A 72089-nucleotide genomic window follows, 5' to 3' on the forward strand; every position below is an offset into this window, starting at 1 on the left:
TTTTCTCCTTCGCAGGTACTCGAAAGAAATCAAAATACTGATCTGCAGAGATGATCCAACTCAACGCATAAGTACCATCAAATTTAGGAAGATCGAAGCTCACCCTTCGAGGCTGTGACCACGGACGCGACTAATTGTCAACTTCAGAGTTCGAACCAGGCGGAGACTCGGGAGAGATGGAGTGCTATCGGGACCAATCGAAAAGTAGCTGAGTATAGGACGATTAAATCGCTTCAAATTTCATATTCGTCGCCTCTTGCGCTCGAGCGCATTTTGCTCTATTTTCCTCAGCCACTATTTCTATCATCTGAGACAAACGCTTCAATTCAGCTTCCATAATTTTTATGCGAGTGTTTTTTGCCAAGGCAAATGAAAGCACCAATTGAAAGGGTGCATAAATTATAAGATGTAATAGAACAATAAACAGTGGTATATGCCTCAAAATTGTAGTGAAATTCTATTAATAATTGAAGAAATTAATGGATAGAACATAAGCAAGGGAGGAGAAAGTAAGACAGTTATTAAGAAACTATGAAAAATTGAAATTATTGAGGCAAATAAAAGAGTAGCAGCCATGAACTCCTTGCAAGAACCTGAGAGAGGAAGAGAAGAGAGCCTTGGAATAAGGAATGAAGGAAAAGAGGGAGAAAGTGAATTCAAAAAGAAGAGAGGCAAATACTACAATTCTCTATCGCTTATGATTCTCCAATTTTCTACTAATAGTGCGTCTTCTGCTGCTGCGTCTCACGCCTTGAACATTCGGACCATGCTCCGCATGTCTACTTTCTCTAACTGACTCTGCCCCCATTATGGTTATTTTATCCCATTATATTGTTTTTCCATTTAGTTACTGCCCCCTTGTTCGTTACAACTTATTCACAAATTTCATTCATATGTTATATGAGGAGATATCCTCTGTGAATTATGCTAACTATGGAAATCAGGAATATAGATATTTTGTTTCTACAATAAATTCAACACGAGCTCAGAGATTTGAATAGGATCCGTATTTTCTGCAACCTCTATATTTATAAGACATTTCAATCATCATAACTCATCGTTCATTCATTTCTCGTATTGTTTTTATTAATGATTTATGGTCTATCGATTTCTACCCAAATCATAATCACTCCAAATCTTAATTTCATGCATGTACTTAGAGGAATGAATGTTATCCCTTAAATAAAGATTCATATCTATATCAAAACACATACAAAGTTTAGCCATGAAATAAGTCTCTCTTCATCAACAAAATTGTGCTTATTTACATTGGAATATATATATATATATATATATATATATATATATATATATATATATATATATATATATATATATATATATATGATTTTCACAAATTTTACTGGAGGTAGGGGTGTTATACTATTTTTTTATGTGTCATATCTTAAATAATGATGTTAGCATTCAGATGTCATGATACAATGTCTTTTTATTACATACACATTCAGCATTATAACAACTATCTTATGTACATAAAAAAACCGAGGGAATAATCCTTCGATAAGGGAAGGTGATTCCCAAAGACAAGATAATCAAAGTGATTTTTCGGTAAGAGAAGGTATTCGACAAACTTTTGGGATAGAACTTTCGGTAAAGGAGGGGACTCCCATAAATTTTATACACGGTTTGAGTTCAATACCCTCCAAAATCAAAATAATGTTAAAAGAATGTTTAAGAAAAGTTAAAATCAATTTCATGCGTTGCATTAGAGTCCATATCAACAATGGACTGTTTTCAGTTCAAATAAGGAGAAGTTAGAAAAATATCAAGAGAAACCAAGTTAAGGTTCTTGTGTTCACATTTTTGTATGATTTAATAGTATATGCATTTTAGTCATGAGTCACATGAGTAGTAACATAAGTAAATAAGAAGCATTTAAAAGCCACACCATTCTGACTAAGAAGAACTTTTGAAAATAATAATTGAACTACATTGCATCATCACTATTTTTATTTTAAAATTCGGAGTGGTTGGGGATGGATACAATGACACCAGATAAATAAACTACTGAAAATCTTTGTTTCTCACTCTTCTCCACAGAAACGATGCAACACGAAGTAATACACTCCTCGATTAAGCTAAAAGGAGCAATATATTATAAGATGATTAAGAGCTAGATATCAAGGACATAGACACAAAAGGTCAAGTACTTATTCAAATTCATTTTAATAATGGAGGATAAGTAGCTGTCTTAGTCATAGTTATGCAAAGTGCGAGAGTTAGGATTTTTTATGTGCCTTATTTGATCTTTATTGAGTGACTACAATTATGATCATGATGTTTGATTTTTTTAACGAGTAAAGTTTTTTTTATTGTTTTTAACTTTATAGTTTAATACGTCTATCTTCTGTGTTAATATCACTAAGTCTACTCATATTTTTTAACTAATACCGATTATAATAATTAAGACTCTCACTATTTTTAAATGACTTTTAGAAATAAAAGTTAATTATTCATTTTTTTTTATAAATTGTTTATATAAAATTTTTATTTTAAAAATTTCATAAAAATTGAAGTATCAACTATTAATATAATCCAAATAAGGCTTTAAGCCTAGTTTTTTTATTAGGGTGTTTCACCAAAACTCATGCAAATGCTAAACAGCTTCCTAACACATCTTTATTTTGAGGAATTGCTAAATCCCACTTTCTCAACCACTGCACCATACTCAATAATCCAGCTAGCATGCTTGTGAATTGTGATCAATTTCTATTACTACTACCACTTACTCACTGGACCATTCTTTAATTACTACAGATTTTAAGAAACCATGGATTGTGTCTTTAAAGCTTAAACCTTTTTTAGCTGGAGCATACAAAATATATTTGATTCTTTATTCTTTAATCATTAATTTTATTTACTAAGTTGGTTGTAAATTTGTAATATTTGTCCTGATCCCAAAACACCGCATTGATTTGAAATTTTTTTGGCAACCTTTACATTGTCAATGTTTACAACTAAAGTGAATATATGTACGAAAGATATTTCTAACTACTAAAGTCCATCAGTGTGACTATGAGATTTATGGTCCACCGAATTGATGGACATTAATCCAATTTGTACCTCGGGGATTAAGCCTTTGTTGCACTTTCCCACCAGAACTTTATGGCTAAAATGGATTCAAAAGCCTAAGCTATAGTGAAAAATTTGGCTGCTTTTGCTTTCAACTTCATATGATGTATTTGAATTTGACCATTCAATCGAAAGGGGAACGAATCATACAAAACTTTATAGAGAATTAGAAAAAAATCAAACACACCGCTATATTCATGGGGTGTAAGCATAAAGTGCCAAACAAGTTAAAAATATGTCTAAGCCGTCCGAGCATGAAAACCCCCCAGCTTTTCCCCAAATACTCAATCATCAGACAAAAAACACTAAACAATTTCATCTACTTCCAACCAAATATGTCCAAGAGAGAAAAAACAGTAGTTTGAGATAGACAAGACCACGACCTAAATAACTAAACTACCAAAAAAAGAATATTTTCTTGTACAAACATGTTCATGTTCGTATAATTATTATGTATTTGGATTTGGGACCAAAAAGTAAGATACATAATTTTATTTAATAAAAAATACCTACAACTTTGGTCCATTTAAAGGCTATTTGTTGCTCTAGATCTTGTAATTGTATTTAAAACAATCAGAAACACCTGGAATAATCAACATGAAAATTTATTAAAAAACTGATATATTTTTCTTTTAAGAGAGCAAAGAACTACTCAATGATTCAAGCCATACCACATCATATGAGGTTAGAAAGGAAGTAGACCCAAGGGTCCCATGAGAAATGCACACAGTGCCGTTTTCAAAAGTGCTATTTCAAAGCGTTCCTAGTTTTGGGAAAGAGGGAAACGAGCCTAAAATAAAATAAATAATAAAAAAATGGCAAGAAAGATGCAGAGTTCACTAACAAACACACACCCTCCCAAATAAAGAAGACAGAAACAGAAACTTCATAGGGTGTGTGAGTGTGAGTCTCTTTCTCTCTCTCTCTCTTTCTCTCCGTACGAAAAAAAACGGAGAGTAGCATAGCGCTGCTAAATCCGGCAAATACGCACATCGGCGCACACTTACGCCACCCCTACTCAATGATAGTCCTCTGTTTCACTCTGCTAATGTGCGCTGCCCCTTCACACCACGCTAACCTCAACTCCCTTTTATTATAACACTGCTCTGTCTGTCAGAGTTTCTTTCTTTTTCTCTTCGAAGCTGTGACAACTAACAAACCATTTTGCAATGCGAGCTCTTCTACTATTTCTAGTGCTGTGCGCACCTTTCTTATCTTGCGCCGATCGCAGCGCCGCAACCGTTGCTGAGATCCAAGCCTTGACGTCCTTCAAGCTCAACCTTCACGATCCTCTAGGAGCTCTCAACGGCTGGGATCCCTCCTCGCCGGCGGCCCCGTGCGACTGGCGCGGCGTTGCCTGCACCAGCGGCCGAGTCACTGAGTTGCGCGTACCTCGCCTTCAACTCGGTGGCAGACTCACTGAACGAATCTCCGAGTTGCGCATGCTGCGCAAGTTAAGCCTCCGTTCGAACTCCTTTAACGGAACCATTCCTTCGTCTCTCTCCAAATGCACACTCCTGCACTCTGTCTTCTTGCAGGACAACTCTTTTTCCGGCGTCATTCCGCCGGAGATCGGGAACCTCACCGGTCTTCAGATTTTCAACGTGGCGCAGAACCACCTCTCCGGAGAAGTCTCCGGCGAGCTCCCTCTTGGCCTCAAGTACTTCGACCTCTCATCCAACGCCTTCTCCGGCGAGATTCCAACTGCCATTGCCAACCTCTCTCAGCTCCAGCTGATCAACCTATCGTACAACCAGTTCTCCGGCGAGCTTCCGGCGAGCTTCGGGCAGCTTCAGCAGCTGCAGTACCTCTGGCTCGATCACAACCTCCTCAGGGGAACTCTACCTTCGGCGCTCGCGAACTGCTCTTCTCTCGTGCACCTCAGCGTTGAAGGAAACGCTCTCAGCGGCGTGATTCCGTCGGCGATTTCTGCCCTGCCGAATCTTCAGGTGATGTCTCTATCACAGAACAATCTCACTGGTTCCATTCCAGCCTCCTTTTTCTGCAACGTTTCGGTCCACTCGCCTTCGCTTCGGATAGTTCAACTTGGATTCAACGGTTTCACGGATTTCGTGGGGCCTGAGACGAAGAGCACGTGTTTCACTGTTCTTCGGGTTTTGGATGTTCAGAACAATCACATACGAGGCAAATTTCCCTTGTGGTTAACCAATGTCACTACGCTAACGGTTCTTGATGTTTCCAGCAATGCACTTTCCGGCGAGGTTCCGCCGGAGATAGGGAGCCTCACCAAACTGGAGCAGTTAAAGATGGCCAACAATTCGTTTTCCGACGCCATTCCTGTGGAAATCAAGAAATGCTGGTCGCTGAGTGTGGTTGACTTTGAAGGTAACGAGCTTTCCGGCGAAGTTCCTTCGTTTTTCGGTGACATGACAGAATTGAAGGTGCTGTCCCTTGGGGGGAACCACTTCCATGGCTCAGTTCCGGTGAGTTTTGGTAACCTTTCCTCTCTTGAAACGTTGAGTCTGAGAGGTAATAGTTTGAATGGAACCTTGCCTGATACGATAATGGCGTTGATCAATTTGACCGTGCTTGACCTCAGTGGAAACAAGTTTAGTGGTGAAGTGTCTCCTACTATTGGAAATCTAAATAGATTGATTGTTCTCAATATCAGTGGCAATGACTTGTCTGGAAAAATTCCTGCTAGTGTGGGGAATCTTTTCAGGCTCACTACACTTGACTTGAGCAAACAGAATCTTTCAGGTGAGTTGCCGTTTGAGCTCTCAGGTCTGCCAAATCTACAAGTCATTGCTCTGCAGGAGAACAAGTTATCTGGTGATGTACCGGAAGGGTTTAGCAGTTTGATGAGTTTGCAGTATTTGAATCTCAGCTCTAATGGATTTTCTGGCCATATACCTGAAAACTATGGCTTTCTTCGTTCGCTGACCGTGCTTTCATTGGCTCATAATCACATTTCGGGGGTGATTCCTCCGGAAATTGGAAACTGTTCTGATGTTGAAGTTCTTGAGCTTGGATCGAATTCTTTGACAGGTCATATTCCTGCTGATATTTCTCGTCTCAGCCACTTGAAAGTGCTTGATTTGGGCAGGAACAATTTATCTGGGGATGTGCCTGGGGATATTTCCAAATGCTCCTCGTTGAATTCTTTGTTAGTGGATCACAACCATCTTTCAGGGAACATACCAGAGGCATTGACAGATCTGTCAAACCTAACAATGCTGGATCTCTCTGCTAATAACTTCAGTGGGGAAATTCCTAGTAATCTTTCTATGATCCCTGGCTTGGTCTACTTCAACGTTTCTGGGAACAACCTTGACGGTGAGATACCTCCAGCATTGGGCTCTAGATTCAACAATGCCTCTTCATTTGCAGGTAATGAGAAATTATGTGGGAAGCCGTTGGATAGAAAGTGCGAGGAGATGACCAAAAAGGATAAAAAGAGGTTGATTGTCTTGATTATCATCATTGCATCTGGAGCTTTATTACTTGCATTGTGTTGCTGCTTTTACATTTTCAGCCTACTCCGATGGCGAAAGAGGCTCAAAGAAGGGGTTTCGGGGGAGAAGAAAAAGAGCCCGGCAAGGGCCAGTTCTGGGGCAAGTGGAGGCCGAGGCAGCACTGATAACGGTGGACCAAAGCTGGTTATGTTCAACACCAAAATCACACTGGCCGAAACAATAGAGGCAACGAGACAATTCGACGAGGAGAATGTGCTGAGCAGAACAAGGTTTGGACTAGTATTCAAGGCATGCTACAACGATGGCATGGTCCTATCCGTCCGCAGGCTCCCAGATGGGGCATTGGACGAGAACATGTTCAGAAAAGAAGCTGAATCATTAGGCAAAGTCAGGCACCGAAACCTAACAGTTCTAAGAGGCTACTACGCTGGTCCACCAGACATGAGACTCTTAGTCTACGACTACATGCCGAATGGAAACCTCGCAACACTCCTCCAAGAAGCTTCACATCAAGATGGCCATGTTCTGAATTGGCCAATGCGACACCTCATTGCACTGGGAATTGCTCGGGGATTAGCGTTCCTGCACCAGTCCTCAATGGTCCATGCGGACGTGAAACCACAGAATGTCCTGTTCGACGCAGATTTCGAAGCCCATTTATCTGATTTTGGGTTAGAGAGGCTAACAATAGCAATCCCAAGCGAAGCCTCAACTTCAGGCTCAGTTGGCACTTTGGGTTATGTATCTCCAGAAGCAATCTTAACCGGGGAAGCCACCAAGGAGTCTGATGTATACAGCTTTGGCATCGTGTTGCTGGAGCTTCTAACAGGAAAGCGCCCCGTGATGTTCACCCAAGACGAAGACATAGTCAAGTGGGTGAAGAAGCAACTACAGAGGGGTCAAATTACTGAGCTACTAGAGCCAGGGTTGCTTGAATTGGACCCAGAATCATCAGAGTGGGAAGAGTTCTTGTTGGGTGTCAAAGTAGGCTTGCTTTGTACGGCACCTGATCCTCTTGACCGACCAACCATGTCCGACATCGTTTTCATGCTCGAAGGCTGCCGTGTCGGCCCTGATATCCCCTCCTCCGCCGATCCCACCTCTCAAACTTCTCCAGCATAACATAAACCCATCACTGCAAAGTTTGATTGACATTATTTTGTTCAAAGTTCAATCCTCCTTTTTCTTTTTTGGTTAATTTGATTTCATAAATGTAACAGTTTGTAGTTCTTAATTGTTTTTTCTTTGTTGGAAAAAAAAAAGAGAAAAAGAAAAGAAAGAATGGAGCCAGTTTTTTCAATTTTTTTGGGGCCCTTCAAGTGCCGGAGTCGGAGATGGCTAGGTGGGGACCACAAGAAAGTGAGCCAAGTGTAATCTTAATCCGTGATGCTCTCTCACACTCAAAAACGGTCAACGTCATTGACAAAATGGAGGGTCGAGGTCCACGTGGACGAGTGTGGGCAAATTGGGGGCGGGAATGTGGGCCCTCACGCTGGCATTTCCCGCCAAAAGGCAACGGCATCATGAAACAGTGTAGTAGGCACTGTTCCCGTCACCTGGTTTTCTGACATCATCATGTGGTTCATTTACTCAGTTTTCCGGCAACGGGGTTGGATGAAGCTAGCTAGCCGTTAAGGTTGTGGGGTCCGAGGTTCATGTTCCCAAGAGGAAATGCAATGACATCGGTGTTTGGTGTGCTCAGTCTGGTGCTCCTGCAGTCTCAGTGGACAATGTCTGCACCACGTCGTTTCTTCAGCTGCCTTATTCAAAGCTTGGTTGTTTTGTTTCAATTTTAGTTTTCCATTTCTTGCTTATTCAAAGAGAAATTGGCGTGAGGAACGGCGTTAGAGTGGATAATATGATTGGCTTTTACAAGCAGTTGGCCCACGCCTCATCTACTCTTGAACTTTTTGTGGGTCATTCTCATATCCATCCACTTATTGGATTTGAATAGGATTCTGTCTTCTTGCCTCTCTTTCTTTTATTTTTCCTCTTTAATTTGCTTTTGCGGATTCTTGGAGTGCATCAGAGATTCAGGGAAGGTGTTAGGAAATAATTAAGCCATCTGTCTCTATTACATTTTTTTTTTAATTTTTTCACATTCATTAAATTCTCTTTTGCTAAATAGAGAAGCTTCCTATTTGTGATCCCATCAGGTTTTGTGGGGATAAAAGGTCCAATCTAGAGAGGGTAGGTTGAGGTTATGCATTTGATGCCGATGCCATGCACTCTTTTTGTAGTATGTGGTAGCGTTACAACGGCACGAAGATTCTCCACAAGTGGGAGTGGCATAAAAACTGGTAAAAGAAGCGATAACGTGGGTATTACCGTATTAGAATATGCCTGAAGATCTGGGTTATAAGATCTACAAAGCTGAACACGGTAGTGGAAGGACAAAAGCTTCTACTACTATAATACTCTACCGTGCAGTGACCGTTAAGGGTCCTCTCAAATTATATAATCGTTTGAATCATGTGCAAGATGGGAGCTATTGAGTGTCAGAACTCCCAATATTAATATAGACATGGAAGATCGGGTAAGGCGATTATTTATTTATTTATTTATTTTACTCGAACTAATTTGCCCCTTCCAACACAAACAAACAGCTCACAAACACAAAGTGTTGATTAAATTTTAAATTGACAGCGTCTGAGTTAAACGGAGTCTTAATCCTAGCGCAAACTTGTTAACTTTGGTCTCAATACTCTCAAATTCCGCCATTACTTTTCAACTAATGAGTGATTTGAAATTTTGCCGTCTAAACTACATTATGAAATAGGAAAAGGCCTGAAAAACAAAGTTTTCCCCTATCCAATATTCACTAAAATTTTTTTTCCTCTCTTGTTAACCAAAGAAGTGTGTGTTGAATTTTTATTGGTGTTAAAAAAAAAGTTCCATAGTTAGAAACTTAGAATTTATGGAAAAATGGATTTTAGAAAATTGATCCGTGTTCCATCAATTATATGTCTAAATTGACCACGAATATGTGTTTACTAACTAATGTAGATATTAATACCAAAAATATTGGTACTTTCTTTAGGATTCTTTTTTATCACGTGACTCACCCAAGTCGAAAGTTAGTCAAATGCACATCACTCAGACATTCACTATTAACGTGTTGTAGTACTGTTAAGCATGAATTAATCATTAAATAATAATGTTAGTATGTACACCATAGATATTGAATGGAATTCTATTCAAGAATTTATAGTTTAAGTGATGACATTAAAAGGCAATATATAATTAAGTTCTTTAAGGCTGCGTTTGTTTATAGAGACGGAACATTGAAGTAAAGATACAAAGATATAAAATTGTATTTAACAGATAAGATATATACAAAAATATTGTGTTCACAAATATTGAATTAATGTATTTTGTGTCTATTCTGATACGAAAACACAGAGACATTAATAAAAGACACAATTTATTTTTTATTTTTTCTTTCATTATTCTTATTAATTTTTTATAATTATATTTTTTATTATTATATTTTTTTTCTCAAATTTTTTGAATGAAAAAAATGAGAATAAATTAGATTTTTATAATTTGTTCTTGTTCTGATCAGAGTTGTCGAACTTGCCGGCAGTGAGTCTTCGTACTGACTTGTAAGTCGTTGTACCGATCTTATATTTCTAGCAGGGATGCATTTCGGCATGGAAGCGAACAACAAAAGGTGAGAAAGTACCTGTAAAATGCACTCCAATAATTAAGTAAGTTTAATGTATCCAAGAAAATACCGTACCTTATATGTAGGATGAGGTATTTTGGGGTTACGTTTTTTATGATTATTTTCATTGAAGAGCAGTTATATCATATCGGGACGTTGTGATTATGGCCGTCCATTTGGTTCCGAATTGTACCGTTTGGACGAATTATAGCTCATTAAGCCAAGCTATAACGTATAATGTCGAGTTATGATTTTTTAGTTAGATTGTAACAGCCATATCACAGCCCCCAAGTTTGACCTGACAATATTTTTAATGAAGCAGGTTGAAACAAGCCAAACTTGGGGGTTGTGATATGGCTGTTACAATCTAACTAAAAAGTCATAACTCGGCATTATATGTTATAGCTTGGCTTAATGAGCTATAATTCGTCCAAATGGTACAACTCGGAACCAAACGGACGACCATAATCACAACGTCCCAATATGATATAATTGCTCTTCAATGAAAATAATCATAAAAAACGTAACCACAAAAAAGAAAGGTACAATATTTTCTTGAATACATTGAACTGATTTAAGTATCAAAGTGTCTTTTGCAGGTACTTTTCCACCTTCTTTTGTTGTTCGCTTCCGCGCCAAGGTGCATCCCTGTTAGAAATATAAGCTCGGTACAACGACCTGCAAGTCGATACGAAGACTCACTGCCGACGAGTTATACCTCGGCAACCTAGGTAAGAACAATTTGTGATATGACTGTTACAATCTAATTAAAAAGTCATAACTCGAGATTATACGTTATAGCTCGGTTTAATGAGCAATAATTCGTCCAAACGGTACAACTCGGAACCAAACGGACGATCATAATCACAACATCTCGATATGATATAACTGCTTTTCAATGAAAATAATCATAAAAAACGTAACCACAAAACACCTCATCCTACATATAAGGAAGGTACGGTATTTTCTTGGATACATTGAACTGACTTAAGTATTGGAGTGCCTTTTGCAGGTACTTCTCCACCTTTTGTTGTTCACTTCCGTGCCGAGGTGCATCCCTACTGGAAATATAAGCTCAGTACAACGACCTGCAAGTCAGTATGAAAACTCATTGCCGGCGAGTTATACCTCGGCAACCCAGGTCAGAACAATTGGCACCCACCGTGGAGACGAAGACAAAATCTTTCCTCATCCCTTTTATTGGCCTCAAAGCTTCCTTTATCCATTCATGGCTGAGCTGCCTCCACTAACACCCTCTGAATTTCTTTGGATGGTAACCGAACTACAACAAACTAACCAATGCATGGCGGAGAAAAATCAAAGGATGGCGAACCAGATAGTTGAGCTGACTAATGCTCGGATTGAAAACAATGGTGATCGCACCGAACAAGTGGAGGATGAAGATCACGAATCTGATCCAACACACGCTTCTGAAACTCCTTTGCACGAGGAAGCTCGGCCAGAAAACGAAGATAATGAACCCAACAATGCTGTAGGGCCGTTCACTGCTGATATTATGAATTTTCAAATGCCCAGAAGATTCATTTTGCCGATGACCCTAACTCCTTACGATGGGTTAGGAGACCCAAAGAAGCACATCAAAAAATTCCGATCAATAATGATAGTAAACGGTGCTTCTGACCCTGTTTTATGTCTTTGTTTTCCTACTTTTTTAGACAGTCCTGCACTTGATTGGTTTTGTTCTTTACCTGCAGATTTTATTTCTCGTTTTCAGGAACTCGCAAAACTTTTTGAAGATCACTTCGCAGCTTCTTTTATCTACTTGCACGATTCCGACTATTTGAATACAGTCAAACAAGGTCAGAACGAAAGCTTGAAAGATTACATAATCCGTTTCACAAAGGTAGCTATCACCATACTAGATCTTCATCCCGAAGTATATCTGCATGCTATCAAGAGTGAACTCCAGCCGGAAAAATTTCAAGAACCAATCACCATAGCCAAGCCAAAGACTCTCGCCAAATTCCACGAAAAGGCCAAGAGACAGATGGAGATCGAAGAGTTCTGCCAAGCTCAGAAATCAGAAAAAACTCACACTACAAAAGACGAGGATAGAACACGAGACAGCAAAAAAACAGTTCTAGTTTATCATCAAACCAAATACAAGAACACAAAATTTTGTGTTTCTATCTTTTGTATCTTGTTTTATTCTATTTTCAAAAACAAACACAACCGAACTGTCCTAAAATATCACTTGGCATCGTGAAACAGAAAAGGTATTGAACTAAAGATATTCAATTCTTGTAATTATGTAAAGAATGAAGTAATGATAAGAATATTTTTAATGCTCAATATATTAGTAAATCGCGAAAAAGCCGAACATTATCAATTGATCTAACTTTTTAAGATACTGTGCTAGTAACTAGTATAAGTGCATAACATTTCACCAGGATTAAAAGTGAAGTAGTACTTTGTTTTTGTCATGGAACAACCGTTTTTTTTTTTTTTTTTCTGAATTCCATTTTCAATCATCCCGATTGCATATTTGAAAGAGTAATGCTACACATCCTGATTTTTGTTATGAAAGATAAATTTAGTTGGACTTAATTAACAAAAAGACTTGAATGTTTAACATTATTCTATTTTAAAATTCATTAACCAATATACATTTCCAGATCGAGTATAAGACTCTGCAATCCACTTTTTTAGTCTCCAAAACAAAAAGCATTGGCCTAAACAAAGAGAAATTCAGTAGACAAAATGATTGATGTAGTCTTAGATTTAGATAGCAGTCCATGATTCAGTAATCAGTACAACTAGAGTAAACTCCTAATATCATTTCAATATATGAAAATTTATAATACTAATAAATTTATCTATGAATAAAATTAATTTTTAAATATTTTTATCATACAAATAAAAAGGAATACAAAACCTTTCGGAATAGAACTAGAGAAACAAGTTGATGACCCTATAAAAAAAAATTAAAGGAAAGTCACGTAGAGATTAAAAAAAAAAAAAGGTTATCTACTTTTTCAGGTTGATCTAAGTTCAAAATAGGAGCTTTACTGCTTTAGAGTTTTTTCTTGGAGGTTCAACCCTAAAAGAAGGATTCTGGTAGTCAAATCGACTTTATATCTTTGTGCATCCTCATCAAGTGAATGTCTTTGATCTTCAAAATTAGTTATTGACCATTTTTAAATTTTAGAAGTAAACAATTTCTTGGTAAATGTCTTTCATATATATTTTTTTACTTTGTCATTTCTTAGAATGATTGCAATTGCCACTCTCTAAACCACCTTGAATTATTTGCTAAAGCCAACTTAAAATAGTTGTTGAAACAAAAATACTTCCAACTCCAACTCCAACACTATCAACCCTCAACAAATCAAGAAGAGATTATCCAATTCCTAAATAATAAAAATACAACTTTCTATTAGCTACACAATACATTTAGTAATATTTTATTTCAATCCCACTAAGTAACTAATAGAAATCTAACCAACCACAAACCAACAAATATTTTTAAACTACACTCCATTTTTCAAATTGTCATTCATTTAAATTTTATCTTTTTAAAAATACAAAATTAATACTTATTAATTACAGATGACTAGTTAGAAGTTGTGTACTTGTACTTTTCCTATTTTATAGCATGTTCTTTGCATTTGAGTACTTCACAAACACGGCTAAGGCACTATGAAATCTTTAATTTGACATAGCAATCCACCTTCATACAAGAATTAAGACACTACACGAAGTCATATCAACATTTATAGTTCCAAAATCATAAAGAGAGACTTGACTGAAGAGTATGAAATAATACTAATTAAACAATATAGTAACCAACACAAACATCTGTTTTATTACAGAGAAATCCAATCTAGTTCGAATCGAACATACTAAACACAGTGATGACCAAATAAATAGTTTGACGGGTTTTATTCCTGGATAACCTGCAAAAGACGAATGAGGAGCATGACAAAGCTAAAAAGCTTGCCAATACAAAATCCCTGGTAACATTCACAATTTACGCGTCTGTGCACCACAACCAACAGGGAACTCTCTATTAATCATTCAGCTCTGGATTGGCCGGCACGGGAAGAAAGGATGATGCCAACAATGAGTCCGTACAACGCTAACGCCTCAGCAAAGATGAGAATGAGAATCATTCCAACGAAAAGCTTTGGCTGCTGGGCATTTGCTCTACAAAACCAGTATATTAACATTAGCATGTCAAATTAAACACATTAAACCAAAGATTAAAAACATTTATCCAGTCAGCAATGTTGTATATACATAGTGAATTGCAGTATAATAATAAAAGCAGCAACTGCAAAAGTTACCAAAAGCACTTAGATAATTAAGAACTTTGGATTTAAACAATCAACATGAATGCTAGTCTTTCAACATTTTTGTAAAATAAAATTGTATTTTTCCATTTGGACATGTAAACCAAATTATTTTATCTAATCACTACTATATGTAAGAATAGCTGTTTCTTTATTGTACAGTTGCATACATGCAAAAGTGACTATACTTATTCTAACTAGAAAAGAATGTGTAATTAACTAATTATCCATATAACTACAATTTCCAAACAAAACTTCACCTATGCAATGCATTAAGTATCAAGTTCATCCATCATAATAGATATAACAATATATATACTCTGCTAAAATCTGCATTCTAAATGTAACGAACAAACCAGAAACCACAGCAGAATTTATAAAATAGACAGAAAAGATTAACAAAAGAAGCATTAAACATTTCTAATTCAGTATCACCTTTTATGCTAAAGTAGAATGAGGGGATGATCTTATATCCATCATAGCAGAGGAAGGCAAGACAACTAATACAAGTTACAGACATATTCTAAAGAAAAAAACATAAAATTATATGCAACTCGTTAAATCAAACAAAACATATCACATGAATTAAAGGCCAGATGAATCATTGGCTACCCTTAATCACAAACAAGAACAAGACTCATTATTAAATCAATCATTGATATACTAAAATCACTGAAACTTATAGAATGCATTATGGCTTGCAAGTAATTTAAATCCTACAAACATGTCACTACAAAAAAAAAAAAAAAAAAAAAAACAAAACAAAACCAAAGAGATTAGCACAACGGTTGAAGCTTCTCTAGAACAAACCACAACCAATTAGGATTCAGGAGTGGGAGTAAGACAAACAAAATACCTAACACCAGCATCGCCTACAATGCCAATAGCCATGCCAGCAGAGAGACCAGCAAGGCCACAAGCCAAACCAGAAGAAAGGTGAGCGTAGCCATCAAAGAGATAGTAAGATTTGGCCTTAGGGTTAATCCCAGTACTGATGATAACCGCAATGATCAAACCATAGATACCCAACACACCAGCCATGACAACTGGCACAATTGATTTCATCACAAGCTCGGGTCTCATCACACCCATCGATGCAACCCCAACCCCACTTTTTGCAGTGCCATAAGCCGCACCCATACCTGCATATAATTGAACCTAAATCAAACAATTGAATCACACCACACACCACACCCCACACATCAAAATCACAACTTGGATCCATTTTTTGCCTGTTGGGCAATTGGGGCAAAGGGATCTATCTATGCAATGAAGAAAAATGAAAGGAAAGAGGGGCTTACAGGAGAAAACTAGGGCAGCGGCAGCGCCGAGGAATCCGAAGAAAGGAGCAGTTTCATCGCCGCTGAAACCAGCCATGTTTTGTTGATTAAAGTTCGGATCCGGCGATCGTGAGAAGAAAGAATGGATCAAGGAGAGGGAGGAGGAGAAGGAGGAGATCTATTAACTGTGTGTTCGTATGCTGCGATTTTAGTTTTTGTTTGATTGAGTGGAAGTTTCTCGGTGGCCCCCTCTCTACGTTTATTGTTGCTCCCCCGCAAGTATCAAGCCATAAAAATATGGGCCTATTTATCTTCAATCAAGCCCAATAATATTTGTTTAGGTTAATTACCAATTCAATATACAAAAGATTTTGTTCATGGACAAAAAGTCCCTAAAAATAAAAGACGTTATCGAAAAATTACTTTTTAATGATTTGAGGATACGACAAAAAGGATTAATAAATATTATATTTTTTATAAGTAACAAAATATTTCATATTTAGCAAATAAGTTATTCATTAGATCTAAATTTGTCGCAACATTTGAATAAATATTTAGAAGGTACACAAAAAAATCTAGAGTAAAATTTGATCTCTAGATTTTTTTATTTTTAAAAAATATGGTCATTCACAATAAAATTAAAAGATTTTACTTAATAAAAAATTATCAAATTTTAAAAATAAAAAAATCTTATTTTTATAATCATGATTGCAAAAATTTATATCGAAATTTGATTTTTAAAATTATCTTTTAAAATGTATATTTAATATCTAGTTTTTTTTGTCGTCTTTTTAAATTTTTCAGATGCTTATTTGTCATTAGAATCTTTTGGGATTCATTTTGTCAGCGATGCGAACTTTTCAAGTACCATTTTGATAGATTACTCTATTTGTTTTCGGCTCCCTAAAATTCTCAATTCACATAAATTAAATTTTTTACTTTTTAAAATGACCAAATGTACCCCTCACTCTTAGAAGCGTGAGTTACCGGTTGTCCGAAAATTACCAGTCATGTTAACATTACTGATGTGTGCAGTTAAGTGCCAACTTGGCAGTTTGCCAAACAACGTCGTTCAGTGGTTAGGCTCCAATTACAGCAAAACAACGTCGTTGCACATTATAATATGTCTTCTTCAAATAAAAAAAAAAAACTCTCTAAGAGATCTCCGTTAACAAACATTTGTTTCACCAAAAAGCCAAAGATGATCTTCTCGCCTTCATTGCCTCTTTGTCTCCCTCAAGTCTCAATCGTTGTGGCTAGCCAATGCTCTTTCACGACATCCGCTTATTTGGTTATTGAAGCTTTTTATCTCTGTCAATATTATCGTACTTAACATTGGCAAAGGTGAAAGGTAAGGTTTAGGTTTATTGCCTATTACTTGTTTGAATTGTGTTGTTGTTAGTTAGGTAATAATTATGGGAGGTTGTGGTTCTCATGCTTGCATTGTCTATTTTTTTCATATTTTCTGTCATTTGTTTTTTTTTTTTTGTCATTATGTTCTAGAGTTTAAGGTTTCTATTTTAATCATTCTAATAATTATGCATTTTTTTTATTAAGTGATTATTTTGCATTTTCTGAAAATTCCTATTTCTACGATGATAAATTTTGATTTATTTTGTTGTGTTTTTTTAGATGAGTGATCGACTGAAACTTATTTTTCACCATGGAAGAAGATTTGAGACCCAAACTTCTGATGGTAGTGTTGTGTATACATCCATCTCACTAATGAATGACTTAGAGTTAATGAAGATTATTTGGATGTTTTTGCTATTGCTGATTATTACAAGGAGTTGGACTATGATAAAGCTGATGCCTGCTAGTATTGGGACCCTAAAAAAGATTGGAATACGATTTTAGGAGGTTGAAGAAGGATCAGAATCTAAGGGACATGATTAGCCTCTGTGTCACGGCTTAAATGAGCAATGACTGGCGCTCAGAAAAATTATCTCCTAGCAAGTCTAACAGATTCGAATATAAGATAAAGAAGAATGTTACAAATGTTTTGAATAAATTTATAGTTTCTAGAATGAATAATTACATAATTTTAACAAAAGATAAAATAAGTAAATATTGATGGATCCTGCCTGTGACATATGGAGCAGATGACGTCTAAGAACTCAACAAAGAGTAGATACCCAATGCAGATCATTACTCTCGAATAGAAAGGCTCATATAATCAATTATTTATTCTTGAAAAATATTTTTAGAAAAACGGAGTGAGTTTTGTAACTCAATGACTAGACAGTACATCTATAATTCACATGAGACCATATAAAAAGTATTAATAAAATAATTTTAATTAGAAAATAATAACTTATATGAATAAGTGAATCAATAAGGGAGTTCTCATACAGAAATCAAATCAAATAGTCCACACTTGGGCGGCTCCACCTCTAAGGGTAGCCTTTTCCTCTCGTGTGTCCGTACGGAATAACAAATCCAACGTGTGGCCTACACGTTAGGCTAGCAACGCCCCTGCTAGCTGAGGTTTGAGCCAGATAATCTAGATTAATATCATAACCGCCGTTAACTATGGTTTTCTAATACGAGCCTCCCAAACCAATTCAAAACATATAATTTCAAATACAACAAATTCTTCAGTCTTTCAAACATGAGGTATCAAATCAAATCAAAGAATATTTTCTCATTCAAATCATATTCAATCACATTTTCTCAATTTGAAGGAATTTCAAACATATTTTTCAATTTCAAAATAAATAAATACTAACAAATATTTCAATGTTTCAAAAATACATATTCGAATAAAATCAAATACTTTAAAATGATATAAAACTTCTTCAAACACACATATAATAAAAACATATAGTCTCATGTGCATATTAAAATGAATTTAACAAGAATAAATATTTAGTTCTAATAAATTGATTATTAAAACCAATTTAAAATCCCCTGATAGTAATCGTTGTAAGTATAACTAAGTTCAAAGCACCGTATATCAAAATAATTAGAGACATAAAGACAAACAATTATAATTATACATGTAAAGCCTACTCACAATATGGTCCTAAGGGACCGAAGAGGCCGAACCCGGAGTGCGAAATTAAAAGGTGAGGAAAGTTGAAGTAGAATGGAACGGAAGAGCACAGAATTTGGACCAAGGCAATGGCAACAACTTCAATTCTCACGACAGCAACAATGACCACAACACTAGGCAAAGGCAGTAATTTCAAATCGAATATAGAGACAAAGGCAGATAAAATTCTGGAAAATCCAAAACAGACCAAAGACAAAAATAAATCAAAATAAGAACAAGGTATAAAAATGAAATGATGGCAGAGATAAGGTGAAAATAGAACAAACTAAGGGAAGAAGCTAGACTAGAACAGTGGCAAGGTAGTGTTGCCGGTGAGTTTGGAAGCTCCGGCGTGTTTTTCGGTGACGGTAGCGCCGTTCCTGGCTACTAGAGGCGTGGCGACAAGTCTCCCTCTCCTCTGGCGAGTTCTTCCTCCCCCTCTGCTCGTGTATGGTCATGTTTCTCTTTCTGCGAACTCTCTCTCTCTCTCTCTCTTTCTCTCTCTCTCTTTCTCTCGTTTGAGCTCCTCTTCCTGGAAACCCAACGGTGGCAGCGTCGGCACAGAAGCTCGGCGACGGGGTCTCCATCGGCAAAGACGGATCGGCGATGGGAAAAGCATGGCAACGACGGATCTGACGACGATGAGACTGACCGTGTCCCTCTCGGCGACCATGATGGCGGCACGGCGAAATGCTAACGGCAGCGACACTCCTCCAGCTTCCTTCAACTCGCAGACTCCCTCTTTCTCTCGGGTTGACGTCGATGGCGACTTGGAAGCGGCAGAACTTCGGTGGCGAGGCATGGAAGCAGCAACCCCTTCTGCCATTCTCTCTTTTTTTCTGCGTGGATGTATTTGTGTATGGTGTGAGTTTTGAAAAGAAGGGGGGCTATGGTTGATGAGGAAGAGTGGAAGTTGTTTAGTAATTTAGGGTTAGGGTTGGGTAGGAGGAATAAGGGTAATGCAGAAATTTTGATAAAATTAAAGGATAGGGTAGTAATAATAGAAAAAAGAAGCTTGGGACATTACATTCTACCATCCTTACAAAAATTTTCGCTCTCAAAAATTGATATAGTGTACAAAATGTTACATGATTTTAGCCTTTTACCAAGCATGAGGAAGAAGTATAATCGGTACAAAAGGTTACAGGATAGGTTTGCTTTAAAAAGATGCAGTTGACATTCGTCTACTCTCGTTTCCTTGACAACTCAGATATACATAGCACTTTTCACTTCGTTCGTCAATCTCCTTAAAATACACTTTTACCTCATAGTCTCCTTGACTTTGTTGTACATATCCATAGCAACAACAGCTGGTTTCATGTCAAATCTTAGGATTACAACCTTCCAAACTTCAGCATCGATAAGTTGTATCCTAAAAAGCTAATGTATCACTTGCTAATCTAGAAATCGCATGTTACACCAAAACAAGCTTGAATTCACTCAATGGGATTCAAAACTTAGGAAGAAAAAGCAAATAACACAGTTGGTGTTCGCAAGAACGTGGAAGGATGTACAAGATCGCAATTAAGCGATGATGTACAAAAAGAATGAAGTGTGCTAGAAAGAAAGTTAATTCGTATTTTAAGAAAGAAATCTGAATTAAGGAACTTTGATAGGAACAATCTAAGAGAAGATGGAGTATCAGGTCGAAACAAGTTCAAGCTTGAATAAAAGAAATACAAAGTGCACAAAAGAAGGTAACCAAAGTCAACGACAATTTTTACAAAGATTTAAGAGAATGTTTCAGAACACAATCAGGTAAGATATCCATCAACAATGGATGCAACTAAGAGAGAATCATTTCACAATCTCAAAGAAAAGATACGAGACAAATATTTCAAGCATAAATACCATCACGTCAAACAAATTTAAATTGAAACAAAAGATGCAAAATTTATGAATTAGAGTAATAGGGATCAGGGGCAAATGTTTTTCCATCAAGAATCTTAAAGGATACCTAAGTACACAACCAAGCAAGGATATGTATAAGCAAAAAGGCAAAATCGACAACAGAGAAAGCAAGCAAAACATAAATTAAAATAAGACAACACATTCTGGAATAGGCAACTTAACAGTAAAAAAATATCAAAAACAGTAACTATCACAAAATCAGCATGCTTCTTTTCCCTTTCTATAGAAACCTTCGACTAAGTACGTTTGAGATTATTATCATGACTTTGGACCTTAAATAATTATGTCAATATAAAGTTTGATATCTCCTAACTCAAAATAGTAGATAGGTTATGTAAAACATGACAAGAAATGTAATTGCGCTCTTTATTGTCCCTTAAGCCAGAATTTACATGTATCTTTATGTATTTAACTCATTATGGTCACTGTTGGTAAAATACAGTCATATAATTTTCTATCATCATGCAGCTAGACTTAATATTAAGTTATAAATAAATTCACATACAAAATAATGATAATAATAAAACTAAAATTTGAAGTACTGGCAATTAATACACTAAGATCAGTTAAAATAACTACTTTTTTAACATGATCAAAGCACAAAAGAATTTTAGAAAATTGGTATGGAATTATATTTCTTGTAAAGATAAAACACCAAAAAGAGAATTCACCTTCATAAATAGTTAAGTAAACTTAAAGTTCATGAACTAAGGACAAACTCAAATATATATTTTGAATCTAAATATTCGAAAATATATCTCCCAAATCATTGTCGTATCTTGGAAAATATATCATAAAAAAAAAACTTTTTTTTTGTTTGGTATATACAGAGTCTTCACAAATTTTCAACCCAGAAATAAGGCTAGGAAACATAAAAATAACAGCTACATAAAAATCAAGAAACTCAACAGTCCAATGACCAAAGAAATTGACTTGCTTGCTACTTAGAAAATCTCAATAATCTCTATTAATATTAGTCATCTGACCACATTTTGGGTTCAATCATTATAAAAATCTATTTATCACTCTTCTCTTCATATATATTATTGTCTTGAGTGCCCATGTATACGAATTGTAGGCTTATAACTTTCTAGAAAATATTTAGCTCATGTTGGATTTTATTATCTTATTATTAGAATATAAGAAAAATCAATCAAAATTACAAAATTAACATTAAGTTTACTGTAATAAAATTGAGGTAAAATATCAGTTAGATTATCAAAATCAAAGTCTAAGATCTGGTAAGACAAATTGAAAAGGATACAAGTTCAATGTATTAGAAAGTATAGCAAATTTATTGGTAATAGTTAAGTTACAATAGTAACTAGTGATCTGTGTGAGATAGTTAATTGAAAGGAGAACATAATCATTAGCAAGAATAAAAGACTTATCATCTTATGATTGCCACAACATGTTGATCAATAAGATAATAATTTTAACTATAAATTTACAAGCATGAGAAGTAACAGTATATTTGACTATTCTTTTTATTATCCTAAATAAGAACAAAAACTTTGCAAACGTCAGATAAAAAAAGAATACCAAGGGAGATATGAGCCTTTTAAAAACCATGTTGAGAATAGAGAACACAATGGTTGCTGTAAACTTTCTTCATATATGAGTCAGTAGTTATAATATACTAAAGATTAATTTATACGATAAAGGAAGAAAAATTCTTGTGCCAAAAACCAGTATTATTATTATTACTATAGGGTAACATAAATTAATACAACAACTTTTCTTATAGTTTGGTTCTCTATATCTTTGGCAGAACAAATTCCTTACTTTTTAAAACACGAGCAAACAGTCTTTACAAAACAAAGAATAAGGTTCATCAGACGAAATAGTTTACATCACAAAACATATTTCTACTTCTAGTTGTCATCAGCATTATATTTTCCTTAACTTCGTACTAGTCTAAGAAGTTTTAAGACGTCGATTCCAATTATCTTCTTATTCTAGAATCATCTCGCACAAATAAAAATTTTCTAACTAAAGAAAATTGACTTCACAAGTTCAATTAGATGATTTCACATGACTTGCTTTAGAATACTTTTGTTATCATTTGTTCTGCACCATACTAAAGAAATTCTTTCACATTCCATGTAGTATTTGTTTAATGCATTTTTTCTATAATGCCCTGACATACATAACTATTGGATTTTTTTTTTCACTCGGGCATTATCAATAATACACTTTTATATTTTAGTCAAAAACAAAATTCATCTTTTAATCACCAACCAAAAACAATCGTTCACAGTCTTTATCTTAACTTATCAAGCAAGAAAATAATTCTGTGACAGGAAAGCCATGTTCAGCAACAAAGAACCATAACAACATCAGATAATCAAATTAGAAAAGCTCAACCAAACTTCTAATCTGAAAGATTTTTAATCTAGCTAACTAATCACCTAAATAATTTATTACACCTAAACAGAGAAAATCACCAATCCAATAAACAACAATAACATTCCATTCACACATGTTTATCACATAATCCCTTTTCTTGAACAACTAAATAACAATTTTCAAAATTCTTGATTTGAAAGAGAAAAAAAATCACAAGCAAATCAAAATTATGTCATAACTTCAAAGATTATCAACATAAGAAGAAAACTCTAATATCGCTTATCAACTCCAGAACAAAGCAGCTCGACCAGTAACACAATAACTCAACAAATCCATGTAATCCACAAATTCAAATACAGCTCTATAAAGAAATTAGATGATAATTCACAGCACACATAGATCGAATCTCTTAAGTAGTTAATGAAATATCGACATCAGGAGTCATAGTGAACAACACAAAGACAAAGACAAAGAAGATTAAGGCACGCATTCACAAAATCGAAGAAGATTAGAATTAGCTACGAGAGAAATCGCAAACCAGAACCAAAACATGAAACCATTGTAAAAACACGTTCAAGATTGGGTACAAGAAAAAGGACTGGAGCAGTAAGAAACGGCAGAGAATGCACGATCACAATAATCAGAAGATGATAATGACACAAAGGAGAAGGGTGGCATTCTTATAGGCCTCTGATAGTGCCACAATTTGTACAAATAGGCGCGCTTCTATTTATACAATTGTGATCCTACCATAGGACACTTGCTCCATATTACACAGATTAAACATAAGCTCTGATACCACTTTGTCATAGCTCAAATGAGCCATGATTGGCGCTCAGGGAAATTATCCCCTAGCAAGCCTAACATATTCGAATATAAGATAAATAAGAAGGTTATAAATGTTTTGAATAAATTTATAGTTTCTAGAATGAATAAATACATAATTTTAACAAAAGATAAAATAAGTAAATATGGATGGATCATGCCTGTGACATATAGAGCAGATGACGTCTAAGAACTCAACAAAGAGTAGATACCCATTGCAGATCATTACTCTCGAATAGAAAGGCTCACATAATCAATTATTTATTCCTAAAAAGAAGGGGGGCTGTGGTTGATGAGGAAGAGTGGAAGTTGTTTAGTAATTTAGGATTAGGGTTGGGTAGGAGGAATAAGGGTAATGCAAGAATTTTGATAAAATTAAAGGGTAGGATAGTAATAATAGAAAAAAGAAGCTTGGGACATTACACTCTGCCACCAAAATGCCAATGTCATCCATATCTATTTTGAGCATGGTCCCTTTATTCCTAAATTTATAAATAATGGAGTTGTCTGATGATGATGATGATGAAAGTGTTGGTGGAAGAGGTGATAAGGATGGCAATGTGTTAGGCTTAGAGCAGGTTAAGAAAACTAACACAATTCTAATCCAATTGTGTGACCCCAATGAGTAAAAGACCCTAACACTTAGTGACCCAAATATGCAACCCAAGGCTAAGACATGCGGACCTCAGTCCACCTCCCAACCTGACATGCCTACATCGAAGCCCACACCAAAATCCACAATAAAGTTCACTGTTAGCATGCCCTTATCACTAGGAGTGTTTGTGGTGCAGTTTGGTTCGATTTTTTTATCAAGACCATCCAAACCAAAACTAATCAATTAAAATCGGTTTTGTTTGGTTTGATTTTTTCAATCAATTCACACAAAAACCTGCCGCACTATTTCACAAAGTCATAACATTAAAATCATAGAACACAAATACACAATAACTAACAAAAATATTGATCTAATAAAATTCAATGACCAAAGAAATTAAAATACGACAATTAGCATTAAAAGTTCAATAGTCAATTCAACAAAAAATAAAGTAAAAATTTCCAGAAAAAGATAGCTACGTTTTGGTATCCTCTCTAACAAAATAGCAAAACTTCTTTAAGCAAACCAACCTGAAATCAAAAGGCAGTTATATAATAATAATAATAATAATAATAATAATAATAATAATAATAATAATAATAATAATAATAATATATCACCAGTAAAAAAGCATTCTAATAAAAACATTCTAATCTATCTAGTTATATATTCTAATATTAAAGAAAACAATTCATACCATGACAAGATATACTCAATTAGACTCAACACCAGAATCTTCTTCATTAAGATCAGGAGTGCGTGCAACTTCTACAAAACATATAAAACAAGGAACAATCATAACAAATAATATATATAAATAAAACTAAATTAAAAATTATTTAAAGATAATAAAGAAAATTATCTATCGAAACTTGACCATACCTAATTCTAACTTCTCCAAATCCTCTCAATACGACCTGGTGATGCATACACATGCCTAACTGCATTCCTAATCTTTAAAATTGAATCATGTATTTTTCTCAATCCATCATTCACAACAAGATTTAAAATATGAGCACAACATTTAACATGCAAAAACTCTCCCTTCAATGGATGTGAGTTCCAATCCTCCATTCTACTTTTCAAGTAAGAAATATCAATATCATTTGTACTAGCATTATCAACAGTTATAGAAAAATTCACAATATTTCCCTTCCCAACAAATATTTCTCAATCTTCCTACCAATTGTTTTCTCCTTGTGATTTTTGATAGCACAAATATTTAGGATTCCTTTTTGCAGTTTCAATTAGCATCAATGTAATGAACAGTAAAACAAAAATAGTTCAAGTTTTGCATAGATGACCAACAATCAGTTGTCAAACAAATATTTTGATTTAGTTGATTAAAAACAGACTTCAACTTAATTTTTTTCATTCAAATAAAGCTTCCAACAATCCCTAACAACTGTAATCTTTATAGGAAGTGAAAATTTGGGTTGCAAACAACTCATATAATAACGAAAACCCTCCCCTTCAATATGCGAAAAGGCAATTCATCCATAATAATCATTCTAGCAAGGGCTTGTCTATAAAGATCAATATCAAAAGAGACAGCAGAAAGTGAACTACCTATCCCTTTCCTATCATCTTTTATCACATCTTGAAAATAAAGAATCTTTTGAGTAGGATTTAATGTTTCCTTAAGAAATTTTTTGCATTGCGATAACAAATGGTTTTTCATATTACTGGTGCCATTTTTATGTGTATTACAAGCATAACTAGCCCCACACCATTTGTATTTAGCTCTAGGGTACTGTAGATTACTAGTTTCATCTTTAGTAAAGTGAACCCATGTCCAAAACCTAGGTCTAAAGGGCTTTCTCTTACCTTTGTCAGTCTCAGTTTCAGTGGTGTCATCAACAGGAGCTTCTTCAACAGCCCGCCTCTTCCCTCGGCCTCTATTAGCAAGCTTCCTTGTGTTTCTACGAGGAGCTGATGCAACAGGCAATACAGTTGGAGATCTTATGCTTGCATATTCATTCGGAAGAGTAACAACAGCTCCTATTGCTCCTCCAGTGTTGCCCATATTCTCACTTGAACTGATGTTAAACTGCATAAACAAATACATTGAACAACAAAATAAGATTACTAGCAATTTCAAAAAAATAACAACAAATACATTGACCAAATACAGTGAACAAATAATTAAAAAATTAGAGGCAGAAACACAACAAAATAAAATTACTAGCAATTTTAAAAATCAACAACAAATACATTGAACAATGAATAACAATCAGCAACAAATACATTAAACAAATAATTAGAAAAACAGAAGCAGAAATACAACAAAATAAAATTACTACCAATTTAAAAAAATCAACAATAAGTACAATGAACAACAATCAGCAACATATATTGAACAAATACACTAAATAAATATATTGAACAGAAATTGAATACCTGACTCGGAGGCTCCATTTTTTACTTTGCAGCTACTGTGCGTGAAGACAACGGCAGTTCTTGCCACCTGGTACGTTGAGAGAGACGGCGTGGAGGAGACGGTGAGGGAAGCGTGACGATCGAGGAGGAAGGGAAGGAGAGAGGACCCCGCCGAGAAGAGGGAAGCGTGATAAGGAAATTGGTGTTGTGGGTGCTGTCTGAAAATGGTGTTGTGGAGGATAACGGTGCTAGGAGGGGGGTTTGGTGCTGGGACTTGAGGACTTGAGGTTTCTTCGTTAGAGAGTGAGAGTGGCGCTAAGTTTAGCTTATCTGTTTGGGGGTTGGTTTTGTTAGGGTTTTTTATGTGAGCAGTTCGGTTCCGTTAGGATTTTCAGTATTAGAATTGAAAATCGAACTGAACCGTAGGAAAAAATAGCAAAACGTCATTTTTCGATTTTTGGTTTTTTCAGTTCGGTTAGTCGATTTTATTTGGTCTGGATTGGTTTTGAACACCTCTACTTATCACAACCCAATCTCATTGCTCCCAAACAAAAAATCCCACTACTACTAAACCATTGTCTCAACCAAACTTGATTACATCCACTCTCCCAAATCAGGATAAAGCTACACAAAAACTTCACAAACTATTTAGAGGAATTACACCGAAAAAGCAACAAAAACACCTGGTGACTTTATGTTTAACACTTCAACAAAGTTATCTAAAAAACTTTTGACAAAATCTCATGGCAAGAAGGCACCTCCAAGGCCAATCATTGGGGTTGATGATGACTCATCCGATTCATATGAATCTATGAAAGATAGTTTGTATAAGCCATACCTGCCACTTGGGATTTTAGAATCCAATAGTGAATCTAAGGCAGGGATATCTAAGAAAAGAAAGAAGCAAATTGTCAGCACTTCAGACAAGAAAAAAAATTGGACATGAAGAAGACTTAAATCCCTTGACTAATGATTCAAATTTTGAGAATGATAGAAGATATGAATCTGATGAACTGAGTCTTGGTAAGTGATTGATTTAGGATAATCTATTTTGTTTAATAGGTTATTTTATACTTATACACCATATAGTCTAACTTATACTTATGCATGCAATAGTCTAATTTGTACCTATTCATGTTCATGTTCACTTTTTGGTGACTCTTGAAAGTTAGATGAGCTTAGGACTCCACCAAATTCTAATGATGCAGATGACCTAGTTGTAAATCCAATCTTTAATGATGTTACCAAATTTGTTCATGTCAGGTTAGAGTTGGGGATGGAATTTACAATTAGAAAAGTTTTCAAGAGACCTATGACAAACTATACTCTAAAAGAAGGGAGAAAGGTTAGGTATTCATAGAATAACACTACTATAACTAGAGTCGTGTGAAAAAAATAGAGAGTGTCTATAGTTGGTGTTCTTGCCTGGTTCAGCCGAGCTATATCCTGCTTTATCCGAGCTATAACTTGTTTCCCAGCGAGAGTTGGCCGACCTATTATCCGAATCAGGATATGCCTTGGTCACCAAATGAAACAGGAGGGGGGGCACCTGCAAAAAGCACTCCGACGATCAAGTCAGTTGATGAGAATTATGAGAAGAGTTATTATCTTGGAAAGATGACCTACCTTTTGAATTCTGATAGTTCTCTTTTATAATTAGGGAACAAGGATAACCGTTTTCCGACGTTTAAGAGGATTTAATACCCTTTCCGACGTTATTGAACAAATCATTTATAATCATAATTCGACGAAGTTAATATATCGGTTACAAGAAAATTAGCCGAGCTATAACTTTCCAGTGATGTATAACGGTCATAACACAGCCCCCAAGCTTAGCCTGGTTTAAAATGAGGCAGGTTGAGCTTTATGAATCTGAATTATAGCTCGGCGTGAGGGAGCCCCCAGATCAACGTGTCTCATTGGCTATTAAAGGAAGTTAAACTTTTATTATTTTTATTTATTTATTTATTTATTTATTATTATTATTATTATTATTATTATTTTTTTTTTTTATAAGAAATTGGAAAAGCCGTGATAAGTGCCATTTAATGTTAACTGTAATCAAAAAATGGTGCAATTTCCTAAGCAGGCTTGTATCCATTGAAATGGGGTTTTAATGAAGAGTTGGGATTTATTGTGGAACTGAATGGTTTATTGGATGGATGGCTTAGAATTAATTCAAGTTACACTTACTGAAACAAAGCGTTGTGGTTTTAACTATTGCTGGTTCCAGAGACACGAAGAGAATGACTCAAAGAGGTTAGTAAAAATACTCTTTAACCTTTTAATTACTTTCTAATTTTTCAAAAAAGAAAAAAATGGTTGAGAAGAAAGTGAAGGTTTTGCCTAAGGTTGATGATGATGAATCTTACGAATGGGTAGACGATGATGTTAAGATAAGATCCTCTCTTTTTGTTGACAAGGGGAGTGTTAGTGAGGTGAATTTATCCAGGATTATTAGGCCTGGTTTTTGAATTGAGTTGCTGCCATGCAATCGCATGGATCGTGTGTTTCATAGGAAGAAAGATTTTAAAAACTTCTTTATGTATAGCTGTGTTCTTGAGGAACTCTTCATTAAACTGCCTTTCACAAAGTTTGAGTGTGATGTATTAAAACAGATGAACTGTGCACCCTCCCAAATTCATCCGAATGGGTGGGCATTTTTAAAATGTTTTCAAGTTTTGATGCAGTTTCTTGAAATTGAACCAGAAATCGAACTTTTCTTTAGCCTTTTTCAAGCCAAAGGGGTCTGGAAGGGGCTCTGGGTTAATCTGAACAGCACCCCTGGATTTTCTATTTTCAAGTTATACAAATCCTCTTTCAAAGATTTTAAGGAAATGTTTCTTAAAGTAAAAACGGTTGACGAAGAATTTCCATTTTATTTGGATGAACACCTAGGTGAGAAATTTCCGATTTATTGGTACTGTCAACCCCAGCACATATTAGGCCCTGAGCTTATAACTCCTAGGAATGAATGTATATTAGCTTTCCTTATGGAAATGGTCAGCAAGGGTGGTTTAATATCTGTTGCACATTTGCTTCCCTGGGATGAAAATAGAGCTTCAGTCAAGAATTATGGTGAGGGATTGTAAGTTATCTCAATAGATTTTGATGATGTACTTATTTATCGTACTAACTGTACTTTGTTTTTGCAGCTGGGAAGTATCCCGGGGTTTCAGCATCAAGTCTGAGGGCCCGTTTCAAAGTAAAAAATTTCGAAGGGTCTTCATCAAATCTAAAAAAAATGGAAGGTGAGGCTGAGGTTAACCAACCGCCACCGAAAAAGAAAGGCATTATTTTCAAAAAGAGGAAGTCTGAGGTAGTTATCGTGGATGCAGAAGAAAAGGATAAGGCAATTCAACTTGATGAATTATCGAGTTTCACTGTGAAGCAAGAAAGACTTCATGTTTTTGAAGACGGGAGGGACGGCTCATCTGTATGGGATAGAAATTTTCCTTTTAATGTTGTGGCAGACGAAGTTGTTCAGGCTGCTTCTGATGTGTCTCGTATTGATGAGGTTGGGGATGTGGGTATTGATCAATTCATGCAGGTGAGGCTTGCTTGCTGCACATTTTACTTAGGAATATGTAGTAGCTATGATATTTATTATGTGAGTTGTGTTTGTGCACCAGGTATTAGGGTTTCGGCTGGTCAGCATAGGCCGGAGTCAGGAGAAAAAGTATAGAAAAATGCTACGGACCGCTGCAGAGAGTGATGTGCTTAAAGGGCAGTTGGAATCAAAAGAGTCTGTCCTAAGTATGCTTAAAAAAGAACTTGACGTAGTTAAGGAAGAATTAAGGTTGGAGAAAGAAAATCATGAAAGAGATGTTGAAACTCTGAGAAAAAAGGAGAACGATTTATCTATTATGAGTGAACAGATGATTGAGGTTACTTTAAAAATGAAGAAGATGGAAGCTAGCCGAGAGGCAGAGATCTTGGACGCTTTTGCTGAGGGTTTTGAGCGTGCTGTTACCCAAGCAAAATTCATGGTGCCAGATGGGAATTTTACTGCCATGGATCCGAGTAAGGTAGTTCGGGAGGGCCATTTGGTGGATGATGAGGAGGTCGCCGAGGAAGGCGATGATAACTTAGCTGATTGAAAAAGATGTTTTTATTTTAAGTATTTTAATTGTGTTTTGCTTTTGGAAGGCTTCTTCTGACACATGATATGTGAAAGCCTTGTAAGAACTGATGTTTTAGACTGTTTTGAGTATGGAATTTTTGCTGACTGCATTTATCTGTCAAATTAGGCCTTGTCTGTTCCTAATTTGTTGTTCATACCTCTGATAAAAGAGGATTTGATTATGAGGCTGTATTGCTTAAACGATGTTTAACATAGTTTTTGCGCATTCGTCATCTAATGCGACTTTTAGTTTGAAGAAATAGGTCTTTTTTGCTGAGGTAACAACGTTGTTATAATAGATTAAGAAATGAGCGTATTCTTGTATGGCAAAGGCGTTATTGTATAAGAATTTGGTAAAAATAGAAAGGAAACATTTATTGAATGCAGTACCTGTATAAATTCAAATCAGGTAAGCTAGCCTCATTAAAACCTCCTCGAGCAAAACCTCTCTTTGGGAAAAATCTCGGGGTAGGAAAAAGAGTACTAGCGTGCTGCTGTGTTTAACTATAATATTATTTTAAGGAACTGATATTCCAAGTATTGGGTAGTTTTGTCCCGTCCAATCTCTCCAGTTGATAAGCTCCTCTGCCAAGGACTTCATGTATTCTGTAAGGTCCGTCCCATGCTGATGAGAGCTTTCCATGGGAGGAAGGTCTTCGGGCTTCTTCAGTCTTTCTTAGTACCAGGTCGCCTATATTAAAAGATCTTGGTTGTACTCTTCGGTCATGCCACCGACCTATCCGTTGTTGTAGTGCTTGATGACGTACAGCCGCCATGCTTCGCACTTCTTCAATTAAATCAAGCTCGGATTGCCGAGCTTGTTCATGCTCTACGGCTTCTGTTCGGAAGGAGCCATGTGAGACTTCAATTGGTAGTATTGCTTCTGAACCATATACCAAACGAAATGGTGTTTCTTTAGTTGTTGAATGCACTGTAGTGTTATATCCCCACAGTATTTCGGGAATAAGCTCGGCCCATAAGCCTTTGGCATCATCAACCTTTTTTCTTAATGCTTGTAGGAGAACTTTATTTGCCGCCTCTACTAATCCGTTTGACTGTGGATGCTCTACTGACGAAAAGTGTTGTTTTATTTGCAAATTCTGCAAAAAAGCTTTGAAATTATGGTCGGTAAATTGGCGACCATTGTCAGTGATGATATGTCGAGGTAAACCAAATCTACAAATTATGCTCTTCCATATAAAGGAGATCATTTGACTTGAAGTAATTCTTGCTAAAGGTTGAGCTTCAATCCATTTAGAAAAGTAATCAATTGCAACAACTAAATATTTCACCTGTCTCGGAGCGGTGGGAAAAGGTCCGAGGATGTCAATTCTCCATTGGTTAAATGGCCAGCTTACCACTGAGTGATGCAGGTTTTTAGCTGGTATGTTAATGATCGGAGCATGCTTCTGGCAACGATCGCAGGTTCTGACCTTTTTCCTGCTGTCTTCCCATATTGTCGGCCAGTAAAAACCAGCTCGGAGAATCTTTTGCGCTAGGCTTCTTGCTCCAGAATGTATTCCGCAAATGCCTTCATGAGCTTCATCAATAACAAGGTTGGCCTCCGATCTGTCTAAACATTTCAATAGAGGTCAAGAATAACCTCGCCTATACAAATCGTTATTTAAAAGTGCAAAGAAGGATGCCTGTCTTTTAAATTTTTTCTAATCTTTGACTTCCTCTGGAATATCTCCATTTCTGAGGAACTGTATATATGGCTTTTGCCAACTATTTTCATGGACGATGTTAAAAGTGCCGATTAGATTTATACTCGGCTTATCCAGGGTAGACTGTAAAAGTGTGGCAGTGTGTGATTGAGTGGTAGCTAGTTTAGAGAGTAAATCTGCTCTGTGATTTTGTTCCCTAGGTATACGAGTAATTTCAATCTTTGAAAAACTGCCCACAAGGTGGCTGACAATATCTAGGTATTTTAACAAGATCGGATCCTTGGTTTGAAAATACTGATTTACCTGCTGGACAACTAATAAGGAATCACAGTAGACTTTTAAATCAGTAACATGCAATTCAATTGCTAACCTGAGTCCAGCAATTAGTGCTTCGTATTCGGCCTGATTATTACTGGCCCTAAAGGAAAATCGAAGAGAATGCTCGACGACAACTCCTTCAGGATTTTCCAAGAGTATTCCCGCTCTTGATCCTTGGGGATTTGATGCTCCGTCAACGAATAATACCCATTGCGTACTCCCTGTTTCTGGGTTTGGTCCGGTGAACTCGGCAACAAAGTCGGCCAAGTACTGGGATTTTATAGATCCTCTGGGTTGATAATGAATATCAAATTCCGAGAGTTCGATGGACCACTTGATTAACCTTCCAGCTAATTCGGGTTTAGCGAGTATCTGGCGTAGCGGCTGTGTAGTTCTGACGTTGATTATGTGGCTCTGAAAGTAAGGACAAAGCCTTCTTGCAGAGAATACCAGCGCATAGGCGAGCTTTTCCAACCTCGGGTAGCGAAGCTCGGCGTTCTGTAATGACTTGCTTACAAAGTAAACTGGTTGTTGTATTTTCTGGTTTTCTGCAACAAGAACAGAACTAATTGCCATATTAGTAATTGATAAGTACAAATATAATGGCTCGCCGATCTTAGGTTTTTGTAAAACAGGTGGTTTAGAAAGAATTTCTTTTAAACTTGTAAATGTAGCTTCACAGTTTTCATCCCATTGAAAAGTTGTATTTTTCCTCAAACACTGAAACAAGTTAGAGGATTTAGATGCCAAGCACGGCAGAAATCTCGACAACGCCGCTAATCTCCCTGTTAATCGCTGAACCTCTTTGATCGTTGTGGGACTATTCATGTCGAGGATTGCTTGAAATTTTTTGGGGTTTGCCTCAATTCCTCGGCTGGTAAGTATGAAACCGAGGAATTTTCCTCCTCGTACGCCGAAGGCGCACTTTTCAGGATTAAGCCGCATGTTATAAGCTCGGATTTGGCCGAAGATTTCAGTAAGATCATCGATGTGGGAGTGGTCGGCTTTTGTCTTGGCGACCATATCGTCGACGTACACCTCAATGTTCCGACCTATTTGCCGGTCGAAGATCTTGTTCATCAGTCGTTGGTACGTTGCACCTGCGTTCTTTAAACCAAAAGGCATCACATTATAACAATAATTACCATATTCTGTTATAAAGGCTGTTTTCTCTTGGTCTGATGGATGCATAAGAATCTGGTTATAACCAGAGTATGCGTCCATAAAACTCAAGGTACCATAACCGCAGGAGTTATCTACTAAAGTATCAATGCACGGTAATGGATAAGCATCTTTAGGACAAGCTTTGTTTAGATCAGTAAAGTCGACGCACATGCGCCATTTACCATTACTTTTCTTTACCATGACAACATTGGCTAACCATGTTGTAAATCTGATTTCTCGGATGAAATTTGCGTCGATGAGCTTCTTGGCCTCGGCCATGGATGCAAGCCTCTTCTCGGTTCCAAGGTTTCGTTTTTTCTGAGATACTGGTCGGGCGGCTGGACTTATTGCCAGTTTATGTGTGATCACAGAGGGGTCTATGCCTGGCATGTCTCCGGAGGTCCAAGCGAATAGATCGGCGTTCTGTTGTAAAAATTGGACGAGTTTTTCCTTTTCCCCATCTTTAGTGGATGTTCCTACGAAAGTAAACTTCATCGGGTCGTCGGTTAATGTGACCTCTATTAGCTCTTTATTTGGCAGAGGACGGTCTTGAAAGTTGGCTCTGGGATCTAATTCGGCAAGGGTTGGCTGTTCAGCATGTATAGAATTAATCCTCCGCTCAATGCTTCTTTTGATAGGCTTTAAGCTTGTGTTATAGCAGTGCCAAGCTTCTTGAAGGTCACCATGAACCGTAGCCACTATATTGCCCTGCACAGGAAACTTTACACAGAGATGAATTGTGAAGACAATTGCAGCAAATCTATTTAAAAAAGGTCTTCCTAAGATTAGATTATAAAGACTAAAACAGTCGACTACAAGATATTAGATATCTCGTGTCTTAGATAGTGGCTGCTCACCGAGTGTGGTTTGCAACCACACTGAACCCATAACAGGGACCCGTTCTCCTGAAAATCCAACTAAATCTCCAACAGATGGCTGCAAAATGTTAGTACTCAGTTTCATCTTTTCAAATGTAATAAAAAATAATACATCGGCGCTGCTACCCGGGTCTAGCAGAACTTTCCGAACTATTAGGTCTCCCAACTGGATAGAGATGACCACAGGGTCATCTAAATTGCTGTCATTGCAACTAAAGTCGGAAGGGCAAAAGGTCAGCTCTGGCACGTCTTGGGCTGGTTGAGGTTTATTAGTGGTATCCCCAAGGGCCAACATGGCCCTGTAAGTGCGTTTCCTGGCCGAGCTTGTGTGTCCGCCTCCAGCGTAACCTCCCAAGATGCAATTGATGATGCCTCTGGGTTGAGCAGGGGCCTTGTCCTTTTCTCTTGATGATGTACTTATGGTGGATGGATCAGTGGTTGGACCAGTTCTTTTCTGGATATGACCTGCAATAAACTTGTCAAGATGCCCTTGTCTTGCTAGGCGTTCCAGGAGATCTTTTGCTATCACACATTCATCAGTTGTATGACCGTACTTCTGATGAAATGTGCAATATTTAGATTTGTCAGTGTTCTTTGGCTCAGGATAACTCCCAGCTTTGTGAGGAGGTTTAATCAGCTTGGAGTTCAATATTTCCTTAATAATATCATCCCTCTTTGTGTTAAACTGGGTGTATGACTCGTAGCGGGGCATAGGTCCGAAGCTCTTCTTGTTATCCCGAGATTTATCGTCGTCCTTGTTGATTGCCGACTTTTCAGCCCTCCGTGCCTGGCGGAGCTCTTCAATGTCAATCTGTCCCTTCGCCTTCTCCTGAAACTCGGCTAGAGTCTTTGGTTTGGCCACTGCGATGGCTTCCTGGAATTTTCCTGGGCGAAGGCCGCTTTTAATGGCATGCAAGTGGACTTCAGGGTGAAGGTCGGGGATCCTCATCGCTATCTTCGTGAATCGGGTAATGTACTCCTTCAGACTTTCTTGCGGACCTTGCTTAATGGTAGTTAGATAATCGGAATCATGCAAATATATTGCCGATGCCGCAAAGTGATCTTCGAATTGCTTCGCCAGTTCTTGGAAACGTGAGATAGAATCTGCAGGCAAAGAGCAAAACCAGTCAAGTGCAGGACCATCTAGAAAAGACGGAAAACAACGACATAAAATAGGGTCAGATGCACCGTTGACGATCATAATAGATCAGAATTTTTTGATGTGCTGCTTAGGATCTCCTAGCCCATCGTACGGGGTTAGAGTCGTCGGTAAGGTGAATTGTCTGGGAAGTTGGTAATTCATGATGTCGGCTGTGAACGGTCCTGTAGAATTATCAAGCTCATTGTCCTCGCCCTCAGGTGAAGCATTGTCATTCCGAGGATCTCCATCATCATCATCATTCTGAGGCGTTTCTGAGATATAGGTCGGTTCGGATTGACGTTCATCATTTGTTTGCCGATTATTGTTGTGTTCAAGGCGAGCATTGGCTAATTGCTGAATTTGTTGCTGCATCCTTTGATTCTCATCCGCCATACGTTGATTCGCCTCGGCCATACGCTGGTTTGCTTGCTGAAGCTCGGTTACCATCCGAAGGAGCTCGGATGGGGTGGGAGGAGGTGCATCAGCCATTGACAGATGTTTGGGTATTTGGGGCCTATAAAGGTAGATATTCTAAATTTTGGCCCCACGGTGGGCGCCAAATGTTCTTGCCTGGTTCAGCCGAGCTATATCCTGCTTTAGCCGAGCTATAACTTGTTTCCCAGCGAGAGTTGGCCGACCTATTATCCGAATCAGGATATGCCTTGGTCACCAAATGAAACAGGAGGGGGAGCACCTGCAAAAAGCACTCCGACGATCAAGTCAGTTGATGAGAATTATGAGAGAGTTATTATCTTGGAAAGATGACCTACCTTTTGAATTCTGATAGTTCTCTTTTATAATTAGGGAACGAGGATAACCGTTTTCCGATGTTTAAGAGGATTTAATACCCTTTCCGACGTTATTGAACAAATCATTTATAATCATAATTCGACGAAGTTAATATATCGGTTACAAGAAAATTAGCCGAGCTATAACTTTCCAGTGATGTATAACGGTCATAACAGTTAGTATATTGTTCTTATAACAAAATATATGCATGTTGAAAGATTAAGACATTTAATGATCACTACTGTTGTGAGAGGCAAACTAGGAATAAGTGTGCAACTAGAAAGTGAGTTATTGAAATCCTCTTAAAAAAAGTTAGGAAACAACCTAATTTTAGGCATTGTGAAATTAAATATTTAAAAAAAATTGGAGTACAATTATCTAGGACAAATATCACAAGATCATTGGAGATGTTAGAAAGATTTTGAGATGTGATGAAGCAGGCCAACATGCTAACCTTAGTGAGTATGTAGAGGAGTTGCTGAAGGTAAATTCGGGATCAACTATTAAACTAGGTGTTACTCCACAACCTGCTGGAGATCCTATTTTTGAGAACTTCTATGTGTGTTTTGATGGTTGTAGAAAAGGGTTTGTTGGAGGGTGTAGACCCTTAATTAGTTTGGATGGAGCATTTTTTAAGACTTTCTATAGAGAATAGTTGTTGTGTGCCATAGGACAAGATCCAAACAACCATATTTATCCCATAGTATGGGTTGTTAAAATAAAGCAACTTGAAAGTAGTTTCTGAAATTATTGCAAGAAGATATTAGAGATTATAGAGAGCATTGTTGGTATTTCATTAATAATATGCAAAAGGTATGTATGACATACTTTTTAGAAGCATAATATATGAATTACTGTATTCTTTTAAATTAATGAATATTGCATACTTGAGGGACTATTTAGATTTTAATTATTATTTGTGTTAACTGAATATTGGTGATCATGTTGTTTCTTTATAGGGCCTTATACCAGTGTTGTAGCATGAACTTATACTTGGTGTACATCACAGGTTTTGTGCCTGGCACTCATGACATAACTTCCAAAAGCATTGGAAGGAAAATCACATCAAACCCTTATTGTGGGTGTGTATCAGGGTATAGATAGCTTTAGAATTCAATAAAAATATGCAGAATCTTAAGACACTCAATGTGAAGGCATGGGAGTATCTGGACAAAATTTTCAGAGAATTCTAGATCCGAGCCTAATACAAAGATACACCAAAGTACAACAACATATACAACATGTGTGAGGTCTTCAACTCTGCAACAAAGTCTTACAGATCGAAGCCAATACTTACACTATTGGAGGAGGTTAGGAGGTGGGCTATGACAAGCATGTCCAAAAACAAACTAAAACTGGCCAGTATTAGAATAAATAATTTTATAATTCAAATAATCCATATTAAACCAACAAAAGTGATAGAAGAGTTGTCTCAGTCTTACTCAACCAAAACCTTCTGTATCTCTAGTAAGGTTGAATTGCAACCTCTGATGAAAAAAGAGTTATGGAGGCGGCTTTGGTATATTGGAGACCAAAACCCTGAAGCTATTATTTATATTTGAGTGTGACACCCATTAAACCTTAAAGCCCAAATAAAATAACATCTCTGATTTTGTTCTCATTTAATTCTAAAGCAAAAGTAATTATGACTTATTCAATTCAACATTTATGACAATAAATAAGCTCACCGTTATATAAGTCATTTAATGTGAAATAGCATAATTTGTGATTATATATATATATATATATATATATATCCCACAACCAAATTAAAAAATTAATAATTTCCCAACAGCCAGTTATGTGGGGTACTTACCACCTATACGACATAGTATGCTTGCAAAAGAGAGATACTTTACTAGCTACCAAATGCCAATGTGATCTGGTGATGTTGCAGAGATTATGTTTGAAGTATATAGTGAGCCACATAATGTGGTAGTTAATTTGAAAAATTATACGTGCATTTGTAGATCATTGCAACTATCAAGTATTGGAATTTATTTTTTAGCTTCTTTTTTATTTTTCTAAAACTCCTGCATGTTAACTATTATAATTATCTATTTGATTTTAAGATTACTTTGTCGCTATATTATAGCTGTTATAATATGTATGAATGGAAGGCTTGAGAAGTATGTTCATGCATGGTTAACTATGAGATCTTACAACAAGACGTATGAGTTCTATATCAATCTAGTGGAAAGAGAGAAGATATGAAAAATGTCTGACTACTCTCACTGCTTACCCCCCAAAGGCCAAAACCTCATGGAAAGCTAAAGATATATGCAAGGAAAAAGGATACAGATAAGACCCCCAAGAGCAGAAGACAACGAAATTGAAGAAACAAAATGGGAAGTTTACATACGATACTTGTGGTGATGTTGGTCACACTACAAGAGAATGTGAAATGACAAAAAAGCTTAAGGCAGAGAAGGTAGCTACTCAAGGAGATGAAGTTGCTGCTCAAAGAGGAGATACAAATGATGATCAAGTTGGTGATGATGCTGGTCAAGATATTGATGCTGTTGCTCAAGGTAATTATGTTGTTGATAAAGCTGGAGATGCTACTACACAAGTTGATAATATTGCTGTTTAGGGTGCTGAGGTAATCACTTTTGTTTATAGAGTTAATCAACAACAATATTATTCTAATTATTATTAAATATTGGTTATTAATATCATTGCAATTATAGTTAATCAACAACAATGTTATTCTAAGTATTATTAAATATTGGTTATTAATTATATTAGTTATAATTATATGACATTATTATTGTTGGAAACTGATTAACAATCCTATACAATGTTGTGAGAGCGTTGCCAAAGCAGAAAATAATAAGGTGAAACAAATTTTTAATTGTCAGGCCATGTGTTGTTACTGCAAGCTCACCAAAACCAAATGTTGTTGCTGTTAATGTAGTTTCTAAGGAGATAATTGAAGGAACAAGTGGAGACACTTCTGAAAAGATGGGAGTCTTGATGAAGTTTGTTTCAACACCTGGATTCAAAGCTCCAAGAAAGAAAATTTAATGATGTCATGAAGAATTTAGTAGTTAGTTGATGCTAGTAGGAACAATTTGGTGATGCTTCTTTTGCTTTGTTTTGTGATGGATTAAAGCTAAACTTGTATTTATAAGTGCTTTTGAATGCTAGTATGGCCCTAACTATGAACTTATGGCTTAACTTATATTTTTCATTTTGTATTATATTGTTGCATAATAGACACTATTATGTTCTTTTGCACAAACAATACCATTGTAATGGTTATTATAATATTAATTAGAAATTGTTCTATTTATAAGTCTATATTTATTATTATAATACTTTATTTTTTTTACTAGGTTATCCTTTGACCAAGTTATTAAGATAGAAAGTTGACAGATAATTAACCAAACCATATTTCATTATAATCATTATATAATGATTATCAACACACCCACTCTACCTATTTTTTAACTAAAATCCCAAACAAGCAACACACATAAACCAAACTCAATAGTATTACAACATACAATAGAACCATCATCATCATTTTCAATATAACACTATTCTCTAAAATTTTCAGTCTTTAATTGAGCTCATTCATAACTTGAAAATTCTGAACCATACCTTGTTATTCTTCATTCCATCAGCCTGCAAAAGAAATTATAGTGGACTCAAAACTGAAATAACACAAAAAAAAATATTGAATCAATAATCATTAAATCATCCCACAAAATAAAAAAATTTACCTCATAATTAGAACACCCATAAAATGGTTTTCCAAAATTCTCTAGCATGGCTGAATACTTAATCATAGTACGCATTTCGGACTCGATCTCCAAGTCCTTCCTCAAAATGGTCACAAAACCCTGCAATCCCAAGATTGGGCTGTCCTCACGTCCTAAAGACAGATCAATAACTTCCAATATCCTGATCCAACATTCGAAACCAAATACCTCCCTTATCTTAGCCAGATAAGATAAGATGAGATAACTATCACCAGCTATATAAAGGGAAGCCAGAGACCCCCTCAGGTACGTTATTTATTCTACACACCTTATACCTCTCAGATCCATTCTGACTTAAGCGTCGATGTGACTTTTTAGGTACCACCTCCCATTGCTCCAGCCAGATAATCCGACGACTACCTCGACTCGCAAGTCCTTGATCCATCTCACAACCCATACCAGAGACTTCTAGTACATTGGCACTGTCTGTGGAGACTGCCAAATCGTGGCGGTATAACAGAGAATCTTGAGGAGCAATCCTCAAGCCATCACCACGACTCAGACCCGCAAAGCCTAACACCCGAACTCCAGGATAGCATTCCTCTCACCCACGGGAGGATAACAAGCACCGTACACCGCCAACCGACCTCGGTTCGGCAGCAACCAAAGAAGGACAACCGGCCGCCCAATGAAGCCTGAGCACCCGACGGCCTATGAGAAAAAGCAATCCAAATCATCTTAGAGCTCTGCCTTAGAGTGCAAAACCTCGAGGGCCGAGTTACTTCTAAGGAGCGATACCATCTCGAATACGCAAGCCAAGCAACCTTCAGGACCTGATCGCATCGCGAAACCAGGAACAACAGGACACCTGAACAATGACACGACAAACGACACGATCACAACGTTTCTAGAGATCTGTAGTGCCGATACGATGAGGACGACCGAAGGCACCGCCGGGAGGCCAAGCGAGCACGTGATAATGGGAGCTACCCCATTCATCGAGAAAATCCTGAAAGCCAAGCTCCCAACAGGTTTTGACAAACTCACCATCATGAAGTATAATGGCACCAAGGATCTCCAGAAACACCTAACGGCCTTCGAGGCCAGGATGAATCTGGAAGGATCCGTTGATGCGGTTCGATGCAGGGCCTTTTCGGTAACCTTGGTCAGCCCCGTGATCAAATGGTTCAATGCCCTTCCAAACGGCCCCAGAGCCAGTTTTGACGACGTCTTCAAGAAGTTTATGGCCCAGTTCACCACCAGGATCACCAAAGCTAAGCACTCGATCAGCCTACTCAGAATCATCCAAAGACAAGACGAATCCGTGAAGAAATACCTCGACAGGTTCAATGATGAATGGCTGATGGTCGACGGACTCACGAACTCGGTCGCCAGTCTTTGTCTAACCAATGGCCTCATGAATGAAGAGTTTCGGAAATGCCTCACCACCAAGCCAGTTTGAACCGTGCACGAAATCCAAAACGTCACAGGAAAATACATAAATGACGAAGAGGTAAGCCATGTCGTGGCTGCCAATAAACGGTAGCATGGCAACACAGCACCTCGTAGTAATCCACTACCGAAAGATACCCCGAAAGAACACCTCAGACCCGCTGCCCCCAACCGACCACCTAGGGTAGGAAAGTTCATGAACTACACCCCCTACCCGCTCTCATCACAGAAATCTACCACCAAATAGCGGAGCGAGGCATCCTTCCGAAGGCGTGACAACTGAAGGAATGGACAGGTGGCAACAAGAGCCTATACTGCAATTACTACCGAGGATACAGACATAAAACCAAGATTGCTTCGACCTAAAAAATGCCATCGAACAAGCCATCCAAGACGGCAAACTCCCCGAGTTCGCCAAAATCATCTGAGAACCTAGGAAAACTGAAACAGAAAGATCTCTAGAACACGAAGGACACAACTCGAGGATGATACGACATGCACCCCAAGAAAGTCTAGAAACCGACCCCACCATAATCGTAAACGTCATCACCCGAAAGAACGCGCCAAAAATGTAAAAATCAGCACTAAAAAAGGATCTCAAAGTCCTAGCTGTAAGAAACCAAGCACCAATCTCCTCGATTCCAGCAGCGATCACATTTTCCCCCCGATCACTGCCAACACGGCACCTCGGCGGAAGATGCCCCATTCGTCATCTCGGCAAAATTTGAAATCGGACTTATGAAAAGGATACTGGTCGACACCAGAGTTGATTCCAATGTCCCTTTTAGAAGTGCCTTCAACAAGATGGGTCTCTGAAACAAAAATCTGCAAACCCACCACAACAAGGTGACCGGACTGGGAGACAACTTCCTCAAATCGGACGGCTTCATAGTGTTACCACTAACCATCGGAACTGAAAGCCAGAGGAAGACCATCCTCTCCGAATTCGTGGTCCTCAAGGACTCCACTGCCTACAACATCATCCTCGGAAGAAAGGCGATCAATGACCAACCGCTGTCATCTTCACCAAGTTCCGAATCATGAAGTTTTAGGCCGATAACGACACCATCGGGACGATACACGGGACCTCGCAGAACGGGACCTCACAGATGAGGTCAGGAGCATAGCACACCTACGGAAGCTAGCCCTAAAATAGAGAATAAGCCTAAGGTACAATTGTGGCACGGTACGAAGAGACATCGGACCAGGAGACCTCGTCTTATAACGAAACAACATCGATCCTCCCAGTCTCGAAGAAGGAAAGCTCAAACCCAACTGGAAGGGTCCCTACCGAATCAAAGACGGTAATTGAAAAAGAAGCCTACAAGCTCGAAAGACTAGACGGGACCAAGCTCCCGAGATCCTGGAATGCTACCAACTTACGACGCTACAATACATAGAAACATTCTTCCAAAGCAACAAGATCGAGGTCGTTTAAGACAATCTCTTTACCCTTTATTTTTTGCTTTTTTCATTTTCATTTATTGCTTAAGTTGTTTAATCGTATATTTTCTTACCAGGCACTCTTTCTTACCCACATCAGGAGGTTTTAATGAGGCCCAAATCTCAAATGAAATTTATTTTTCAAAATCATTGCCCCGTCCAACGGCACAAACTAAATGCAACTACCCCCGTGATCGATTACCCCGAGTCCAAAAAAAGGATATCCAAATAACAAAACAGATATCCAAATAAGTAAACGGCGATCCAGGATCGATAACCCCTAGGCCAACAAAATAAATATCTAAATAACAAAACGGATATCCAAATAAGTAAATGGTTACCTGAAAATCGATCACCCCGAGACCAACAAAACAAATATCCAAATAACAAAAAGGATATCCAAATAAGTAAATGGCTACCCAGGGATCGATCACCCCAAGGCCAACAAAACAAATATCAAACGGCTACCCATGGATCAATCACCCCGAGGCCAACAAAATAGATATCCAAATAACAAAACGGATATCCAACTAAGTAAACAGCTACCCAGGAATCGATTACCTCGAGGCCAACAAAACAAATATCCAAATAACAAAACGGATATCCAAATAAGTAAATGGCTACTTGGGAATCGATCACCCCGAGACCAATAAAATGGATATCCAAATAACAAAACGAATATGCAAATAAGTAAATGCCTACCAGGGATTGATCACCACGAGGCCAACAAAACGGATATCCAAATAACAAAATGGATATCCAAATAAGTAAATAGCTACCCAGGGATCGATCAACCCGAGGCCAACAAAACGAATATCCAAATAACAAAACGGATATCCAAATAAGTAAACAGCTACCCGAAAATTGATCACCCCGAGACTGATATCCAAATAACAAAAAATGGTGACCCGGAGATCGATCATCCGAGGCCAATAAAGGGGATATCAAAATAACAAAACGAATATCCAAATAACAAAAAATGTGTCCGGGGATCGATCACACCGAGGGTAACAGAACGAATATCCAAATAACAAAAACCAGTGACCCGGGAATCGATCAACCGCGAAGCCAACAAAGCAGATATCCAAATAAGTTAAATGGCTACCCCCAGAAACCGATCACCTCCGAGGCCAACAAAATGAATATCCAAATAAGTTAAATAAGCAAAATATTGAAATTGGCCTACCAAGAGTCCTAAAATAAGGTCACAATAACGGTCCCAAAAGGCCACACAAAACAAGCATGAGCTGACGGTCTTCCAACTCGCGAAAAGCTGAACTCACCAACATCCCGTCAATCGATGCAGGATGACGTCACGCCCTTTCCAAGCCCCTCATGGCATCCCGATAATAGAAAACCAAACTCGTCAACAAAAGCAGTGTTAAGGTCTAAGCTATGACTTTCCAACTCGCAGAAAGCGGAACTCACCAACATCCCGCCAATTGGCCTAGGATGACGTCACGTCCTTCTGGCAACTCGACATTAAGACCAAGCAAGCATGCTCTCATGCTTCGGGGGCAACTATTCCGGACCTGATTTATGGGTCCTTCCTCGGAATGGTCACCGAATCCGACAATCCCAAGATTGAGCTGTCCTCACGGCCCAAAGACGAATCAATAACTTCTAATATCCTAACCCAACATTCGAATTCAAATATCTCCTTTATCTTAGCCAGATAAGATAAGATGATGACGGTCCAAACTGGCCCTACAATCTATAACCAACATTCGAATTCAAATACATCTCTTATCTTATCCAGATAAGATAAGATGAGATAACTACCACCAGCTATATAAAGGGGAGCTAGAGGCCCCTCAGGTACGTCATTCATTCTACACACTTTATACCTCTTAGATCCATTCTAACTTGAGCGTCGGAGTGTCTTTGCAGATACCACCCCTATTGCTCCAACCAGATAATCTGGCGACTGCCTCGACTCGCAAGTTTCCGATCCATCTCATAACTCGTACTAAATACTTCTAGTACAGTATGCAACCCACAACTACATAATACAACGTTCTTACCCCTGGTTCAAATGTCCTTGTTACTATAATTTTTTCGACTAGAATTATTTTTGTTTGAGCTTCCTTGACTTCTGTCACTATTGCCCATCATGCCTCATGCAAAAGAATAAATATTTAGAGCTTAAGAAAGGATACGAAAGACAATAGCAAAGAGGAGAGAAGACAAAGAATATACGATGAAGATGAAGATGAAATTGTTAATAGATCAATTTGAGTGTTTTAACCAAATTTTCGTTACTAATTTGAGTTGAACTTATTGTGTGTTCACATCAACGTGTAGTTAAGTGCTTACAAGTACCAAGTTGGTACTTAACTGCACATGTCAATAATGTTAATATGACTGGTGACTTTTGGATTAACGGTGACTTACATTTTTTAGACTAAGAGATATATTTGGTCATTTTAAAAAGTAAAAGACTTAACTCATACAAGCTTAAAATTTCAGGGACCATATGAAACATCACCTCTATCAATACTTCTTTTGTTCATGTCATAGTCATGTTGCATAGTACATAATTTAGGAAGAGTAAGAGTGTAATTATTAAGGTTAAAAATATCATGTAAGAAAGAAAAACTAGATGAAAAATAGAAAAATTAATGACCATACTAAGTGTATATCAAAATCAACAATTAAAATTAGTCATTAGTATAAAATATATGTTAAAATATAAATTATATTTTAAAATAAATTAAACAATACAAATATTTATGGACAATTTACATAAATAAAACAAGTAGATCTCAAAATTACATGAATATAATCATTGAAAATTCATTACATACGTGTGCAATTATGTATCTATGTAAATTGTTACACCCCTACCGTTATTTACTCGTTTTCATGTAAGCTGCCATACTTTATTACGATTTACGTTCAAACTCTTCCAAAGCATAAACCGCTACACTCTTACCATAGTTTACACTCAACAAAATCCAGCCTCTTAAATCTATTTATGGCTGGGGTTTATGAACAGATGAAACTAATATGTATGTTAGTTGAACGTGATTGTCAAGTAAAGTGATAAATTCACAATGTCAAACCAAAAAATTAACAAAAAAAAATTAAATATAAAGAAGAAAAACTTTTATGATTATTTTTTTTAACTTTTTGGTGATATTGTACAATTTTTATTATTGTTGTTCTTGTATATCATGTTTATTATTGTTATCTTCTTATAATATGAATTATTGATTCTATTAGATAGAGTAAATTAAACAAAAAAATTAATCATAAATAATAATAATAGTAAAAAATTATAGCATACTAATAAAGAGTACTAAAAAAAAATATTTTATTGTTATTAAACTAATAGTTTAACATGTTGACATAAATGGGTATTAAATTAAATTATAAAATTTTAATAAAGTATATAAGCGCTATACAAAATCAATACATAAAGACACCATTATTACTATTAAAAAAATATAAATTTTAGTTAGGTTTAATTATTCTGTTGGTCCCTATAGTTTCGCAAAATTTTTAATTAGGTCCCTATACTTTTTTTCTTTTTAATTGGGTCTTTGCACCAATTTCTTTTTTTTAATTAAGTCCCTCTTAACAGTAATTGGCTTAATTTTATAGGGACCCAACTAAAAGAAAGGAATTGGTGCAAGGACCCAAATAAAAGGGAAAAAAGTGTAGAGACCCAATTAAAAAAAAAATTAGTGCAAAGACTCAATTAAAAGGAAAAAAAGTACAAGGACCTAATTAAAAATTTCATAAAACTATAGGGACCAATAGAGTAATTAAACCTTTTAGTTATATACATAAAAATATTTCATCAAGCATGTTATTTTTTTAAGTATGTTTAATTTTTTTAAATTTTTTCTATTATTCCTTTTATATAGTATTTTTTCTAGTATTCTTTTTTAGCATGTTATAAATTTTCACTATTATTATTACTTATGATTAGTTTTTTTTTTGTTTAATTTACTCTACCTAATGAAATTAATAATTTATATTATAAAAAATAACAACAAGTAAATACGATATATAAGAACAACAAAATTGTATAATATCACCAAAAAATTAATAAAAAAAATTAAAAATAAGCATAAAAATTTTTCATCTACTTATTTATTTATTTATTTTTTGTTAATTTTTTTAGTTTGATATTGTAAATTTATCACTCTACTTTACAATTACGTTTAATTAATATACATATTAGCTCTTCATAAACCGTAGTTGTCAGCAGCGAATTTAAGAGGCTGAATTTTGTTGAATATAAATCGCGATAAGAGTGTAGTAATTTCTGTTTTGAAAGAGTTTAAAAGCAATAAGATATAGTAGATTACGTGAAAACGAGTAAACTACGGTAATAAGAGTATCACGGTTTATATAGATACATAATTACACACACATCTAATAAATTTTCAATTATTGTATTCATGTAAGTTTGATATATACTTGTTTTATTTATATAAATTATCTTATATTTATATATAAATACATAATTGCTTATTTTAGTATATAAATAATATTTTTAAAAAATTAAATATATGATTATAGACTCATAGTTCATAAACAATAAAAACAATTGTTTCTAAAGGGACAAAGAATGGGTTATATTATAATAAGTTAAATGTATCAAATTACTCTAAAATAAGAGAGCTAGTAAAATAATAAATAAAAAATTAATTACTTTTAAATTATAATCATAAAGTGCATATATAATAAAAATTATAAATTTAATAATAATTAATCATTCACATCATCCATCTTTTTAAGTTAAAATATTTAAATTCCAATATGAATACTCATGAATTTCTGAATTTTAAATTTTTTTATTTTTTGATCGATGAATTGGAAAACTCCAATCTTAGGTACTCTAATGAATTGGACAATCTCTAATTCTAGGTATACAACACACTCACACACTTCTTATATATTTTATCACATTTTTCTTCAATTACATTCTCTAGGGTTTGAACCCTAAACCTTGAAGTAAGGAGGAAGCAGAAATGCCATTAAAGGCAAGGCTCATTTGGCGAATTTTAAATTTTATTAACGTCTGTTTTTCTTTTGGAATGTAATAAAAAGAACGGAAAGAATATTTGCCCCCAAAACCCCCGGGGAAAAGGGGTATTGGGTTTCATCCTCTGCAAGAATTGGACCCACGAATACATTTATCCTTTCAGTGCATCAATATTTTGGGCTTCATATTTTTTGCTGCTACACTGATGGGCCCTCATGAATTATGAAGGGAATGGGAAAACACCAAAAAAAAAAACTCTCATTCAAGGTTATACATTTAATTAACCAACAAATAATAAGCTGAAACGATAAATACTCATTCAAGGTTATAATTGGAATTATGGGTAAAGTCCTCAATATTCAAATAAAATTTCCTTTAAAAATAAAATCCAGGTGTTTCCAAAAAAAAAAGTATTCCTATATTTAATATGCACAAACCATATTGATTTCATATTTAAGATATCCTTTTAAAATATAACTCTAACTAAATATCTTTTAAAAATTATTTTGTATTCAACTTTTTTAACATTAATTTAAAAAATTAAAAAAATACATCTAAATAGATTTGTTGTCTTTTTTAATTTAAAAACAAATCTAGAAAAACAGAATAACTAAATTAAAATTCAAAATTTTAAATTTAATTTTTCTTAACACTAACACATCCTAAATAAAATCCTAAATATTTCTTTAAACACATATTTTAACCAGCTAGTTACCTCTCCTCTACAATAACCCAAGAAAATCTTTTCTCCATAAAAACTAAAAATCCAGACTACTGCAATACCTCCCCTTCTAGTTGCGTTCGTCTTCTCCTGTACTGCGCACAATTGGTACCGTAAAAGTAGGTATTTAAATTAATTAAATAATAATAAATTCTTAAAAATAGAAAAAATAATTAATTAAAAAATTAAAATAATATATTATTAAATTTAAAAATTAAATAAAAACTGAATTTTAAAAGACAAGTAACATTTTTCTTAAAGTATAGCATTCATCACTTTTCATAACTTCCTATGATCCTTTGCTTTTCCACACCTCACTTCCGCATATTTCAAAGAAAAAAAAGCTAAGGATTTTAAATAAAAAAAAATGTTATATGACTATCAAAATTTATTATTTTTAATTATCAATCAATTATTAATGTTTAAAAATAAAAAATAAAATATGTTGTTAGATTTTTAAATTAAATAAATTATACTTAAAAATTTGAATTAATAACTAAATAATAAAAAAATAATAAATTCTAATGTCCCTAATATTTTTCTTTAAATAAAGGAAAAAGAGAGCCTACCCTTTAATTATTTGGAGTTTAGAAAAAAGTAAGATACGGCATAACAATTATTAACAACGAACCAAATGGACTGAGACAACAAGTGTACATTCGAATGCTTTACACAGATGTTGCCTATAATCTAATCTTTGTTTCATACAAACTTATTATAAAGAGATGTCACGTTTAAATTTTGCTTTCATGATTGAATTTATCCAAGCTTGTAGTGGACCAATTAGTCGCTTACACACCTTAGGCTAAAATAAAATCAATCATATATTTTTTTTTTACTAAGATCAAAATTGCTATCATTCCCCTTATTAGGTCTAAATAATAATACCCACTGGAATTGTTACTGACATCAGTTATTTAATTACCACGTAGTATTTAATTCGAACCTTCACATACACTGAAGAACAAGTACTGGCCACACGTTTATTTCAGATATGATAATGGGCCCCGAAATTTTGAAGGATAAAAGTCCAATCAAAACATCACCGAAATAATTATATGAGCATTGACACTTTCGACATCGAAAGTGAAACTATTCTCCAAGCTTTCGTATAACTTTTCTTATAGTTCTCCAATTTCCATATCAAACTGCAAATCTTCACTTGGAATCCATACTAATGCATCATCATTTATAATCCTTTTGGAGCATGAATTTCTGCTCATGAAGTTTATTAATAGAACTTTTAATTTATGATGTGCGCACGGTTTGTTTTGACATAATACCATGCATTATTGGTTGATGTGCCATTGCTAAATGGATATTTTAAAGTAAACTACAATAGCTTTGGCCCATTTGGCTCAACGAACATTTTCATCTATGTTAAAGTAGTGAGGCCATGAACCCTAGGTTGTGCACTGCTAGGGTTTGCTTTCTCTTCCACTTAGGGGAGAATCAGTTTTCTAGAGATCGAAAGTGTTGATCTGTCGCTGTCTAATGAGTTGCTGCATGTATAAGGCGATATTTGAACTCCCACACTTGCCTAAGCAAACGAGTGAGCTGACATTTCTCATTTAATGAACTAATTTTTTAGAATTGAACTTATTTAATCTCAATTTTCATATGATATACAAAATTATCGAATAAATTACCATTTGTACCCATGAAAGATATAGACGCTGACAAATATATCCATATAAGAATAAAATGACAATTGTAACCACGGAAGATAGTTTTCATATACTACCAAGAGTACCCTAACGGACCAATTGCGTAACCAACGTCCGGGTACTCTTGACACACGGAGGTCATCTTCCGTGATTATAATTATCGTTTTATTCTTATATGAGTACATTTGTCAGCGTCTGTATCTTTTATGGGTACAAATGGTAATTTGTTGAACCACTTATCTACAAATGTTCAGAGTCCAAATAGTTTATAAGCATGAGACATTACTCATTCCATGAGCTAGCTTTGCGTAATCAAAAGCTAGGGGAAAAAAAAGTGAGGTACGGCAAAGTAATTAAATTGCTGCGAGTTAAGGATTGGAGTGTGTTTTGTACGTATGAGAAAGATCGTAAGAAATGAAATCGTTAAATAAAAAATGAAAGTGGATCTCAGTGCATGCTTGTGTTGTAAGAGAGTAAAAGGTTAAGATGAACATAAAGAAGAGGTCGTCATCATTAGTATTCCATGTTTGATATATTCCTGATTTAACATGGGAATGTGCAATATCAACAATTTAAAGGAAACTTTAATTTGGATCAAAATTAAACAAACAAAAAAAAATGACGACCCCTTTGAGAGCATTGGATGTGAACTTTCTGAATTAACAACTAGGATTTAACTCTAAAGGTTGTATAATTAATTAAGAACATTTCATATGTTTTGTTTAGAGAAAAATTAGCTTAGCTAGTACAATATTAATTAGAAGTTTGTATTGATTAAAAACATTTCAGTTTGGATTGATTTTTTTTAAAAATATTTATTTATTTATTTATTTTTTTAAAAAGATATTTTTTAATAGATAAAAACTATTTCATATTTAAATAGATTTTTTAAAAAAAGTTTTAATTATTAAAAATGTTTTTGCTTCTGTAAAATAAAATATTGTTAGTTTTTTAAAAAAATAAATAATTTATTTTTTAATAAAAATAATTTTTTAAAAAATATATCTAAATAAATTTAAAATTGAAAAAAAACTTTTATAGTCTACATTGGAATTAGACTAGCTAGAGAAAAAAGATTTATTTTTTTGGAGGTGAAATGTGACTCCCTCTGTGTAGTTAATTTACTTAAAAATGGATTTCTGAAACATCATATTATAATTGGAATAAAAAACGATCTTTTTGAACATTATAAGTCAATAATTATAAAATCATTAACTCATTACGAATATTTATTTTAAAGTTAATTATCAACCAACTCACATACATAATAGTGATTCATCACTTATAAAACAAAATCTCAATTTTAGAGATACATTTATATTTATTTGAGTGTCGAATTACTTTTTGTAAATATTTTCATGTTGTCAATTATTTATCAAATATGAAACAAATTTAATTTCATCCAAACAATAATTGAGAAGCAAAATCACACAAGAACAATATATGTATATAAATATTGAGAAAGTGAAATAGCTAGACATATGAAGGCTCAATTTTTTAGTTATGGAATCTGTGAGGTACTTTTTCCGGATATGGAAATAGGGAATGCTAGACGAGAAGGTGGGACAGCTTTATGTCATGTCTAGATGGTAGAATTCGGAGGGTCCAAGTTGTTTGTTAAAAAAAATAAGCAAACAAGTCGGAGGGTACGTCTTGATAATGACTAGAATTTTTAATTTTAACAATGCAAAACGGACCATCCGTTTTGTATATATATATATATATATATATATATATATATATATATATATATATAATCAATCTGAAAATGAAATTGTACAGTCCGAATTCTTTTTTTTTAATGTTAATTTGAATCTGCCAATGATAAACGGTGGATCCGATTTAGGGTTAATGAAAATATAAAAGTGTGCAACTCGTACAACAGTCTTAGGTTCTTCTTCAAGCTTATTCGTCTTCTTCCTCTGATTCTCTCTGCATTTGTATTTTTCTCCTTTATAGTATGTAACCCAAAAATTTGTTAGTGTGATTTCTGTTATTATTTAGTAGAGTAAGAGGAACGGATGGTAAGTGTGGGGGTTAATGTTGGATAGGGCACCGTTAGGGGGAGCCAGCTGAGCGCGACAAGTGGCAGGGGAAGGACAAGTCGAGGGTCCGTCTTCCCACCTACAACACGGACCGTCCGTGTTCCTTCATACAATACACAGGGTCCGATTTGTGGTATACCTGACACCACACTCAGGTGAAGCACCACCCTTCTCCATAACAAGGTTCATCACATACTATACTTCCATATGAAAATTAAAAAGCGACATATGAAAATAGAAGATTTAATATTTAAATTCATCCTTGAAATTTTAATTATTTTAATTTGAACCCTAATTATTCTATAACTCATGTTAATTTTTTAAATAATTTTTATTAACGTTATGCTGACATAAACAATCAGTATCACGTATTAAAATAACATTCGGTCATATAGAATAAAGGAATGACGTATTTGTTAGTGGCACATGATATGTTAATATGGACAATAATATCACATTTTATAATATGATTTGTTCACGTATCACAATATGATTCAAAAGTAATTTGAATCACTTAAAATAATAATATAGCAGCGATACATGGACAAATTATATGGTGATACTTAATGTTACGGCCCGGCCCAGGACTCTCGCGGGTCAGGCCGACCCGAGCTCCACCCGGCCCGGTTGCGCACCCTCCAACCGACCCGGACACGCGTCCCGTACGGCTCACCCGCAGCTATGGGACAGCGTCCTTGAGAATATGGGCCTGCCCTCCAGGGGAGCCCACTGCTGACATGTATATAAGGGGAAGATTGGCTCTTCCCCCGAGGTACGTCACATTTTTCACATCACCCCTCTTTCCGCCTGCACATTGTCTGACAAGAGCGTCGGAGTGTCTTTGCAGGTGGCACCCCCCTTCTCCGCACAAAGTACTCGGGACCTCGCACCTCTTGGGTCGGACGACCGCGACCAGACGAGCCCCTCCATCACTCCGAATCCTGACCCGAACCGTTCGGTAGCCGATCTACCGAACATTGGCGCCGTCTATGGGGACTCGTCCATGGACTTCGTACTAGTCTAGACTGGGACAGGTAGCGAGGCCGCGCCTCTCGTGCTTGGGGGAGGCGCCGTTTCGACAGAAACCCGACAACAGCAGAGGTCGCCTCCGAGGGACACGACGCAGACTCACAAAAGACGCCCCTTCGGAGGTACTGGCGACAACCACGCCAGGATAATGCAAGAGTTGCGCCATAGGATGCAAGACTTAGAGCGCCGGCTAGCCGAGCGAGAACGCGACCAACGCACCCCGGAGCGGAGCCCCACCCGCTCCCGTTCAAGGAGCCGCTCGAGGCGCTCGCCCAGCCCCCAATACGAGTCAGAGAGCACGGGGGGATAGGGACGAGCCAGAAGAAGAAGTCGGGACCCCATCATTTACGCCCGACACGAGAGACGGCGTGCGTCGAACAGAGGCGAAGAGGACGCCCGACGGGAGAATGACGAGCCGGGGAGAACTACCCGGGGACCAGTGATAATAGGAGCGACCCCTTTCCACCGTTCCGTACTCGAGGTCCGGCTGCCGAAACACTTCGACAAGCCAACGGACATGAAGTATGATGGAACACAAGATCCCCTGGAACACTTGACGGCCTTTGAGGCCAGAATGAACCTGGAAGGGGTAGGAGACGAGGTCAGATGTTGCGCCTTCCCGGTCACCCTGGCGGGCCCAGCGATACGGTGGTTCAACAACCTCCCGTAGGGCTCGGTGACTCAATTCTCCGACATCAGCCACGCCTTCTTGGCTCAATTCACGACCAGGATTGTCAAAGCCAAACACCCAATCAATTTGCTAGGGGTAACACAGAGACCCGGAGAGCCGACCAGGAAATACCTGGACCGTTTTAATGACGAGTGCCTGGAAATTGACGGTCTAACGGACTCGGTGGCAAGTCTATGCTTGACGAACGGGCTCTCGAATGAGGACTTCAGGAAACACCTTACCACAAAGCCCGTTTGGACAATGCAAGAGATCCAGTGCGTGGCCAAAGAATACATCAATGACGAAGAAGTCAGCCGGGTCGTGGCTGCCAATAAGCGGCAGCCCGCCTACAACCAAGCCCGGCACTATGAAGGCAGAGAAAGACCAAAGGAACACGCCAGGGACGGCGGTCCGAGTAAAACACCCAAACCGTTCCCCCGAGTTGGGAAGTTCACCAATTATACCCCCCTCACAGCACCAATCACCGAAGTTTACCAACAGATAGCGGAAAAGGGGATACTGTCAAAGCCCCGACCTCTGAAGGACAGGACGGGAGGAAACAAGAACCTCTACTGTGAGTACCACAAGGGTTACGGACACAAGACCCAAGACTGCTTCGACCTAAAAGACGCCCTGGAGCAAGCTATCAGGGATGGGAAACTTGCCGACTTCTCCCACCTTATACGGGAACCAAGGAGACGCAACCGGGACCACGATAGCGAAGATAGATCCCGGTCAACAAGGCGACGGCAGGAACCAGAGGGTGACGACCACGGCCTTACGGTGGTAAACGTGGTAACGGCCAGGAATACCGCCCCAAGGTCAAAGTCAGCACAGAAAAAAGACGCCAAGGTCCTAGCGGTCTCCACCTCGACTGTTAGAAGTTTCCGAGGTATCCCACCCATCTCCTTCGACCTAGAGGACCAATGGTTTGACGAGGCACCGGAAAGTCCGCCCATGGTCATCACGGCCAGGGTCAGAACGGGCCTCGTCAAACGAATCCTGGTAGATACGGGGGCAGATTCAAACATCATGTTTCGAAACGTTTTCGATGCCCTGGGACTAAGGGACACCGACCTGACGACCCACCAGCACGGTGTGGTAGGGTTGGGGGACCACTTTATCAAGCCGGATGGAATCATCTCACTCCCGACCTCTGTGGGACAGGGGCAAAAGCAATGAACAGTCATGGCGGACTTCGTAATATTACGAGACTCCACGGATTATAACATCATCCTGGGGAGAAAAATCATCAACGACCTGGGGGCGGCCATTAGCACAAAGCTGCTGGTGATGAAGTTTGTTACTGATGACGGATCCGTAGGATCCATCAAAGGCGACTTGGAAACGGCGGTCGCTTGCGACCACGCCAGCCTTTCTCTCAGGAAAAAATCCAAAGAAGCATCTGGGGTCTTCCTTGCTGACCTGGACGCCAGGATAGACGACAAACCTAGACCAGAGCCAGAAGGAGACTTGGAAAAGTTCAGGGTCGGCGAGGAGGACGATAAATTCACATTCATAAACAGGAACCTCCCCCATGAAATGAAGGAGCCTTTGATGGAAATGATCAGGGCTAATGCCGACCTCTTTGCCTGGACGCCTGTCGATATGCCCGGGATAGATCCCCAGCTCATATCGCATCATCTGGCCATCAAGGCGGGAACCAAGCCAGTGGCCCAGAGGAGGAGAAAAATGTCGCAAGAAAGGGCAGAAGAGGTAGCCAGGCAAATGGCCAGCCTCCTAGAAGCAGGATTCATCCGAGAACTAGACTACTCGACCTGGTTGTCGAATGTGGTCCTGGTTAAAAAGCACAATGGGAGATGGAGAATGTGCGTAGATTACTCTGACCTCAACAAGGCGTGTCCCAAGGATTGCTACCCCCTACCTAACATTGACGCACTCGTCGACGCAGCGGCGGGGTACCGATATCTGAGCTTCATGGATGCCTACTCAGGATACAATCAGATACCGATGCACCGACCCGACGAGGAAAAAACGGCGTTCATAACGCCAGGGGAAATCTATTGTTACAGGGTAATGCCTTTTGGTTTGAAAAATGCTGGGGCCACGTACCAAAGGTTGATGAATAAGATATTCAGTGAACTTATAGGCAAAACAGTAGAAGTCTACGTGGATGACATACTCGCGAAGACCACACGACCCGACGACCTCCTTGGCGACCTTGATGGCGTTTTTTCGTCCCTCCGGCAACACGGCATGAGGCTTAACCCACTCAAGTGCGCGTTTGCCATGGAGGCCGGAAAGTTCCTGGGATTCATGATTACTCAAAGAGGGGTGGAAGCCAACCCCGAGAAGTGTCAGGCAGTTCTCCAGATGAAGAGCCCGGGTTGTGTCAAAGACGTCCAACGACTTGCCGGGAGGTTAACGGCTTTGTCCCGATTCCTCGGCGCGTCAGCAGCAAGAGCCCTGCCTTTCTTCAATCTAATGAAAAAAGGAATGACGTTCGAATGGACCCCAGCGTGCGAAGAGGCATTCAACCACATCAAGCAGATCTTAGCGGCACCACCAGTTCTCAGAAAACCCAGGGCCGGAGAACCGCTCTATCTCTACTTATCAGTAACCGAGGAAGCACTTGCCACAGTGCTCGTTAGAGAAGAGGAAAAGACCCAACAACCCGTTTATTTCGTTAGCAGGGTCCTCCAAGGACCAGAACTGAAATACAGCAAGTTGGAAAAACTGTCGCTGGCGCTCCTAGTCTCCTCCCGAAGGTTAAGACAATACTTCCAGAGCCATCGTATAGTCGTGAGGACGGATCAGGCGATTCGCCAAGTACTGCAAAAGCCTGACTTGGCCGGTAGGATGATAACCTGGGCCATCGAGCTCTCCCAATACGACCTACAGTATAACCCCGACATGCAATCAAAGCTCAGGCAATGGCAGACTTTCTGGTTGAGGTGACGGGGGACCCTCCCGAGGAAACGGGCACACGGTGGAGGCTCCATGTTGACGGGGCCTCCAACCAAACGTCCGGGGGAGCAGGGGTCATCTTAGAAAGCCCAGCAGGGGTCATCTATGAACAATCGACTAAGTTCGAGTTTCCAGTGTCGAACAACCAAGCAGAATATGAAGCTCTCTTGGGCGGACTAACACTAGCTCGGGAAGTCGGAGCGACAAAGGTCGAAGTATGCAGCGACTCACAAGTTGTCACCTCGCAGGTAAACGGAAGCTACCAAGCCCGGGACCCCCTCCTGCAAAAATACTTGGAAAAGGTTAGAGAAATAACGGGTCAGTTCCAGGAGGTCATCGTCCAACACGTCCCAAGAGAAAGGAACACACGGGCGGACCCCCTGTCTAAGCTGGCAAGCACAAAGCCAGGATCGGGTAACCGGTCCCTTATCCAAGGCATGGTGAAGGAACCAACGGTCGCCCTCCATTTGACGAAGTCAAGCCCCTCATGGCTAGACCCCATCACCAACTTCCTGGAACTCGGCAAGTTGCCTGAAGATGAGAAAGCAGCCAAAGCCTTAAGAAGGGAGGCGGCCAAATACGCAATCATACAGGGACAACTATTCAAAAAGGGACTCAGCCAGCCCCTATTGAAGTGTTTGCACCCCGACCAGACGGACTACGTGCTTAGAGAAGTCCATGAGGGGTGTTGCGGACACCACATCGGGGGCAAAGCCCTAGCAAGGAAGCTCATCCGAGCAGGATACTATTGGCCAACAATGATGAAAGACTCAAAGGAATTTGTCAAAAAGTGCATAAAGTGTCAACAAAACGCCAACTTCCACAAGGCACCGGCCTCCGAGCTAAGCTCTCTGACGACTACTCGACCTTTCGCACAATGGGGAGTCGACCTCCTGGGGCCTTTCCCGGTCGGCCCAGGACAAGTCAAATACCTCATTGTCGCCATTGACAACTACACCAAATGGGTGGAAGCTGAACCGCTGGCTACGATATCGTCCTCCAACTGCCGGAAGTTCATGTGGAGGCAGGTGATAACCCGTTTCGATATCCCGGAGGTCGTTATCTCAGATAATGGGACCCAGTTCATGGACAAGAAGTTCATGGAGTTCCTCTCTGGCCTAGGGATAAAGCAGAGGTTCTCCTCGGTAGAACATCCCCAAACAAACGAACAGGTGGAGGCTGCAAACAAAGTCGTCCTTCTTGGTCTAAAGAAGCGCCTAGACAATAAGAAAGGAACATGGGCTGACGAACTCGCTTCCATCCTATGGTCCTACCGGACAACCGTGCAAAGCGCCACGGGAGAAACTCCCTTTCGCCTAACATACGGGGTCGATGCTGTGATACCCGTCAAAATCGGCGAACCGAGCCCCTGACTACTACTCGCGGGCATGAGCGAAGCGGTCGAAAAGGACCTGATCGAGGAGACAAGGGAGATGGCTCACTTGTCAGAAACGGCGTTGAAACAAAGAATAGCCCTGCGTTACAACGCTAAAGTCCTCAAACGGGATTTCGAGGAAAGGGACCTCGTCCTGCGACGCAACGATGTCGGCGCACCGACCCCAGGGGAAGGAAAGCTGGCGGTAAACTGGGAAGGTCCCTACAGGGTAAGGGAGGTGCTCGGCAAAGGCGCCTACAAGCTCGAGAGACTCGACGGCAAGGAAGTACCCAGAACATGGAACGCAGGCAACCTAAAAAGGTTCTACTCATGACTTAACGGCTCGCCGACCAGGGAGCCTAACTAGATAGTCGATACTGGCCCTGTCCACATGTTAATTTACCTTGTCTATTTACTTTGTCAAATACTTGCCCAGCTGACGATTAAGTTTCACTTGTTAAAATTTTTTTTACCTACCTATTGCTCCCCAATATGTGCTTCACACGATTGATCCCTATAACGGCACACCGGGACTGATCACCCCGGGAGCCAGACGGATCACAGCCATAATTAACTCGGCGACAACACGACCAAACCGGTCCGAACCGTTACCTACATAAAAACGGCAAGACGGGCACAAGCAATAAGCCCGCCCCGGAAACGCGGTAACACAAATAATCCAACGGGCAAGGCAAAGATAATAACGGCAACACGACCAGACAACGAAACGAGCGTAAATCATAAAGCAACCAAATGAACATAACTTATAAAGTGTCAAAACATGGGACGAACAAGCAAATTGTTCAAAACAAACAAACGACAAACACGCAAAGTTACAAGGTATCACTTCCTCGGCATATCTACAACCTTGCCATCTTGAATCATTTTGAAGACCCCGATAGCAGAGGTGTCGAAGTCGGGAGCCACAATCTTCATTTGAGCCTTCAAGGCATCCTCAGTCATAGTAATTGCATTCTTTCCCTGATCCTTGGTCGCTTTCAGCTTCTTTTTGAGCCCCTCAACTTCCGACCTAGCGGCCTCGGCCAACGAGACAGCTTCGTCACGCTCTTTCTCCAAGGCCGCCACCCGACCCTGAGCAGAGTTCAGCTGGCCCTCCAAGGTCATCTCCCGCTCGATTAGACGGGCCATCGACTCGTCCGAAACTTTCAACTTCTCGGCAGCGGACGTCGCCTTCTCTTCCGAAACTTTGAGCTTCTCCGCCATCTCGGACAACTGACCCTGGAACTGCTCAACTTGGACTTTGAAATCATTATTGGCTTTAACAGAGGACTCAAGCTTCCTCCGGAGGGCTTGCATCCCCGACAACTCGAACTCAGCCTTTCGAGCTATTACGGCCCCCTGGAGCAAAGTCCGATACATCCATCTAGCCTGTCCAGCCAGTTCAGTGCCAAGGAAATGTTCCTCCGTCCCGGGGATCAATTGGGAGTCTATAAACCTTGTTGCATCAAAATTTCTCTCCATGATACTAAGGGCCCCCTCCGGACTGGCTGACGACCTCCGCCTTTTGGGAGTGTGAATAAGTTCCACGTCATCATCTTCTTGATGGGAAGCGGTTGAGTGCCCGCCAGTTGCCTCCTCGGGAATAGGGGAACCCTGATCCTCGATAGGTCTTTTCCCCGCCTTAACGGCCTCCCGAGAAGAAGTCTCGCCCTGACCTCCAACCTCCACGGCTGGACCCTCCGACTTCCCGGTCTGATCCTCCGCCTCCCCAGCATCCTTCTCCGCTTTCTCGTCGTCACTATCCTCAAAAAAGGTCTTCATCAAGTTTTCAAGTCCGACCACAGTGGCAGACATTTCCACTACAACAAACAACAAACGCATTAGTCGTTAAAACGGATAAAGAAAACAACAGTAAACGCAAAGACAAGCAAATAAGACAACTCACGGATATAGCTCCTGCCGGCCTCCCGTTCACCCATAAGAAGATGAGGGTTCACGGGGTTCTTTTCAAAAATAGCAAAAAGTACGTCAGTTATTTGCTTATCTACAGATGACAACCTCTTGTACGTCACCTTGATAAAGGGATTCGACCCCGCCCCGAAACTCCAGTAAGTCGGGATAAGCCGCTCCCCCTCTAACGACAACCAAAGGGATGACGACTTTGAAATACTTATCTTTGAAACCATGGTAGGAGTCCTCGAAGAGGCCAAATATTCTCCTACCCTGGCCGAAACGGAAAGAGAGAAATCCTTTCCTCGCCTTCCCCTGCTTGGAAGGGTTGGTAAGGTTGAAGTAAAAGAGGAAGACGTCCACTGACACCGGCAGCTCTAGATACTCGCAAACCATTTCGAAACAGCGGATCGAGGCCCAACTGTTCGGATGGAGCTGAGAGGGGGAGACGGATATCCGGTTTAGGAGTGCCATTTGAAACTCAGAGAACGGTATCCGAACGCCAACTTGCGTGAACATGGACTTGTAAAACCAAATCCAATCAGGGACGCGAGGAGAATGGAAGTTGAGCTCATAAATACGCTCGTGGGGGGCAGGAACAACGGTCTCATAATTGGCCTCCTCGTCCGTCCCCCCACACAAGTGACCAGCTCGCCGGAACTCATTCAACTCCTCCAAATCCATTTGGTTGGGCGATGCCTTTATATCGTCGGTCACCCAGGCGTACGGGTCATAGGCCGCGCCAGATCCGGAAGACCGGGAGATGATGCGAGGCATACCTACAGCGGGGTACCAATCCGTTAGTCTATGAGGTCGGGAGTCCATAAAAACCCAGAAACTACACCCTTTCAACTTTATCATGACCAAATACGGTTGAAATCTAAGCCTATCGCACAAGTCACCTAAAAACCTACTCCGGAATGGTACCCCTCCCATAATTCATCTACCCCAACGTTGGAAAGCCATCAGGCAAAGGTAAACACAAACAGCAACTACGCAACAATAAGGTACAGTATAAACACAAGAGAGTAAGAAACAAGAAATTACCTGAAATGGCTGTAGGAACTGGAGTGTGAAAGAGAAGCACAAGATAGCTCGAGCAAGAAAATTTGGATGTCAGGGAGAAAAGAGGATGAAAATAGCAAGAGTGGGAGAAAAAGAAAAAAGAAACTATTTAAAAACCACCACGAGAAGCGCGAAAGAAAGCAGGGGCAAAACGGTCTTTACGCGCGGGATTTTTTTCAAACCATTATGAGCATTTAATGCTCAGCGCGAAGAACGAAGCGACGAACGAACGCCTCAGCAGGCCAAGGGACACGCGCACGAGAGACGCGCCTCTCTTACGGTCAGCCGACTCAACGACAACGCACGAACAAGGACATCACGCGCCACTGATCGCCCTCACGACCCTCACTGGCGCGTCGGGGGCACTGTTACGGCCCGGCCCATGACTCTCGCGGGTCAGGCCGACCCGAGCTCCACCCGGCCCGGTTGCGCACCCTCCAACCGACCCGGACACGCGTCCTGTACGACTCACCCGCAGCTATAGGACAGCGTCCTTGAGAATATGGGCCTGCCCTCCAGGGGAGCCCACTGCTGACATGTATATAAGGGGAAGATTGGCTCTTCCCCCGAAGTACGTCACATTTTTCACATCACCCCTCTTTCCGCCTGCACATTGTCTGACAAGAGCGTCGGAGTGTCTTTGCAGGTGGCACCCCCTTCTCCGCACAAAGTACTCGGGACCTCGCACCTCTTGGGCCGGACAACCGCGACCAGACGAGCCCCTCCATCACTCCGAATCCTGACCCGAACCGTCTGGTAGCCGATCTACCGAACACTTAACATATGAATAAATCGTGTTATGACTTGTGGACAAATTATATTATAACATGTGATAGATCTATGTTAATATATTAGGTATTACTAACAAACAAATCATCTTTTTATTTTATATAGTTAAAAGATTATTCTGATATGGAATACTAACTGTTTATATCGGCATATTATGTCAACATAGTATTAACAAAAATTATTTAAAGAATGAATATAAATTATAAAGTAAAAATTTAGGATATAAATTGAGATAATTAAAATTTTAAAAATTAATTTAAGATTCAAAAATAGATTATAGATATTAGAAACTGCCTGCCTCGTATCTGGTACTACCAGGCAGTTAGTGACTGATTGAGAATTTGACGAGGATTATAATTATAATTTGTAGTATATGCATATGGTAGCTAGATATGTAGCACCATTGATGTGTTATGCAAAGGAAACATACACATCTATTGTCGGCTTAAGATGTCAACCTCAGGAAGTAGTAGCGAATAATATTATCTTTCGTTAATTAGGAGTGGCATGTCTCAGTCACATTAAGGAATTTCATTGACTACAACTACTTGCAATGGGGTCATTCATGACAATGCGATGCAATCAGAATCATAGCTTTTTGACAAAACTACCACTAAATTAAAGTAAATTCCTTATCAATCACAATTTTTGTGAGCGTGTTATAATTATATCCTCCTAATCATATTATTATATCAATCCCGAACTCTCAATTTTGTATACTTATACTTAATTATATATTATTTATTATAATTTGCATAACTAATTATTTAACATTTTTATGTGAATAAAAGTTCCTTCTGATACTCATTACGATTCAAATTAAGTTATAAGATTTCAAACATAGCAACTTAAATTCTAAAAAAATATATAAGAATTAATAATTTTTACTTATGCAATGTGTGTATGTGGAAAACAACTTAAGACAAGCAAGTAGTCAATTCGGTAAACGCGTTTGTGATTGATTTGAATTGGACCCTCCACTTATAAACATTAGAAAACTCTACTCAACACGAGGCAGTGCAGGAGCCTCACCATTGAAATTAAATTAGGATCCTTCAATTCACCTCCATCTATTATTCTTTCCTTATTATTATTAACCATTATTTATTCTTTATTTCTCTGTCAGACGCCCATCATATATGTTCCATCCCTCAATAAGAGTTTGTATTCAAATGCGTTACTTATTACTTATATATCTAACCATCACTTTCAATTCTTATATTATATTATATTTCCCTCAGATTTATTTTGTTGTACATATTACTTGATAATAAATAAAAGAGCAATGTTAGGAGGCCAGCAATTTTGGTATTTTATAACCATCAATTAGTCATTAATAGTGTTTTTAATAGTATGAGATTATATCTAACGGTAAAAGATCACTCACTTTTGTTTTGATGGTTAAGTGCTGGCCAAAAAATACAAAAATTACTGCCCCCTAGACTTTTCCTAAATAAAAATATGATATAGTATATTCTCAGTAGAACATAGGATGCGTTTGATTTTAAAAATAGAATAAGATATAATTTTAAAAATAAGATACAAAAAATAAAAATATAAAAATTAATATTTTTATATTTTTTTTGATAATAAATTAAATATAAAAAAAATAAATTATCAAAGTTTAATTTATTTTTATTTTTTTATATAAAACATAAAAAATTATAAAAATTATAATTATAAAAATTAATAAAAAATAAAAAATTATGTCTTTAATTAATATTTTTGTATTTTTTTTTGTTAAAAAATATAAAAAAAATACTAATTTAATATTTTTAAATACAATATTTATGTTTATATTTTGTCAGTATCGTGTCACGTGTACATACACATTTTTTATGTTTCCTAGTTCCTAGTTGAATTTAATTTCTAGCAAATGGTTTATTAATTGTGTCACTAAGAATGAATAGTCCCTACTGTTCTCGCCGTGACACATTCAATTTCCTAAGACATCATGAAAGTGTATATTATCGCATCATATATTTTTTTATATCAAAATAGAAGTGAAACTCGAATCCGTTATTTTTAAGTGAGTATAAAAAAATTATGTTATTTGAACTATAGTTCATTGACATGTTATCGCATCATATTGAGTCATACGATATATATTCATCGATAAAACTGGGTGGAAAACCTAATTAATAAGTTCATCATCCCCTTTTACTTTGATTCTATTTCGTCCTATATATAATCATTCTAATTATCCAGAATAACCCTCCCTAGCTAGCTTAATTGGCACAGTAATATGCCGTTTGATTGATACAAATTCAATTCAATCAATTCATATACTTTTTCTAAGGCCTTCTATTCACAGAAATAATTAATAAGCACAGTCATGTCCACTCTAGATAAGCATAATAATCAATCATCAACTCATAGAATGAAAAAAAAAATTGCAAGTTGATTATAGTGCTTATAATTTCACTACCTAAGGGTATCGGACGGAGAGATAATAATAATAGAGTAAAGTATTGTTTTTGTCCCCAACGTTTGGGGTAAGTCTCAAAGTTGTCCCTAACGTTTCAATCGTTCTATTTAAGTCCCTAATGTTTTAAAATTGACTCAATGTTGTCCTGCCGTCAGGGATCCGTTAACAGAATTGACGGCGGGACAAAATTGATACGATTTTAAAACGTTAGGAACTTAAATAGGACGAAAACGTTAGGGACAAAAACGATACATAAAAATAAATTTTAATTTAATTTTATCTTTCAATAATATTAATTTTTTACTGTACATAGTATTCAATTATTTTTTAATTACATCTAAATAAATTACACTTAATCACATTACTTCCATTTTAAATAAATTTATTTTTTATAATTTAAAGAATTTTGATACATTAGAGACAAAAGGTATAATTTATATTTTATTGTATATATATATATATATATATTTTTTTTTTTCTTTTCTGCAAGTTTATATACTAGTCATTCTACAAATATTTCATGATAACTAAAAATCTTTAAGAGTAAAATTATAAAAAAATTAATTTATTTAAAATGAAAGTAATATGGTTAAGTGTAATTTACTTAGATGTGATTAAAAAATAATTGAATACTATGTATAGTAAAAAATTGATATTATTAAATGATAAAATTAAAATTTATTTCTATGTATCATTTTTGTTCCGAACGTTTTCGTCCTATTTAAGTCCCTAACGTTTCAAAATCGTCTCAATTTTGTCCTGCCGTCAATTCTGTTAACGGATCCCTAACGGCAGGACAACATTGAGTCAGTTTTGAAACGTTAGGGACTTAAATAGGACGATTGAAACGTTAGGGACAACTTTGGGACTTACCCCAAACGTTGGGGACATAAACGATACTTTACTCATAATAATAATAATACGTTATCAATATAAAAGTACATCTAATTAAGCAATATTAATTAAACAAAAATAATTATTTTTATATTAATTATATAAATAATTATTAAAAAATAAATATAATTAAATGACTGTGTAAAATATTTTATATCTTAAATATATGAAAATTAAAATCTAATAATAATCATAATCATAGTGTATTGAGTGAGATGCTGGTAGGGGTGTGAGCTCTAGCTAGAAAGTGATGAACACACATACTCTTTCAATGAAATGTAAGAATGAGCACCTATGAGGAGTGCAATGATAATTGTTGTCCCCTTTGAAAGAAGCTTCACATTCACACATAGATATACAAATTGTGAGTGAAGTACAAGACTTTGGCAAACCCCATTTGATTCCTTTTATATTTAATTTAATTCAAATACATAATCCTCTTTTTCATGTGAAGAAGGGGTTGAATATAATATAATATAATATAATATATATGTTTAATTTGATTTAACTCCACCAACCATAAATTAAGTTCGCATAACTAACATTAAAAATGATATATTAGAAGGGTAAGGTGTAATTGAGAGAGAGGGAAAGGGGGGTTTGGAGCAAAGTCCATGTCAAAAAAGGGCTAAGATCCTTATAGGACCCCGCAAGGATCTCCACCTTTAGCTGGTTACGCTAACCCTCACTGTTTTTTCTCCAACTTTTTCCTATCTTGTGCATAACAAAGTTAGATTATACTATATATGCCTGGATATTTATTTATACTAGCTCTAATAATAATGTTTTATACACTATAAATCTTATCAATTTATTTTATTGAATTATAAGATACATTAGTTTGATAAGTTTATTAAAATTAAGAAAATTCAAGTATTCATAAATACGAAATAATTAAAAATTAATATTTAAATTATTTCTTAAAAGATTATATGAGTTATTTTAGTTCCTAAAAGATTTAACACTTTACTTTAGTCTTTTAAAAAATACAAATATTTGTGAATCAAATTTGTTATTCTGTTGATGTGTTACTATTAAATTCAAGTTCAAGTTTAGTTTATAAAAATTAAATTCGACTCACAACTCAACTCATTAACAAATGAGTTTATATTTTAAGTTCAAGCTTGATTCAACAAAAATTCACGAACCGACTTAAACTTACGAGTTGACTCAAATAATACGAATATAATCTATAAATTTATATGTAAAAAATTATTAATTTTATATATTATCTATTTATCAATAAGTATAATTTACGTCTTCTATTAAAATTTATTTAAAAAATGACTATTATAGTATTATTATTATATTAAAGGTTCGAACTAATAGATTGAGTTTATTTAAGTTTAAGCTTAATTCTTTTAATGTATAAGTTCAAATGTATAAATATTTTTTTAACATTAGTCCTAATAATTAATATTTACTGAAATTTTAAATATGATGAGTGTAAAAAAAAAAACATATTTCAGTATTTCTAGATATGGAAAACATTGTGGTAATGATTAATAATAAATATATATAGTAGATAGGAAGAATGGGTGTGTAAAGATTAAAGAGAGAGAGTGAAAGATAGGGATAGTTCATTCCTATTGTTGCTCACCGCCACAGGCTCTGAGAGAGAAAGGTGGAAAGATAGGGAAGGTTGTTGGTGGGGTCCACCCAAGAAACCTCTTTATTTATCAGTTTTAATTATGCAGTCCGCCGCATGATTGAAGACCCACGGCCGACCACCACCACCGTCCTACGTGGAATTAACTCATCTCTCTCTCCTCCTATTCTTCATCACAATTGACATGGATGTAGAATGTATTTCAAATTCAGTACCCATTTTAAAATTTGGTTAACAAACTACACAACATATTTACTTTTGCTGTTCAATCTCTAAACCAATTTATTTTAGGTGAATATCCAATTCGATTTTTGGCATTTTTTTTTTTTGAAAGATTTTTAACAAGAAATTTTTTTTTTTAAATTTTTAATATTTAATTTTATGAGATTGATTAGTTTTTGTTAATAATATTTTTTTAAAATATATTTATATAATATATTAATTAATAATATATATTTTTTATTTTTATAAATAAAAATAATTTAAAATTTATTAATATTTTTTAATTTTACACCGTAAATTTAACGAATATATTTTAAAAAAATAACAAAAAATATAAAAAAAACTAAATAGCCTTGACAATTATCTTTAAAAGATAATAAAATTTTCAACAAAAAATAATTTATCAATTTTAGTTTATTTTTAATGGATAAATTAATAATTTAATATGCAATGTAGGCTTATTCCGTTAATACACAGGAAAAATATTGATAAAGGGCTAATCATTTTCATAGAAATAAAGATAAGGGTTGAAAAGGGTAATTTTTTGTTGAGAGCCTAGTTGTCTTTTAAGATAGTTGTCAGGAACCCGTTTAGAGGTTTTTCTCTTTATTTTATTACTAAATTCGACCGATCATATTTATCCGATTTAATAAAAGAAATTAATTTTAATGCATTATAAGTGTAAGATAATTTTACACACGTATTCGATTACGTAACGTCATATTAATAAAAATGACTACTTTTCATATTAATCGATCGAGTAAATAGTCATCTAAAAAACAAATATGATTGCACAATGGTATAAAATGCTTTACATTATCATTGCATTAAAATTAAACTCTTAATAAAAACTGACAATAATTTAAATAACTATATTAAATGTACACTAAGATTAATCATTAAAATTTATAACCAATATAAAATATATATTGAAATATAAATATAGGATGACTAATTTTTTTTTAATTTTTTAATAAAAATAAAATTAATTATTAAAAATGGTTAAATAATAATTTTATCAAATATGTTATATTATTAATAATTTTTAATTATTAATTTTACATGAAAAGTAATTATACGTAAATATTTACCTCTAAATTATAAATCTAATTAGCGTCTAGTTCGAGTTTAATAATTGTGCAACAAAGAAAAAGAATTCAGGTTAGAGAATGGACGCTGTCAATTATGTTTCGATAATGTTATTTTTTTCAAAAATTTATATAAATATGCAATACAAAAAAAATGATGTATGAAATGACAATATCATCCTTCAGAATATACTATACGTAAGTAGTAAAGTTAAAAAAAAATAATAAAAAAAAAAAAATTGGGAGGATTGCGCAGGATGAATGATTACAAAATCACCAGCAATGACTAATGACTGAAGAATGAAGATTTAGCGTGAAAGAGAATAAGGCATTAAGCATATCTCCTTTTAAAACAAACGATACATTGCTAAACGCGTCACTACTGCTTTCACTTTCCCTCACTCATTCACGCCTAAGCTTGAGCAATATATGCTGCTGCTATTCTTTCATCTCCTCACCAATATAATTGGACCACCTCACACAATCCAACACTATATTCTAATAGGTGAAAATTCAGGTGTAGTCGACTTCAGGTGAAATTGATAGTTGAGAGTCATTAGATAAAAGTTTAGTCAAATTAGTCAAATCATCTAACAGCTCTCAATTATAAACTTCACGTGAAGTTGACTACACCTGAGTTTCCACCGTTCTAATAACACCCCTGCGATACTCTCAACTTGTTTTTTTTTTTTTTGTTAATTTTTACATGGTTTTAAAGAACATATATGATAAATTTCTCTTAATGTCTTTCGTTTTAGAAATTATTCAAACCTCAACTTTACTTAATTACTTGTATAGGCCATACTTTTCTTTAGCTCTCATCAATTGTTGATTTTAATTCAGCTAGTATGTTATCCATCGTTTCAAAATAAGTGTCATTTTTTACTTTTAGATTTTTTGAAAAATTAATATATCTAAAAAATATAAAAAAAGATATAGTATAGAAAAAATTCACATACACATTTATATTTGTATCAATTTTCTTAACAGTAAAAATAATAAATTTGTTTATATTTTTTATTTAATAATTTTTTTAATCCATATCATTATAATTTCTTAGCGGTTTGTTTTAATGTTAAAATTTGAAAAAGTAAAATTTAAAGTTTCAATTTTTAAAAAAACAATTAAAAAATTGTTTGCGGATTCTAAACCGCCACAAAAATAATAAAAAACTGCCACATAAAATTCCTTCACAAGAGAGATAAAATACCACCTCTAAATAATGTCGTGCCGATTTTATAAAACCGAGTTCATGGCCTCAAATTTTGAAAGTTTACAAAACTGTCACAATTTTTTTCTGGAAGTTTTAAATAGTCACAATTTAAAAAATACAATAGCAAGAGTATTGTAGTATATTATAAATTATATTTTTAAGAATAAAATTTTTAAATAATTTATAAATATAAAATATTATTTTTTATTTTTGAAAAATGCTAGAGACCAACAGAATTTATGATGTGTAGCTATCAATTATTAGCTATTGTTAATATTTTTAATAGTGTGAAATGACATCTAATGATGTAAGATTATTCATTTTTTTTATAATTAAGTGTTGGTCAAATTTTAATAAAAGTGCTGTCCTAAACTTTTTCTAAAATCCATATATCTTACTTAACGATTAGCTGGATTATTCACCTACAAATATTCACGTTAAAGATGATAATATGCATGATTAAACTTGTTTAAAGTTAGTTTACCAGTCTAAACAAGGCGACTAGTGAATTTATTAATATTGAACAGTTTATCTAATTAAGGTAACCAATAACGGAGTAGTATAGTATACAAAGTATGTAGTAGCACATAAATTTCTCATCATCATCTATCTCAGCTGAAATTAAACCAAACTGATAATGATTAGTTGATTACTGATTACTGCACTCTACTCTGTGCAGATCGAAGTTTGTGTGGTTTCACATTCCATACCACAATCACATGCAATGCATGTGCATATGTCATCAATTCATCAACTGTTCAGATTCACTCTAAGCGTGCGTGCGCCTCCCTCGTCTCTCATCTCTCTTCAATTTCAATCGATAATAATTCACTACGCATTTCTATTCTTCAAAACTTTCCTTTTCTTTTTATTGAATATTAACTTCATTTTAATATATTACTTGTACACTCTACTTTCTTTATTCTTATTGATCATTGTTCCACTAAAATTATGATAGAAATGTTTAGAAAGCACACTTTTTTAAAAGGATTTATTTTATTTATATAGATCACTTGTCAAAATGACTATCACATTATATTGAATTCATTTTCTTATAGAATACAATATCGTTTTCTAAATAAGCTGTGTGTATCAACTATTTTTTGCTTAATTAACCCACACCAATTAATTAGTAATGCAATTATTTGAGTATGTAGTGATTAATTACATAAGTTATATTACATTGATTTGGGATTATTGTCGCCAAACGCAACTAACATAATAATGGTTAGAAGATGTTGGATCTTGTTCAAGATTATGGCATGGTGGACACCACTTTGAATAAACATGCCTCACTGGTCACAACTAGTTCAATATCAACGTCTAGCATGTCACTTTCTGTTAATTCCTCTCTAGAAGGCCTCATTGACATTATGCATATGCAAATGAAAAGACCAATAATAATTATTATTGCAACTTAATTACATTTGAAGCTATCAACACCTCTCAACTACACACCCGTCTCTGTTCTGGAGGTTCAACTGAACAAGGCTATGATAAAAAAGATCTTCCTCTTCTTGCATTCGCCCAAATGGTCCATTCATCTTTGCCTCTCCCGAAAACGTATATAGAATATCATCATGATAACAATATTAATAATTATGCATTTATATATAAACCAATACAATAGTAGTGTATATATATTACCAAAAAGTGCCACTACTGCTTCTATAATATGACGTTGCCGACAATACATCTATTTTGTTTCTTTAATTATTCCTCGTTCTTATTCTTAGGGGTATATGTGTTATTAGTTAGTTTCCTTGAGTTGTTTAAGTAGCAAGAGGTGCCAATTCATGAATTGCTACTCATCATGGTGCAACCACTAATTTCCATGCATATCAAATAATGCTCTCTGGCTAGTTAGTCTC

The 72089-nt window shown here is 36.7% G+C and overlaps 4 protein-coding genes across 4 annotated transcripts; 3 read left to right on the forward strand and 1 right to left on the reverse strand.

The window, feature by feature from the left end:
• Positions 1–3942: 3942 nt before the first annotated feature.
• LOC107642939 (Leucine-rich receptor-like protein kinase family protein) lies at positions 3943–8680 on the forward strand. Its single transcript, XM_016346451.3, has one exon. It carries the CDS (start codon positions 4263–4265, stop codon positions 7650–7652), a length of 3390 nt encoding a protein of 1129 aa, XP_016201937.2. The 5' UTR covers positions 3943–4262; the 3' UTR covers positions 7653–8680.
• A 189-nt stretch (positions 8681–8869) lies between these two features.
• On the forward strand, positions 8870–12424 carry LOC148563402 (uncharacterized). Its single transcript, XM_088486790.1, has 3 exons — positions 8870–8993; positions 10797–10837; positions 11210–12424. Exons 1-3 carry the CDS (start codon positions 8870–8872, stop codon positions 12422–12424), a joined length of 1380 nt encoding a protein of 459 aa, XP_088342916.1.
• A 1540-nt stretch (positions 12425–13964) lies between these two features.
• Positions 13965–16071, reverse strand: LOC107642941 (V-type proton ATPase 16 kDa proteolipid subunit). The gene is made up of 3 exons (XM_016346452.3): positions 15812–16071; positions 15367–15652; positions 13965–14364 (listed from the first exon to the last, which is right to left on the reverse strand). The coding sequence occupies exons 1-3, from the start codon at positions 15885–15887 to the stop codon at positions 14232–14234; spliced, it is 495 nt and encodes a 164-aa protein (XP_016201938.1). The 5' UTR covers positions 15888–16071; the 3' UTR covers positions 13965–14231.
• Positions 16072–30076: 14005 nt separating this feature from the next.
• On the forward strand, positions 30077–30983 carry LOC148563403 (uncharacterized). Its single transcript, XM_088486440.1, has 2 exons — positions 30077–30433; positions 30516–30983. The coding sequence occupies exons 1-2, from the start codon at positions 30128–30130 to the stop codon at positions 30981–30983; spliced, it is 774 nt and encodes a 257-aa protein (XP_088342566.1). The 5' UTR covers positions 30077–30127.
• Positions 30984–72089: the final 41106 nt, after the last annotated feature.

This window comes from Arachis ipaensis, chromosome B5 (assembly GCF_059453495.1).
Source record: "Arachis ipaensis isolate K30076 ecotype BB chromosome B5, ASM5945349v1, whole genome shotgun sequence".
Lineage (NCBI taxonomy): Eukaryota > Viridiplantae > Streptophyta > Magnoliopsida > Fabales > Fabaceae > Arachis > Arachis ipaensis.

Bases quoted from the DNA above. Each gene is read 5' to 3' on its own strand.
- LOC107642941 (XM_016346452.3), bottom strand. From the start codon at position 15,887: ATGGCTGGTTTCAGCGGCGATGAAACTGCTCCTTTCTTCGGATTCCTC. The intron at 15,653-15,811 runs GTAAGCCCCTCT...AATTATATGCAG, and splicing joins CGCTGCCCTAGTTTTCTCCT to GTATGGGTGCGGCTTATGGC. The intron at 14,365-15,366 runs GTATTTTGTTTG...CTGGTTTTGTAG, and splicing joins GTAGGCGATGCTGGTGTTAG to AGCAAATGCCCAGCAGCCAA.
- LOC148563403 (XM_088486440.1), top strand. From the start codon at position 30,128: ATGGAAGGTGAGGCTGAGGTTAACCAACCGCCACCGAAAAAGAAAGGC. The intron at 30,434-30,515 runs GTGAGGCTTGCT...TTTGTGCACCAG, and splicing joins GTATTGATCAATTCATGCAG to GTATTAGGGTTTCGGCTGGT.
- LOC107642939 (XM_016346451.3), top strand. From the start codon at position 4,263: ATGCGAGCTCTTCTACTATTTCTAGTGCTGTGCGCACCTTTCTTATCT.
- LOC148563402 (XM_088486790.1), top strand. From the start codon at position 8,870: ATGCCTGAAGATCTGGGTTATAAGATCTACAAAGCTGAACACGGTAGT. The intron at 8,994-10,796 runs GTTTGAATCATG...TGTCTTTTGCAG, and splicing joins TCCTCTCAAATTATATAATC to GTACTTTTCCACCTTCTTTT. The intron at 10,838-11,209 runs GTGCATCCCTGT...TGCCTTTTGCAG, and splicing joins TTGTTCGCTTCCGCGCCAAG to GTACTTCTCCACCTTTTGTT.